General features: G+C 38.2%; 1 long non-coding RNA gene across 1 annotated transcript; it reads left to right on the forward strand.

Moving 5' to 3' along the window:
• The first annotated feature begins 2,246 nt into the window (after window positions 1-2,246).
• On the forward strand, window positions 2,247-49,230 carry LOC125086737 (uncharacterized). The gene is made up of 3 exons (XR_007123253.1): window positions 2,247-2,313; window positions 4,291-4,415; window positions 49,176-49,230. It is a non-coding gene; the product is annotated as an uncharacterized LOC125086737 (long non-coding RNA).
• The last annotated feature ends 22,859 nt before the right edge of the window (window positions 49,231-72,089 follow it).

The raw sequence follows: 72,089 nt of genomic DNA on the forward strand, positions 1-72,089 counted from the left end.
TGCTTGGGGCACATTGTGAAGAGGGTGCATCAGAGATTCTAGGAGCTGGTTCTCAGTAGAGTTGGAAGACAAGGAGAGGACATATCCTCAAGGTGACCCACCAGCGGTTCCTCACTCCTCCCTGTCCTTGAAATGCACAATGTATATTTCAACCCTCTGCAATGAACCGTTTCTATGGATACAGTCTTGAGAAGGACGAGATGCATGATGGAACCCCTTCAGGGCCTCTGGAGAAGTGTTTCGGGTGATGGAGTGGAGACCTACAGGTCTGGCAGCACCAGAGACAAACCCAGTAAGTTATGTCCCTCTGCCACTTAAAACCACCACCTGCCTGTGGGGAGTGGCCCTGCTCTGTCTTCTGTCTCTCCTGACCCTCCCTCTGTGTGCCAGCCAGTCTGTGACCCAACACTTTGTCCTCTTGCCTCCCCCTCCTCCCTTTTCTGGGCTCAAGCCCGAGGACCGGTAGCAGTATGGTTTAGAATTCCAGAACCCACTCCAGGACCCCTTTTCTGGCCCACTCTCAAAGTTTGAAGCCCCCAGCCTTTAAGAGAGCTGCTTAATTGTCCTCTGCCTCAGTTTCCTCTTTGGTAAAAAAGGGTGCCATCGTCATCATCGTCACTATCATAATGTCAGGAGGATTTAATCAGCTGATAAATGTCAAGAGTGTTTTGACAAGGCACTCGAGGCTTAGAAGGCCGCCAAAGGGGAGCTGGGGCTTAGGGTGAATAAAGAGCCCACAGGAATATATTTATTTAAATGACCTTCTAATGTTAACTCTCTGAATCTGACTCAGTGAGGCCTCTTCCACTTTCAGTAGGGTATTACTACTGACTCCATAAGAAGATCTTAGAGGATTTTCTCTTTATCTCTGGTTCTGCATGAATCCTACATTTTGGCTCTTTTTTTTTTTTAAGATTTTATTTATTTGACGGAGACACAGGGAGAGACAGACCACAAGCAGGGGGAGTGGGAGAGGGAGAAGCAGGTTCCCCCGGTGTAGGGAACCCAATGCGGGACTGGATCCCAGGATCCTGGGATCATGACCTGAGCCAAATGGCTTTGGTTCTTTAATTTATATTTGAAGTAATCATAGTATCAGTCACGTGGTCCCTCGCATTTCAGATGGTCACTATTAACTTCTCTGCACGTACTTTGGTATTTTTCCACTCCTTGCTCCCAGAGACCTTTGCACATCCTTGAAACAAGCAGACGTCACATTTTTTTTTTTTTTTTTTTTTTTACCATTGCTTTGTTGCAGTCTCAGTAAGTTTGGCTGTGGTTTGCTGGGGTGGGGACTTCACTCATCTTTTTGTCTGTCTGAGGCCTTAGCAAAATATCATGTAGCATGTACTGAGGGAATATTTGCACACTGAATACAGAGAGGAAAAAGGGGATTTTTTAAAAAGATTTTATACATCTATTTGATAGACAGAGGGCACAAGGGGGTGTGGAGCTACAGGCAGAGGGAAGGGAGAAGCAGACTCCCCGCCAAGCAGGGAGCCCAACTTGGAGCTTGATCCCAGGACCCTGGGATCATGACCTGGGCCGAAGACAGACGTTTAATTGACTGAGCCACCCAGGTTCCCTGAAAAAGGGGATTCATGTGTTCTTGAATCAATAGAATTTTTATTCTTTAACGCCTATGAAAATTCGACCCTTTCTACCCTCTCTTTGATGTCACCTTGGAGTTTCATCTAGTGAATGAAGCCCTCCTTGATTATCCCAGACTTACGGCGAATATTTTTTTTTCCTAAAAATTGCTCTAAGATTAGAATCCAACGACTACTATTACTATTTCTACCAAGAGCCACAAACTCTTCTCCTCCTTCTCTCTCTCCTTCTCCTCCATCCTCATTATTATTATTGTTATTATTATTATTATTTTAAAATTATCTGTTTTGAATTGCTAATGAGTCTTGAGGGTAAGGACGGTATGATATAATTCCTTACTGCCTGCAAGTCCTCACCCAGCACCCAGCATGTTAGACACTTAGTAAATTCAAGCTTAGGGAAGGCTGTTGTCACTTATCCCAAAAATTCATCGGGGCCAAGCAGCCTCCCTGAAACTGAGAAGTCAAGAACCCGAGGAACATCCAGGGAGGCTGTGGTCGAATGAACCCGTTTGGGCTTCAGAACAGAGGAGTGGCTGGCCGACTCTATGGCCATTTTGAGTTTCCACGTTGTATGCAACAATGATTATAAATAACTAGATTCTTAGAAAAGACAGAGGAAGAGGGACAGGAAAACAGTGCAGAAGTAGGGGAAGCAGGGACATGCCAGCCCTGAGTGCAGCTGGAAACAGAGGCAGGAGAGGTAAGGCAGACCCTGGGAAACAAGTGACTAGGTATAGAAGCAGATGCAGAGGGAGCCTCACCATATGAGAAAGAGAAAGTGATGTTTGGCCTGCGGAACACGTGTTTTGCAACATTGTTGCACTTTCAAAAGCCTTTGTTAGTATGAACAAATATGCTTAAATGGCATAAAAACACAATAACGCCCAGGGATTAAGATTGGGAAGGAGTCTCCTAGCAGCTTGCTGGGTCTTTTCCTTCCCAAGGTTTTGATTGTTCTGCTTTCAACCAAGGAATAAAAGAGAATATCTGGCAAGATTCCAAGGGTTTGGAACATTGTAGGACGCCCCCATTACGATTAATTGCAATATACTTTCTATATTTCTTTTTTAGGAGAAGTGTTGGATTGGGAAATGTACAGGCTCATCAACCAAAGACAGAATGCTGGCTACCATTCGGACCTCACAGGATATTTTTGGAAAAAAATCCTGGAATGGTGAATGGAAAAAGGACAGTCTCAGAGCAAGGCCCACCATTGAAAAGCAATCCGCAGGCACGTTTGATTCTGAAATCCCATCTCAGGCCTTTAAACTTGGAAAAAATGTATTTTCTTTTTCTCTTGGACTGTGTCAATCAGTTGTAAGACATCAGAAATTAATTAACCTCTTTATTTTCAAATTTTTCTGAATTCATGAAAAGAGAACTGAATAGAATAACAATAGTCCCGATATCTGGCATAAGATAAAACATGGCTTTAAAAACCTTACGATCCATAAAAAAATTGCCAACATTAAAACAAAGGCTAGACGAGGGTCGAGACATGATCTCTCAGAGATAAACAATTTCACGGATTTGACTGCTCTACTATTCATCATTTTCTTGGGTTGTGCTTATAAAGTAATGATACTCTGATACCATAACCACTGCAGCTTTGCAACAAGATATGCTTTTTTTTTTTTTTTTAAAGAAATCAGTTAAAAATGAAGGCGTTCCATGTTTCGGTGCTTTATTTGGCACAAATGACATATGCAAGTCCCTTGAATTTTACCTATTGTTTCACGTTTCAGTACATCTATCATCGGTGCTATTGTTACGTAATCAGAGTAGGCTTGTAGACATGTGTTCTAGACATGTGTTCCCTTACAAGATTTCTCGTGCATCGGGGCTGATTTCAAAGCTTTCATTAGATTGGTTAGAAATGTAAAGTTTCAGGGGTGCCTGGGTGGCTCAGTGTGTTAAGCCTCTGCCTTCAGCTCAGGTCATGGTCTCAGGGTCCTGGAATCAAGCCCAGCATTGGGATCTCTGGCAGGGAGCCTGCTCCCCCCTCTCTCTGCCTGCCTGCCTCTCAGCCTGCTTGTGATCTCTTTCTCTCTCTCTGTCAAATAAATAAATTAATTAATTAAAAAAAATTCTAAAGTTTCAACATCATCGCCATCACAATTGTAATTACTTTCTTTAAAAAGTTGAGGGCAGCTTCCTATAAAAAGAACATTCGTGAAATAACTCTGAGAAAGCTGAAGGCATCCACTTGGGTCCCCCTTGGGATGCTTCTTTTTTGGATGTTGGCTGTAAGGGTATATTCTTTGGTTGTTGTCCTTCTGTTTATTTCTTTGTGCATTAATATACAGGGAGGCTGAAGTCCAGTGACCTCTTCACCCACTCTTAAAATAGCTTCTTTATATTGCTTTCAAAGTGAGAAGCAATAGGAATAATAAAATGGGAAAAGGATGTGATATGGGGCCAGACAGACCTGGAAGCAAAACCCAGTTCTTTTAACAACTATGTCACCGCTCTGAACCCTTTGTCTGTTCATCCATGAAATTGAGATATTAAGACTGACCTTGCCTGTGATGTTTCAAGGGTTTAAAACAATGTAGCTAGGCCTTCAGTAAACACTGGCTAGCATGAAACAGTATCTCATTTTTTTTGCTTTAACAGTTGACTGATTAGGAAGACCTGTTGTGCGGTATGACCCCATTATGATTATGTCCCTCTCTAGGGTCTCCCTGAAGACAAAATCATACCTGAAGTCATCCAACATTCTTTTCTTAAAAATGGATTTCCTCTAGAGATGTATGGGTATGCCCCCCTCCACACTGACACCTTCAATGCTGGTAGAGAAAGGTCAGTCTCCTTTTATTATTTATTAAATACTAAAAAATATATACTCTAGAAACAATATATGCTTTCCCCACCCTCTCTTTCTCCAGAAAAGATGAAAACTGTTGCCAAACTCATGGTATTTTTCACAAGTCATGGTTATGGGGTGGGGGAACTCTTCGGAAGACATTTTAGGAACAATGGGATTATTTTATTATTTTCAAAATGAAACACAAGATCTGTGTTCCATTCCAGCAAAATTTTTGGGATAGAAATATTGAACCCATTAATTGAATGAATAGTTTTGACTTTTGCATAAACCTGATGAAAAATGATGTTGCATGCTTAGATTTTCAAGTAGAAAATGAGGCAAAGGGATCATTTATATCTAAACCTGCATTGTACGGAATGCCTGGGTGGCTCAGTGGGTTAAGCTGCTGCCTTCGGCTCAGGTCATGATCCCAGGGTCCTGGGATTGAGTCCCGCATCAGGCTCCTTGCTCAGCGGGGAGCGTGCTTCTCTCGCTGCCTCAGCCTGCCTCTCTGCCTGCTTGTGTGTACTCGCTTGCTCTCTCTCTCTCTGGCAAATAAATAAAAAATCTTAAAAAAAAAAAACCTGCATTGTACATGAGCAAACTTCAGTAAGAAGAAATATGTGTATATATATATATATATATATATATATATATATATATATATAAAGTAATATAATTCAATGCATTTTCTAACATATGTCATATGTTCTTAAAAAAATCAAAGTAGTGAAAATTGCCCAGGAGTTATAAATACCTGTAGGATTATCACAAAGAAATATCAACCTTTCCCCCCTCAATTTAATAAGAAGTTAATTGGTATCAAATGTCACCCTCATCAGACATAAGTGATGCGTCTTTTTGTTGTTGTTGTCTTTGAACAATTCAAATAAGAATGAATGTACATTTGCCTCTCTAATTCATGTTGCTCTGAAATGTTTGTGGACACATATATTGCCATTTTAAAGCAGTTAATTCAAGGGTCTGTTTTTGTTCTAGTACTGGGCTGTTTCGATTACTACCGCCTTATAGAGTATCTTGAAATCTGGAATTGTGATGCCTCCAGCTTTGTTCTTCTTTCTCAAGATTGCTTTGGCTAATGGGGGTTATTTGTGGTTCCGGACAAACGTTAGTATTATTTGCTCTAGTTTTGCAAAAAATGCTCTGGTATTTTTTAAGATTTTATTTATTTATTTATTTGACAGATAGAGATCACAACTAGGCAGAGAGACAGGCAGAGAGAAGAGAGAGAGAAAGAAGTAGGCTCCCTGCTCAGCAGAGAGCCCGATGCGGGACTCGATCCCAGGACTCTGGGATCATGACCCAAGCTGAAGGCAGAGGCTTTAACCCACTGAGGCACCCAGGTGCCCCACTCTGGTATTTTGATAAAGATTGCATCTAATCTGTGGATTGCTTTAGGTGGTGTGGGCATTTGGACAATATTAATTCCTCCATTTCGTGAGCATGGGCTATCTTTTCGTTTGTGTTGTTTTCAATTTCTTTCATTAATGTTTTATAGTTGTAACAGTCCAAGCCTTTCACCTCCTGGGTTAAGTCTCTTCCTAGGAGCTTTCTTCTTTTTGGTGCAATTGTGAATGGAATTGTCTTTTCAATGTCTATTTCTGATACTCTGTTATTAGTGTATAAAGACATTTCTGATTGCTGGGTATTAACTTTGTATCCTGCAACTTTCCTGAATTCACTTAGTACTTCTAATTTTTGGTGGAGACCACAGGTCTTTCTATATATAGTATCATGCCATCTGCAAATAGTGACAGTGTAATTCTGAGAATTGGTATAGCCTATTAAAACCAGCCCCCCCAACTAAGATATTACAGCTGGAAAAAATTAGAAACCACCGAATTGTAGGGAGATGCCTGGGAATCCTTTAAGTGAAATGTGTTCCCTCATAAACAAAAGAGGTAAATTATTTTATTGGGTAAATGAAAAGTATCTTTGAGACCCATGTTGCCCAAAACACATAAATTGGTTTACCTAGTCATTTTGCTTAACATGTTTTTTTTTTTTTAAGTGAGAAGTAATTTGAAAGCCTCAAGCAGACCTTCTATTTAACTATTTTTCAAATGTGGGCTGAAAAAAATCAAAGGATGATTGTACATAGTTAAATGAAAAACATGCATAAAAGAAAGGTAATGGGGGGGGAGAGTAAGTTCACAATGGCTCACAATTTATTTGAACATGTCTTTCTCAGTCTATGACTCTGTGAATGGTGCAAATGGGAAATGTTACCATTTGAAGTGTGCATGCTAGTTCTCAGTCTAAAGGGACCTGTTCCCTGGGATACTCTTTTCCTGTATCCAGATTTGTGTGTTCTCTCTCATTAGGCCACAGTAGATTGTGTTTTAGTATAGCCATTGATCTTACTGTGTGTCCAAAATACACAGTATAAAAATCCAAACCTCCACGGTGAATCCAATTCTCTCTGTTGTTAGCGTTCAGCATTAAGACTCTTTGGCTTAAATCCCCTATTTTAAAATGGAAATAATCATGTACCCGTAAGACCCAGGGCGAATTCAGAAGAAAAATGACACTCTTCAGTGCCACAGACCAGGACCATCCCTGAGAAAGCCATCCCCCATCCCTGTGTCAAAGGTTTCTTTCTTTTTAATCTGCTATGTTTTTCCTTCCTAACATCAGGATGTGCTTCTCATTTTGCTTTATGGATGCTACTGTTTTATAAGATTTTTCCCCCTTCTAAATTCTGTACACATGATAGTCATTCTCCTTGACTACTGAGGACATTTTCTTGGAGTCATTTTTAGAGACAAACTTTCTCCCGGGCTCTTCATATAGACCGTCTTTTGAACAGTTGAATGGAAAGACTCCTATATGTAATGGGGAAGTCAGAAAGGAAATTCACCATGGGTGGAAAAGAAAATGAACCACCAGAGACAAGATAAATGCGTACAACCAATATAATATTGTACCCCAGGGGATGAGAGAGTCACTGTACCTAATGGCTACAGAATATGGTAAAGCCATAAAAATAACATACAATAAAATGCTGCATTCTTCTCAGTTGCCAGTCTCCTGAATGTTGTCATAAACCTAGCAGCACCACTGGAAAAAATGAACAGACATTTCCATGATGCGTGGACCACTAAAGAGGCTGGGAGATATATGATTTAATTGTAGTTTCCTGGTTTATCTTTTAAATGCAGTTTGCATAGGAATGTAAAGTAAAAATCAATTTCGATTTCCAAAAGAAACTTAAAATAATTTATAAGCTCACATAAAGGGGAATGTATATTACATATTAAGGTCCAGGTTGGCTTTTACTAAGGAATTATACAACTATTAAGAAATAATTATAAAAGTATTACTATTTTTTTAAAGATTTTTATTTATTTATTTGACAGAGAGAGATCACAGTAGACGGAGAGGCAGGCAGAGAGAGAGAGAGAGAGAGAGAAGCAGGCTCCCCGCTGAGCAGAGAGCCCGATGTGGGACTCGATCCCAGGACCCTGAGATCATGACCTGAGCTGAAGGCAGCGGCTTAACCCACTGAGCCACCCAAGCGCCCCTAAAAGTATTACTATTTAATTATTAACCTGTCATTAAAGAATCGTGATAGAATTCATGAATTCATGAGTCTTAAGGGTAATTACCTTTTTTTTTGAAATTATAGTTTCAAAAGATAATGTGTATATTAATTTTTAAACTTCTAAAGTTATGACATATAATTAACAGATAAACAGTGCGTAAACATAAAATCACTTTGTATTCAACTGAATGAAGTATGATAAAAAGAACACCTGGGTTATTTATACTTGAATCAAAAAATAGAATGTGCCTACATCCCAGAAGCCCTTCTCAATCATAGACTCCTCCCTCTCCCCTAATGGCAACCTCTTCTCCAAATTTTTTATAGCTTTATGGAGGTATAATTGACTGAACATATTTGAAATCTGCAATTTGATAAATTTTGCTATATTTAGATACTTATAGAACAATTATCATGATAAAGACAATGAACTATATGTGAAGCCCCCAACTTTTCCTGTACCTTTTATAATCCTTCTCCTGACATTTTCTATCCCATTCCCATCCCCGGGTAGCCAATCATCTCTTTTCTGTTCCTATATTTCAGTGTGATTTTCCCAGAATTTTACATGGACGGAATCATACAGTGGTACTCTTTGTCTTTCTGCATTCATTCTGCGCGTTTGTACTGAAACTTAACCATGTTGTGGTATTTATTAATAGTCATTGTTTTGCATTACTGAGTAATAGTCCATCATATAAATAACTTTGTACATATAGATGTTATAATATAATAATATATAATTATATAATAATCATAGAATTATATACACCATATATTATTTTATAATAATATATTATATTAGAACATTATGTATATGTAGCAATTATTTTATCCACTTTTCTGTTGATGGACAAAGGCACTTTTGTTAGTTTGGGATCTTTCAGTGCACATTCCTGTACATGTTTTTATATGGGTACGTGCTTTCCCTTGAGTAAATACCAAGAAGTAGAATGGCTGGGTTATACTATAGATTTATTTTTAAATGGTTAAATAACTGCAAAATGATTTTTCCAAAGTGGTTCTATCTGCTTATGTTCCCACCAGCAGTGTATGGGAGTTTCAATTATTTCACATCTTTTTCAAAACCAAGTATGGCCAGTCTTTGAATTTTAGCAATTCTATTAGGTATGGAGTCATAGTCCTTGGCGTTTTAAAAATTTATTTTCTGAATGACTAATAATGTTGAGCAAATTTTCATGTGTTTATTTCTTATCTGTGTACCTTCTTTGGTAAGGTGTCTGTTAAATACTCCCCCTTTTAAAAAAAAATCTACTGTTTGCTTTTGTATTTTTGAGTTTCAAAACTTCTTGATGTGCATGTCCTTTATATCAGATACATGATTTGCAAAAATCTTCTGCCCGTCTGTGGTCACTTTATTCTCTTCACAATGTCTTATGAAGAACAGAGATTTTTAATTTTGATAAAGTACAATTTATCAATTTTTGTTATGGCTCATGGTTTCTGTGTTGAGTTCAAGAAATTTTTACAAAGCCAGTTATAACAAAGTTGTATTTTTTTTCTCCCTCTAGGTATTCTTTAAGAAATGTTACAGTTTTACATTTTTACATTTAGGTCCATGATCCACTTTCTGTTTATTTTTGTACATGGCACAAACATGGCTCAAAGTTCCTTTTTTTTCCATATGGGCATCCAATTGTTCCAACAGTATTTATAGAGAATTTTAAATATCCCTCTTTCAATAACTTCTAAAACAACTAGAGAGGTAATTAGTAAACATATAGAGGATATGTAGATAATATACTTCGAATCAAAATAAAATACTGTGGGTGATAGAGAACTGTGGTTTTAAACATTTTAGAAGTGAGAAAGAGATAGACTAGGAAATTTTATTCTTTGTTTCCTTTCCAACAGCTCTGGGCCCAATGGAAATCTGTTTTCCTCCCCTAGGGTAATGCCTAGGAAATTATTCTGTCTCAATATCCTGAGTACCCAATTGCCTATTATCAGCATGATAAAAGTTGTGGATTCTGGGAAATGGTCAAATGTAATATTTCACTATTGTAGTTAATTTCTGATGGGAGTTTTCCACCAGATGTTGACAATATTTCTATTGATGCATTAGGAATATTTGGATAAATTACACAAATTTTTTCCCAATCAAGAAAAACTGTATACATGCATATACAAAGAGGATGAACACTATGGATTATTATGGTCAGTAATTTACCTGGGAACAAATGCTGTTTCAGGCAAAATTCAGGATTCTAGGCTATCTATGATGATCTAAGATGTCAATGATGATATTATTAAATTGCTTTGAAAGAATATCACTAATAATTATTTTAAGCCTTTATGTGTCAAGAACTATAATTTTTTAAGTTGCATATGCTTCATCTAGAAAGCAGTGAGGTTAACATTGAATCCAGTGTGCAAAGAAAAAGAGAAGTAGAAAATGTGGCTGTTATCTACCCTAAAATCCTTTAACCACATTAAGCTAAATAGTTATTTCCCCCACTTTGAAAATCACATTTGCTACATAGCGGAAAAGTGTAGGTTTATATCCATTAATTTAGTTTTTCTGAGAGATCAGACTGAAGCCAGAATCGTCAAATGTGCATGTGCGCGTGTGTGCGCGCACGCACACACACACACACACACACCAGCTCAATAAAACAGGTTCTAATACAGGCATATTGAAGAAGTAAATTCCTGGCTACCTCTTGTTCAACATGCACAAAAACGAGGATATGTCTGCAAGACATTCACCTTGAAAACTCTAAGAATATAAGCTGTAATCCATGTTGGATTCCATTTCCTATCCAATTAATACTTGTTCCCTCTCTTGTTACCAAGAAGGCTTCAGAGCTAGTTCACAAGATGTACCCTTGAGAAATCTTAATTTTAAAAGATTATGGTTAGCTCCTGTGAAATACAACCCACTATTTATGACCCGACTGATGTTACCATGTAAGTTAACTGGAATGTAAATGGCTTGGATTCACCTCATTAAGAAACATCAAAGGGCTTTTTCTACTTTTGACATTCATGATGGACTGTAATAAAAATCATACTCTAACCAATTTATTTATAAAAACACAGAAAGTGAAACATGCCCTCTAACACAGTACCCATTTTATTTTATTTTATTTTATTATTTTTAAGATTTATTTATTTATTTGACAGACGGAGATCACAAGTAGGCAGAGAGGTAGGCAGACAGAGGAAGAGAAGCAGGCTCCCGGCTGAGCAGATACCCCGATGCGGGGCTCAATCCCAGGACCCTGTGACCATGACCTGAGCCGAAGGCAGAGGCTTTAACCCACTGAACCACCCAGCTGCCCCCACAGTACCCATTTTAATCCTGTGTCTGTTACCTGTTTGCGTTCATTGGCTTTAACATCTTACACCAAGGGATGTTATTCCCTAAGAAAACAGCTTTAGAAATAATTACATGTAGAGAAACTGTTCATTTTCAAACAGGACGTGAAGGACTAAGAGTCAAATTATGATCTACTTTGCTTCAAAAAATTTGAATTGAAATATTGAAAAAATTGAAAATTGAAATAGAATATTAATAATGAAAAGAACGAGAGCTAGAATAAGAGGCTCGTGGTTTAGGGGCGCCTGGGTGGCTCAGTGGATTAAACCTCTGCCTTCCGCTCAGGTCATGATCTCAGGGTCCTGGGATCGAGCCCCGCATCGGGTTCTCTGCTCAGCAGGGAGCCTGCTTCCTGCCTCTCTCTCCGCCTGCCTCTCTGCCTACTTGTGATCTCTGTCTGTCAAATACATAAATAAAATCTTAAAAAAAAAAAAAAAGAGGCTCATGGTTTAATGACATTGTACTTGTTCTAAACAGGATCCTCAGCCTTCCCACTTCCATGTACTCATTCTAGATGCTGGAAGGATTACCTGCTGACACAGCTGAGTCCCTCCCTAGGACTGTCTTTGGCTGAAGAGAGGTTTTGTCTCCTCCCTTGGGACAGTCTATGTTCAGTGACTTTTCTGTGCATCAGGTCTAACTCCCTTGCCTTGACTTGAGGCATCTTATAAGGACCATTCCAGCTGTCAAGCTTTCCTTGGGATTGGCCAAAGCCCTTGATACACTTGCATTCCCCTCATTCTTTTCTCATTACAGGCGATGGTCTCAAGAACCCTCCCCAGCAAATCTTTTGTAACACATGTCCACATAGGAGTCTCTTTTGGGGGGTGGGGGGCTGACTTATAATATGTAGGTATAGGAAACAGGTAGACTTTCTCAGGGACAAACTTGTCTCGCTTTCCTTCCGAGATCACCAGGTGCATTCTTTGTCATATATCAGTCTTAATTAGTACACAAGAATTCTGTGTACCACCATTTTCCACATCTGTTTTCCATTTAACTTTAAGAATCATGAGGAATTTTAAGAGCACAAGTGAAACCAGGAGCATCATTAGATCACCTTGGTTAATAGTGGAAAGAGAATGTGGAAAAATTAGGCCTGGTAATTTCGGAGTTTGTGTCATCATAGAATTGTTCTGTAATCAGGCCACGTTCAAATCATGTTCTCTGATTTTTTCATCTGCCTACGAATCTTGTGTAGACCTGAATTTTTATATAGTTAAAACTCCAAACAATGTGGGAAATGCTATCAATTTCATAAAATCACACTTCTCTCATATTTTCTAGAGATTAGAAAGATGTGTATATTGATGCTCTGGAGTTAGAGAAATCTTGAAGAGAAAATGAAGCAAATTTTAATTTTCAAAATTTAATTTTGATCATTTCCATTAGCACCAACAACATTAAATCATCCAAATAATCCTGGTATTATTTTGCATGAAATCACAAATAGTTTAAATATTTCAAATCACCACCAGAAAAAAAAAAAATGTATGTCATCCACTGGCAGAAGTTCTATGGAAATGTTATACATACTCACATTTTAAAATCAAACATATATTCATATTTAAATGAAAGCATCTGAGAGTCAAAGGGCCTGTAATATGAGAAACACTGGTTAAACACAATGGTATATTGTGGTTGACTTGCACTGGCTCATGAGAACCAATTGTGAGCCTCTGCTCCCAAATTTGCATTCAGTGACAGCATGTTGATCACTTAAAATAGGCTATTGTGAGAGTATTTACCTGTAGGAAATCTGTAAAAACTACGCAGCAGGGCTTTATTGATCTTTTTCTGGTTGTTAAATTGTTGCCAGGACCTCACAATCTGTAGATCAGATGATGGGCTCAAAATCAAAACAACCAAATATAAAAATGGAAAATACTTTAAATAATGTATAAATACTAATTAAAGAAAAAAAAAAAAGGAGACCAGGAGTTTTCCAATGAATTCTAATTTGATTTTTATACTCTGGGAAAAAGGTAAGTATACATCTATCTAATTATTGTACCCTTATATATTTTTATCATACAGGCTGGAAATCATCATCACAATGTTATAATCAAGAACCTTTTTGATTATCTAATTCAACATTTCAGAGTATTTTTTTCTCAGAAAAAAACATTATGAATTTTTTCTGGAGATGAAAAACAGAGGTGCAAGGTTTTGTGGAGACTGAACAGAAAAACTTTCTCCTTTTATTTGTAATTAGCAAATCTTCTAGCAGTTTATGCTTTATTGGAGCTAAATTTAAAAAGTAGCATTCAGAGAAGATTACAGCAAAGTTTATAATACATTTGACATATAATATCACAAGGTTAGTACATTTAAAAATACCTCCTTCAGGAATATCTTGCAAAACCCCTTTCATTTACCCTAACATTCCCTTCAGCCCTCGGCTATCAGAGATTAAAAATTATAATTTGGTTGTGTGTTTGTTTGACATTTAAAAAATCATGTGGCTTTGAAAAGATTTTTGATTTAGATTTCTGTTATGACAAAATTAAAATGACTTGTGTTTTGAACTAACATTGATCTCCAAATCAGGAAGAATTAATAAAGGGAAAAAAAATTCTTTTCTGCCCTTATAAAGAAATTATAATACCTAGCCAGCAAATGATCAGATATAATTGAGCATCAAAAGGATATCTGAAAAAAAAAATAGGTGTAAGGATCTGATTTTTTTAAATAAGAACATGACTTCTAGCTTCCTTCTTCTTTTTTTCTTCCTTCCTTCCTTCCTTCCTTCCTTCCCTCCTTCCTTCTTTCCCTCCTTCCTTCTTTCCTTCTTTCCCTCTTTCCTTCCTTCCTTCCTTCCTTCCTTCCTTCTTTCCTTCCTTCCTTCCTTCCTTCTTTCCTTCCTTCCTTCCTTCCTTCTTTCTTTCCTTCCTTCCTTCCTTCCTTCCTTCTTTCCTTCCTTCCTTCCTTCCTTCCTTCCTTCCTTCCTTCTTTCCTTCCTTCCTTCCTTCTTTCCTTCCTTCCTTCTTTGCTGCTTTCCTTCCTTCCTTCTTTGTCCTGAATTACCTTTGGATACCTTTAGTTTAATTTTTTTCTCTTTCTCTCCTTCGTTCTTTCTTTCCTTGCTTCCTTCTTTCCTCCCTCCTTCCCTTTTATCTCTCTCCTTCCTCTCCCCTCTTCTTCCCTGACCTTCCTTTCTTTCCCTTCACTTTCTCCCTCCCTTTCTTTGTCCCTCCCTCCCTCCCTCTCTTTCTTTCTTTCTTTCTTCCTTTTTCTTTCTTCTTTCTTTCACTCGAATTGCCTCTGTTTTCTCTGGATACCTTTAATCTGTTGATAACTTCAGATTGGAAATTCTCATTCAAGATTTTGGCGATCCTCTCATGTAACTCAAGAAAAACCCTTTGGAATTCTGTTACATACATATAATGTACAAGATGCATGTTAGTTAATGGGTTTGCATGTGGGATGATCAGACTGTGGCTGGCCTTTTAGTTTAAGTTCCTCTGTGCAAGCAAATCACACCTCTTGGGCTTTAAAGCAAACAATCCTTCAATCTTCAGTTTGTTGAGTTGGGATTCTACTTCTGTATTCCAGGTAGAGGATATGGGAAAGAGTTTGAGAGACTGTATCAGTTCTTGATGCTGCATAACAAATTACCACAGACCTGGGGGCTTAAAACAACATACATTTAAGATCTCTCAGTTTCTGTAAGTCAGAGGTGTGGGCATGATTCGTTTGAATCTTCTGCTCCAGGTTCTCTGCTTACAGGCTAAAGTCCAAGGCTGTGGTCTTATCAGAGGCTCATCTGAAGACAGATCTACGTCCAGGATCCCTCACAGTGTTGGAAGAACTCTTTTTCCTTGTTGTTTCAGAACTGAGGCTCCTGTTTCTTCTAGAGGCTGCCTATCATTCATAGGGAGACCTCTCACAGTTGTTTGCTATATGGGCTCCTTCAACATAGCTAGTTACTTTGTGACAATTTGCTTCTGCAAGGCCAGTGAGGAGGAGTCTCTATAGCTCCAGCCGGCTAAGACCGAGTCCTAGATAATGTAACATAATCATGGGAGTAACATCCCATGTCATTCCATATCCTATTGGCCAAAGCAAGAAGACAAGACTCAGTGGGAGTGGTAGGTTTCCCTTAGGGTTTGTCTACCATAGAGACCATGGTTCATTACATATTGGTTCTCTGCTTTTGAATTTGTGTCTCTAGGACCTCTCAGATTTAATTTCTTCAAAGAATCTCCAAGGAAGGGGGTAAGAGGTGGTCATTGGGTTCTGCAGCCTCTGGGAGTCCAAACTGTATTAAATTCAACTATTTTTCTGTATACTCAGCACTCCACCTTACCCCACCTCTGGATAGTATCCATAGTCTGTAGCCTAACTCTTAGGAGGTTTTCAGGGCCAGTTGGAACACTTCGTTATCAAATTCCCATCAGACTCAGATTGCAAATTCTTACAAACTGCCAGGTCTGTTCCCTTCCTGAACTCTGAATCTGCAGTTTCTTTAAAGCTTGTTGAAATTTCTGAATTGCATTTGAGTCTTCTCCAATTTTTTTTTGGAGGGGAGTTGTGGGTTATCTTCTTTTTATGTTAACTTTATTGTGATTTTATTGAGGCATGAGGAGAAGAAGTCTGCCATATTTAACTCCGTTTCTCCTTAAGATGTTGGGTTTTGCCTTTTCCAGTGCTGTCCCTATTCTCTCTTGTATCCACATTCTCGCACGGGAGGGTATGATCAGGGTGGTTTCTCTGTTTTCCCATGTCCCATGAAGCACCTTTTGAGATGTCTTGCATCAGAACATATGGAAGGAAAAGAAAATACAAAGAATAACTCATGACAATAGTTAGATACAGAAACTCTTAGGGCCCAAAACAGTCATGGTCCAAGCTGGTATCTTCAGGAATAATCTAATGAGGAACCTCAAAGCTTGCCATGCCCATGCGCCTCATAGAAACCCACCTTTTAGCCAGAGAGATAGCCTTGCCCTCTGGCCTCCCCATGCCACTCATTAACTACTACACAAGAGGAAGTACCTTGACGTATTTCCCAAGGATAGCCCATATAGTTTACAGATGCAGTACACAGGACAGCAACAATGTGGCACTGTAGCTATCTGAGTCCATTCTTTTCTGTCACCCAGTTGGAGACGAAGGGCAGAATTGCATTTTCATTGTATCTCAGCATCTCTACTCCAAATCACAAATGACCAAATGCTTTAGCTCCTATTGACACATTTTTCCTCCCAAAGACATTATAATATGATAAAAAGAATACAAAATCAAAGAAGAGCAAAGAAGAATGTTATGCAGACTTAGCTCTGTTAAGTAAAACCAGTTCAAAATATTAGAAACTCTGCAACACCACCTCTCCCATCCCAAATCCAAACCCAGGTCCTGATTTGAACTTCCGTAACTAAAATCCTCTTGAATTGATTATTCTACAATTAAAAAGTTAGCTACCTCCAACTTAATTCACCTTTCCATTCTTTGGGATGGAGCTACTGCTTACAGATCTGATACGACAGTATTTTCTAGTTGCTGGCCTTAAGAATATTCTAATATATGGGAGCCCATTCTCATTTTTTTGTCTTGAGTTATTTTAATAGACTTAGCATGTGGAAAGTATGCATGTAAGTGTGTGTGTGTGTGTGTGTGTTCAAGCAAAGGTTTCAAAAATTATTTTTAAGTTGTGATTTAATTATCAATTGTTGAAATATACCCCACAGTGAGTATCCACATTTCAGGTGAGGACAAATGAAAGACCTCAAAGAAATGATTTGACCAAGTTGATGCTATTCTGATCAGGTTTTCTTCCTCCTACACTAATATTTCTGGCCATCACATAGGTTGGTGTTTATGAAGACACCGAGCTAAAAAGAATACTATTTTTCTTTTGTAATTAATATAAGAATCGTAGAGATCATACATTATTCTCTTATCACTCCAGTGAGTACATGATACTGGGGTCTTCCAGCGGACCATCGTTATAGACCTGTAGTGGAATCTCAAACTGAAATAAGTAATTTGGACCCCCCATTCTCTTCTCTGTTACCTTGACAGTGTCCTGTTTTGTATTTGCTGTACACTACACCATGAGATTACAGAATGCACTTTAAAAAAAAAAAAGAAAACTCGCCATGTTCTTATTCAGCAATTTAGAAATCCTCAAATTATTATGATTTCTTTTTCCTATAGAAGGATATTAGCTTCATACAATGAGTACGGATCTTTATTTTAGAAAAAAATGTGAATCTTAACATTTCTTTAATCTATGTCTTTTAAGGGTTGAAACTTAGAAAGGAGAGAGACGGGGAAAAAAAAGGACTGCATCCAGTGATTATTTGGAAAAAAAAAATGACCTCAAAAATTTGAACTTAAATGCATGAAAGGAAATACATCATATATATATTTTTTTTTTCCTATGGGTGATGACAGGGCTTAAGATGCAAAATGTTACGCTTGCCTGGAAAAGCTACCTATTTAAAAAAAAATTAGAGTTTAAATGATCTCCTGGGTACTACTATGTTACTCAGGACTGTCGACACAGAGAAATGAGGCATTCCAGTTACTGAAATGTTGAGAAATGGCCCAAGCAATGCCAAGTGCATGTCCCCTACCATGAGCCATTTCTCCTTTCCCTGGACACTGGCCCAGTTATGGAGTGATAGTCATTCCAGTGCCAAATATGGGGAGTCAGGATGCCAGGCCAGAAATGTCCCTTGATGTTTTCCCCTGTATTCATTCAAGAGAATGATCATATAATTGTTAACTGTGATAAGATAATACTTCACTCTCTCTTGTAAAAGTTTCTAAAAAAGTCTTCAGATTTTCCAGCAACATTTGGATAGTGATATGTAGTATATGGTGTGTGCCAAATTCAAAGTTACAAAGCCTTATTCTTGGCAACAACTACAAACAATTTCCATTTTACTATGAAAACGAAAAGAACACACAAAGTTACAGTCTTCTCTGGGGTGTTTCCAATGTGTTATCCTAGAGTAAGTGTGTTCTTCTTTTGAATCATTTTTCCATCAGAATCACAAGTAATGTAAAAGGACGATTAACATTATTATTTTAGAACATAAAGGCCTCAAAAAGAGTAGTAAGAGATTATTTATTTTGACTGATTTTAAGAAATCATTTAGTATGGGAAATTTTGAAAGTAAACTAAAAATAGGATAAAATGTCACCTGTAATTCCTACATCCAGAATTAGAAGGAATGTCATTATTTCTGTGCATATATTTCCAGGGAGATATGTATGCATGTGTATTCCCTGTGTCCGTGCTTTTGTGTATTTATTTTATCATGATTTGTGACCACACTGTGTAGATAACTATTTAGGTTTTCCCTTATAATCAACGTTTTTAAGGAATCCAAAGTCACGGGCACAGATAAATTTTACAAAATGCTTCAATCAGAACATATTTATGTGTAATCATAGGTAATGGTTAACCATAAACAATATAACTTTAGAGTCACCTATGTGGAATGGTTTAAAAGTCTTTAAATTGTTTAAAAATGGTTTAAAAGTCTTTAAATCTTGGGGCGCCTGGGTGGCTCAGAGGATTACGCCTCTGCCTTCAGCTCAGGTCATGGTCCCAGGGTCTTGGGATCGAGTCCCACATCAGGCTCTCTGCTCAATGGGAGCGTGCTTCTTTCTCTTCCTCTGCCTGTCATCTCCTCTGTTTGTGCTCTCTCTCTCTCTCTCTCTGGCAAATAAATAAATAAAATCTTTTTTTTAAATAAAAAAGTCTTTAAATCTTAAAAACAATTATATCCATAGGGAAATATTTGATTTACTCTATAGACGTTTGGACCTTCATTTATCTGCTTTTGTAAGAGAAATGCCATAGGCTCTGACTATCATTTTTTGTTTGTTTGTTTTTTCCTTACGTGCTTGCTTTAATCTGGCTTCCATTTTGATTTGCCTTTCCTTTCTGAAAAAAGCAGCAACCTAGTTTTCTTGAGGATACCACTGAGTCATTTCATGTATTTTTTTGTACAATCCGTGTTCCCTGTTTAGAACTGTGTTCTGCAGGATAAATATTTTAAGTAAAACTACACTCTACTATGGGCATTAGTTTATATTTTCCTGTTGATTTGAGTTTTGAAAGGGATTTCAAGTTTATGTATGAATCTGGAGTCACTTCAGGTGTGGATTTCTTTGTCCAAAGCCTGGTTACCACTTTTGCTGTGTTAGCAAGGTAATCCTAGCTGGACCATGTAGCTTCTCCCTGTTCCTTCAGATTCACTCTGCCCATGCTTCTTCCCTGGGCTCTGTGTCTTAGGAAGCTGGTCTTTTGGGGTTCAGACACTGGGAAGCCTCTGTCAATGTCAGGAGGAGGGAGAAAAGTCAAACCAGGTACCTCATTCCCAGGCTCCTTCACTGTGGGTGTCTCTCTCCTCTCCACTTAATGGTATCTTAGCTGTTTTGTTCAAATCACTGCCTTCTGGTCTGCCAGGAAGCTGCTCTGTTCCTTTCCTGTATTGTTGTTGTTGTTGTTGTTGTTGTGGGGTGTAGTAGACTTAAGGTCATAAGATTTAGCAAAAAGAAAAAAAAAAAAGGCCCATGCAGCCATCAAAAGAAATGAAATCTTGCCATTTGCGACAACAACGCGGATGGAACTAGAGGGTATTATGCTGAGTGAAATAAGTCAATCTGAGAAAGACAACTGTCATATGATCTCCCTGATATGAGGAAGTAGAAATGCAACATGAGGGGTTTGGGAGGGTAGGAAAAGAATAAATGAAACAAGAGGGGATTGGGAGGGAGACTAACCATAAGAGACTCTTAATCTCACAAAACAAACTGAGGGTTGCTGGGGGGAGGGGGGTCAGGAGAGGGTCGTGGGGTTATGGACATTGGGGAGGGTATGTACTATGGTGAGTGCTGTGAAGTGTGTAAACCTGGCGATTCACAGACTTGTACCCCTGGGGATAATAATACATTATATGTTAATGAAAAAATAAATTAAATTAAAAAATACCTAAACCTATATAGGAGTACTATTCACAATAAACCCAAAGTGGAAATAATCCATATCCATTAACAGATGAATAGACAAACAGAATTTGGCACATATCTACAATGGAATATTATTCAATCATAAAAAAATGAATGAAATACAGACACCTACTACAATATAGATGAGCCTTGAAACATTTTGTTAAGTAAAAGAAATCAGACAGGAAAGTCATGTATTATATAACTTCATTGATATGATATATCCCTGAAGAGGTAAATCCATAGGGTCAAAAAGCATCTGCTTTTCAGTGATTGTGAGGGCCTGAGGGAAGAAGAAATGACGAAGGACTGCTTCGTGGGGCAGGGTTCCCTTTTGAGGTGTTGAAAATATTTTGGAATCAGAGAGAGAGATGACGATTGTATAGCCTTATGAATATACACTTTAAAATAGTTAACAAATGTTTTGCTCTTTTACGTTATGGGAGTTATACCTCAATAAACGTCTTTAAAAAAAAAGGCAAGGGAAAATGGCATACTTATACTAAAACATTTATAACATTTATTTGTTATTTACCCGAAATATAAATTTAATGGGGCACTGATATTTTATCTGATGACCCTAGGAGTGATATAATCATTTTCTTCCTCCCTTATGTGGTTTATCTTTATGCTTTCCCCCCCAGGCCCCCGCATGTAATAAGTGGTCCTTTGTTGATAAACCCTTTGCAGGTTTCCCTTATTTGATTATGCTATTGGTTTCCTATGAGACCCTCACAGACATACTGTCTCATCCAGCTAAGTTTAAGGTAAATCAGTTTTAAGTGTTTTTTCTTGATATATCTTGATTTGTGCCTGTGTTACAAGGAAAGAATGTTTGTACCATCTCAATGTAAAAGCAAACAGTAATGAGCTCTTTTAGAGTATAGGATGCAACGCACTATGTCAAAAATGACAGGGAAAATAGCATCTATAGTGACCATACATCAGACACCCCAAACATGCCAGGTTAGTTCTGGAGTATAGGTGACCCGATGTAATTATTCATAGCATTCTTTTTCCATACAGGTTAGATATAATGTATTAGGGGATCAACCTGAGCATCCATGGTGAAAAGCGAAGGAAAGTATACATTGTCTTCTTAGCATATTCATTATATAGCTGCGCGTCCTTCAGAAAGGTAGCTAGTTTCCAGGGGTACCGGGTGGCTCAGTCAGTTGAGCCATGAGATTGAGACCTGCATCATGCTCATTCGGGGGGGGGGGGTCTTCTTGATAGTCAATCAGCTCTTCTCCCTCTGCCCCTCCCCCCCAAAATAAATAAGTAAATCTTAAAAAAAAAAAATGAAAGGTAGCTAGTTTCCAACATCTGTAATTTACTTATGAATACTATAATTATAATAAAGTGAATTGCTTGGATTTTTCTTTTTACAAAGTATACATTTACTATCAGAATCTTTGGGTTCTGTTTCTTCATCTTTAACCTAAAAATAATAAAAGTATCTGTGAGAATGAAATTACTTGGTATGGATAGAGCACACAGAAGAAATACTAGTTGTTAGTAGCCATCGCTCACATAAAATAATGTTTTACTTGGTTGCCAAATCTGAGTGTGAGTTGCTATTTTTACTAGATTTGGGAGTAAAATGGCCATACGATTTATTATCCAAAGCAGGCAATTAAAAAAAAAAAAACACACATTGCCTTATTATCATACAATTTACTTACACTCAAGTGCGCCCATTTTAAGTATAAGTCCAATGAGTTTTGACAAATACGTACACTTATGCAATCACCACCCCCATCAAGATATAGAATATCTCCATCATTCCAAATGGTTCCCTTATGTCTCTTTGCACTCAGTTTCTACCCACAATTAGCCCAAGGCAATTCTAGGCTGCTTTCTGTCATTATAGATTAGCTTTGCAAAGGACTTGTGAAATAGGTTTATTTTATAAATAGTCCCAGATGGACCCCTAGTCAAGAAAGAATTTCAGTTACAATAAGAAGTTTCTCTGGAAATTAAGTCATAAATGTAAAGAGGACCATCAAATTCCTTATTGTTTGCTCTAACATCAGATATTAGCCATTACAGAACAATGACATTTTATGAATAAAAGGCAAAAATGTAAGGATACTTTGTCTTAATTTGTAATCTCATTTAGTACTTAATGGTGACCCCATGCATTATTTTAATACTCTGCAGTAACAATACTACCCTTATTTCTTCTCAGTAAGTTGGATTTTGAAATCTGATTTAGTAATTTAAATTATTACATTAGGCAATGGTAGGAAGACATGTTTTGCCTCTGGTTTGCATCCGTAGAGAGAATATATTTTATCTCCCAGCCTATACATTTCTCAGACTTGGAACACACACACACGCATACACACACACACACACACACACAACTCCCTAAAATAGGAAGCAAACCCTTTATTACATGAGGAGGAGGACATTTGCTTGTTTGCAGTGCAGGATTCCTATTTACATTTTGTCTAGATAATTGTTTGTTAGGGGCAGGGGTGGCCTGTCCTTTGTCATTCTGTATGTTTACCAGCATACCTGACCTCTACCCATTAGATGTCAGTAGTCAACCCCGGGGGTGGGGAGGCATGCTAATCAAAAAACTCTCCAGATCTTGCCAAATGTCTCCTGAAGGGCAAAATCACCCTTTGGAAAATCACTTTTGTAGAGGGTATTGGGAAGTGTAGTATTTTTCATTCTCCTATTAAGATAGCAATCAACTAGAAGTTGACCATTAGGATTTTCCTGCGGCTTAAATCAGTTCGGCATTAATACGGTTACACATTCATGTTATGCATCAACATTTTTCCATACTAACATCATGCTCATAAATACGATGTCAATATGTACCGTGGGATGATAGGTAAAGCAGGAAAAATGGGATTTATTATTTTTTTAAATCAATTTTTTGAAATTAGGGCAGGAGGCTGTGGACAGATTTACTACCTTACTATAAATTAATTTGGAAAAACATCTAAGGGGTGGAAGATTTTTTTTTTAAGCAATAACATGCAATAAAACCATCATAGGTTCCATTAAATTTTGATTTGTATGTGAACCAGCTAGTTTGTCTGAAACATCCCGATCATTGAACCACTGTGGTTCTGCTTCCTCGACAGAGAAGCAGTCAAAGCAGATTTCCCTGAATTGACTCATTATGTACAAAGGTAACTGATTCAAGATTGCGAGTGCAGAGAATTTGTAGAAACAAACCAACAAGCAAGCCGTCTAGACTTCAGGAGCAGGAAAAGCCCTCATTTAGATCCTGAAAGCATGTATCAGAAGTTTATATTTAGAAAATTGTTCAGAACACAGCTCGTGGTTTCCTAATCAGTACAAATGAGAGATAACCTTGCAGTATGATAAAGAAACAATTAGATTGTCACGTCCGCTGAAATGCACCCACATGACCAAGATAAATTCCCTGTTTAAATTCCTCGAATTTATCTCCCTTTCTTCACGGACCCTCAGAATCCAGGTTACTTTACCCTGAGAGGAAGGGCGGCAGGACGATTCTCATCCTAGTGCTTGAGAACTAGGGTATCTAAGATCCCGCAGTGGACAGCGTCTTTGTGGTTTACCAGCGGAAGGAGCAGAGTGGCTGAGAAAAGTACTTTACCCTTCTACTCAGATGGCCCTCAGCTCTTTGCAATTCAGAATTTACTCATTTTATAAAAACCATGTCTTTGTAATAGTTGCTACCTTGACGTACCGGGAGAGGGGAGGTATCCACGCCATGGGCTTATTAGAGGACATTTAAATTTCTTCTCAAGTTAAGTCTTTGCCATCTTCTTAATTTGCCATTTGGGAAAGAGTTAAATTTCCTAACTTTATTTTTCTTCAAATTCCTGTTAATATTCTATTAATAAAAATAATTTTGGGGTGCCTGGGTGGCCCAGTGGGTTAAAGCCTCTGCCTTCGGCTCAGGTCATGATCTCCGGGTCCTGGGATGGAGCCCCGCATTGGGCTCTCTGCTCAGCAGGGTACCTGCGTCCTCCCTTCTCTCTCTCTGCCGGCCTCTCTGACTACTTGTGATCTGTCTGTCAAATAAATAAATAAAATCTTTAAAAAAAATAATTTTAAGAGCATTTCAAACTTCCACCTCCAGACACACACACACACTCACACACACACACACACACACACCCTTCAGAATTCAATTCAATAGCCTGTTTTCCTTGCTCATTGCTTTTTCTAATTTATACCACCTTTCAATATTGAATTCATAGATTAAAGGACAGAAGGTATGCCTTAATAGATCTATTAATTAATCTATTAATTAATCGCTGTTTCATGAGTAATTAAGAGCATTGGTTTTGCTCTTAAAATCATGTAGCCCGGGGCGCCGGTCAAATAAATAAATAAAATCTTTAAAAAAAAATCATGGAGCCCTACATATAATGCAATTATATCAAATGTCATGAGACAAATTTTCCAAAGACTACAAACTCCTTTTACATATCTCAATTTATAAGCTATGATGGTTGAGAGATAACTTTCTCTTAAAATATGGTATTTTTGGGGCGCCTGGGTGGCTCAGTGGGTTAAAGCCTCTGCCTTCGGCTCGGGTCATGGTCCCAGTGTCCTGGGATGGAGCCCCACATCGGGCTCTGTGCTCTGCAGGGAGCCTGCTTCCCCCCCTCTCTCTATCTGTCTGCCTCTCTGCCTACTTGTGATCTCTGTCTGTCAAATAAATAAATAAAATCTTTAAAAAATGGTATTTTATGGTCACTTTTTTTTTGCTGTTACTTTTTCCATTTATAGATTGACACTAGAGACCCCCAGCTTACAGTGGGGTGCAGAATTTCCTAGATAAACATCTAGTTTTAACAAGTTCAGATGGGGGGAAAATGGTATTTCAAATTATCTTAATCACATCTTCCTCAAACAGACTCATAAAGTGAGTTCTGTTGCAACCTAAAAAGTCATTTAAGATTGTGTGTGTGTGTGTGTGTGTGTGTTTCTAGGGAGAACTTTGAAATGCTCTTTGGGACATTTCATGGGGCATGAGGTTAGGGGACTTAGGGGAAAATTGTGTCAGGTTTATGAGTATGTAAATTGAACATGTTTTCAATATAATTTTTTAAAAAAATTTGTCCCCATAAAGGATATTATCTGGCATTTTGGTGTGCTATACTTTCAATACATTATAACGTCTTAATATCAGAAACTATGTTGATTCACAATAGCAAAAGAATACTTCTAACATCAAGGGTATTCAAGTAGCTGGAAATCCTAGTCATTGAATGGAGCATACCAATGTAACCTGTGAACTCCCCACTAGAGGGGAATAAGTATTCATTACTAAGTAATTCCAAAGATGAAGATTCCTTCTTCTTTTTGGCATGTTTTCTTCCTTCCTCCCTCCCATCCTCCCTCCCTCCTTTCTTTCTTTCCTTCCTCCCTCCTTCCTTTTCTTCCTTCCTTCCTTCCATCCTTCCTCTTGCTCTATTAGTTGGTTTTTTTTTTTTTTTTTTAGTATTGATTTGGGACTTTTGAGTCTCCAAGCCCAGTGGGTTCCCTCTTCCATATCATGCAACAGTTTTATATTTTTTGTTTTTTCTTTTGTGTTTCCACAAATTCTCTTTAGAGTTTCATCATCAGGAACAACAGTCCTCCATCTCCTTCAGTCTCTTCCTTATCAAATTAGCTAAAACTGCAGCAAGGTAAGTCTTTTGAATGTAACACTTTTTTTTTTTAAGATTTTATTTATTTATTTGACAGACAGAGATGACAAGTAGGCAGAGAGGCAGGCAGAGAGAACGGGAAGCAGGCTCCCTGCTGAGCAGAGAGCCCGACGAGGGGCTCGATCCCAGGACCCTGGGATCATGACCAGAGCCGAAGGCAGAGGATTTAACCCACTGAGCCACCCAGGCGCTCCTGAATGTAACACTTTAATTCTGGTTGCAAAACTCTCCATTTCTTTCATTTCCTAGAGGGTAAACTCTTAAATTCTTGGCATGTTATTCAGATCATCTACAGTCCAACCAATCCCTCTTCTTTTTTGCTCTTCTCTGACATTTATTGTTAGCTAGTCAATCTAGATTTGGGGCTCCAACAAGCCCTGCATTATCTTATTTCCCTTCCTTTCTTCATACTAAACTCTCCTGCCTAAATGCATTTGCTCTCATTTCAAAAAGTCCTTCCAGGCACAGAATAGGAGCTCCCTTTTCTATGCAGTTGCCTCAGTTCATTCATGATAAATGTAATCTCTCTCTTCTGTGAAAGTACATGAGCCACTGTGCTTACCAATGGAACATACCATGCCTTGTTGTACTGTATACAGACATCTTCAATTATTATTTAACTAACTTATGTTTATAGCTTGTTTGCCCATAATGACGACATCCTTTATTTTTTTAGCTTAATTATCCATTGATGTATGTATTGATTGATTTTTCTTTATATTTAAGGAATGATAATGGATTATGAGGAAAAGAAGGAAAGATCAAATTAAGGTAGAGAAAAAGAAAATTAATCGTACAGATTTCATCTGTGTTCAGTAGAACTAGGAGATATTTAAGACCCAATCAAAAGTAGACCTAAATGCTTTTCAAAGCTTACTTGGGTGATGACAAGGGACAGAAGACATAGGTATTGCAATATCAGTAATCTGAGGAATTATCCTACTATTTTACCAAATTAGATAAATGAGAGATGAATTAGAAATTATAATAGGCTAAAAATATCTACCAAATAGGAACTGTTCATTAATAAGTGTTTAGCTTTCCTAGTACCACTAAATTCCAAACATGAATGCTATTATGGTAAATTAGGTATGGGAAGAAGTAGCTGTTGGGTTGAATTTTTCTTTTTAAAGATTTTATTTAAATTTATTTGACAGAGAGAGCTCACAAGTAGGCAGAGAGGCAGGCAGAGAGAGAGAGAGGGAGAGGAGGAAGCAGGCTCCCTGCTGAGCAGAAAGCCTGATGCAAGACTTGATCCCAGGACCCTGAGATCATGACCTGAGCCGAAGGCAGTGGCTTTAACCCACTGAGCCACCCAGGTGCCCTGGCTAGAATTTTTGAGAAGTTTTGTTGAGGTCGTATATGGGCCTTAGAGGATCACAGAGATTACAAATCATGGAGAGATGGTGTCAAGAAAGTCTTGGAGAGTGGCAGGCAAAAGGTGGAGAACAAAACAGCACAGAACTTCATAGAAATTCTAAGAAATCTCTGTTCTCTTTAAGAAGATATTAAACTAGAATTTAGTACTTGGCTTATGTCATAACCTGTTCACGATAAGAGGAAATCTTTTAAAATTAAATCTTCTCAGGCTAGCTCCTACAGATGTGGAAAAAATGTTAATAGGATGATATTTTAAACTTCCTCTTGGTTAACTTTGCCTATTTGTCACCAGTATTGAAAGGAAGAAGGAAAGAAAGACAGACATTGAAGAAAGAGAGAGAAATAAATAGAAAGAGATCTTTTCTCATTATGACTTAGGGTAAATGATCTATCTCATTGTTCTCTCTTCCAAAAAGTGGTGACCCAGAAGTATAAAAAAGGTACCTCTTAGTGTAACATGTTTTGCAGGATTTTGGTACATGCATAAAATGAAAAAGGAAGTCTGTGGCTTCATGACTCATGTTTACACCAATCTGGATTTTAATGATACCACATGAATTAATGTAAAAGTGACAATAGAACTCTACCCATATAAAGATTTCTATCCCAGTCCTCTGGAATAGAACTTTCTCCCAATTAAATGGACTTACTTTGTTATTAAAACCTTGCATTTTTGAATGAGTTATTATCAACAACCAGGAAATTGAATTCAAAATAACATCACTTTTGAAATAGAAAAACATTTTAACATGGATCTATACTAGTTTCCACTATGTAATGTCATCTACAAACAGTGGAAAATAGGTTGCAGACTTGAATATAAATTAACTCATTTTATATGCAAGTAACTAGTCAAGAGAGACCAATGCCATATAGGCCAGGAGTTATAACAAGGGAAATTATTCTTCTGGAAAATTTAACACCTGGAAAATAGATTCTACTAAATAAAAAATATTTTATAGGAAATAAAAGCCTAACCAACATTGTGATGATTCCAATTGGAGAAAGGATAATATGTGGTCTTTCTACACCTTCTGAGAGCAGGAAATTTCAGAGAATATTTATTGAGAGGGAAAGGACTCACAACTTTTCACACTATTTAGACACAAACCCAGATTAATATTAAGATATTTCCCCAAAGCAGTTTGTGGTTTGACATAACAATTAAGCTGTAGCTTTTTCCAGATATCCTACCCACATACATTATTGAAAAATTAAACCTAAAACAGGTAAAAATGATTCAAGAATTATTCAATAACCACTATATGCAATGTTGATAAAAACTGTGTATTTTCTAAGAATTTCTGTTTTTCAAAATTGTCATATTGTTACATTTCACTTTCATTTATAAAATCAGATTTAGTTAGGTGAAGGTAGTTACTGTATTTTACAATTACCTGTGTAAGGCAGGAATTTGAGGGTATAAGCATTTACATAAACTTTGTTCGTTTAAGTATAAGACCAGGAGCTTATTAACAATGAGCAGTGTCTTCAGAAATCAAGGTTAGAAAGTAGGCAACAATGACACCAAGAAATGGAGACTCTAAGAAGCTCAGGTTGAGTTGTTTGTGATGTCTGTGGACATAGCCTTCGTTCTTACCTTTCCACAGATTGACATTCTTTGTTTTGCTGATAGTGAATTCCAATGAAATGGTTGTGTCGACCTTGGAAATTTTCCATCTCTCTTCCCAAGGACAGCTCAGGCTGGTGAGAACTATTTAGCCACTATTTCAAGCCTTCCAGGGAGAAGATCTTACTGGCTGCTCTCCTTTCAAGGGTTTACCATCGTTCAATCAACTATGTTCAAATTTGGCTGCTGGAGACACATTCTACTGGATGTTGTAGGCAAGAGCAAAAAGTCATTTTGAGCTAAGTCAACATCACCTGTGGTGTCTCTGGGCATTATAAACTGAAAAAAAAATAACAAGACTTAAGCATTTGCCTGACAAAAAGCCCACAGTTGGTGGTAAGAGTTAATTTTCATCTAATGAATTAACATTTCTAGTATAAATTTAGCTGCAAGATTCCTCTTTCTCAATGAAAGAAATATTCAAAATTAAACCTGACCTGAGATCAATTCTTATTCCTATTTTCTTTTATCCAAAGGGTTGATATTTTGACTTAGTATGTGAGATGTCTTAGGATTTTTTTTTTTCTCCTCTCTTGTCTTACTCCTTTGTGTATATGTGTATGTGCTGTGTGGTGGGGGAGGAGGGACACGGTAGTACCGGATGAAATTTGTCACTGAAATAATCTTTACGTGGCATTATTAAATCTGACCTGGTAGGGGTGTTCTTATTACCACTATGTAATTCAATTTCTTTGAATTTTAGTATAATCTGGACTTTGTATCCTCAAAATGGTATTTCAAAATGTAAGTCTTGAAGCTCCCTACTGAAAAACACGGTTTGCAGGATTTTAGAGTATTTAGTTAATCCTCTCTGCTTTCTTTTCTTTTTTTTTCCCTCTCTGCTTTCTAAAGGGAAGCATAATTCCGTATTTCTTCAGCAGTTCTGCTTCTATGGGTATTGTAGTTTTCGGAATGGAAACATAGGAAAGGAGATTAAATACAGTTTTTAAATCTCTGGATTGTGAAAGACTATTGCAAAAGATTATTCTGTCAAGTAGCAAGTACTTCTGAAAGGACACAGCAGACAGGAGAAGATTCATTTGGAAAGTCATTCATTCACCCTTTCCCCTTGGGTCACAAGGTGTTTAAATAATTTTGTAGAGGAAGTAGGAAACAGCTGTGGTAAAATTGTGGATTTTATGTCTTTCACTCTTGGCTCTGTCGCTGCCAAAATGAAACCATTAATAAGATTGAGACTAGGTGAGGTTAAAATGTGCAAACCTGAGCTCCTTCTTTGGGGGAGGCCTATAATGGGCTGTTTTCTCTTCCATTGTTTCCACAGAATACTGAGGGTAAATGAGTTAAGCATTTGATTTTTTTTTTTTTTAGCTTAATTCTTTGTTGGAGTCATAATGGAACGAGGCAAAGAGAAGAACCTAGTACAAGATCTGGCCAGCAGTTTATTTTCCCCATGCTTATTCTCTTCACTAGGTGTAAATTGAACTCTTGTAAGATAATTTCAAAGCCTTTAGGTAGACAGGGTACAATAATTTTTTTTGCACCAAGAGGAGAGATTGTTCTGAATAATGTAATACATCTTAAGATACTCTAGGGTTTAAGAACAGGACCAAGAAGATCTTATTCTGAAATGTCCTCAAATTGTTCTCTTAAACATCCAGATCTAGAAACTGAAATAAATATAGATACACACACAAATATATATATTGTGTATATCAGTAGAGAAGTTCACAGCATGATAAAATGATTATTAATATGAGGTTATAAAGAAGTGAGGTTCCAACTTCAAAAGAGCTTAGTTTAGCTGCCTGAAATCTTAAATCTTATTTCTGAAAACAACATCTAACACCTAACAGGACAAATATACCAGACAAATTTAGGTATAATTAGGCAGACTGCAAATAGCAGCATTTTTTAAATAAATTATTTAAAGACACCATAGACAAAATTCAGACCAATGGAAAAGTTGCAGAGTCATAGCATTTTTGCTGCAATAAGAAATTTAGGGATTAAATCATCTCACTTGAATATAAGGAAAGCAAAATTCAGAGAAGTTGATTTACTTAAGATCATACAGCTGCAACAGGACAGAGCAAAATTTGTATCCTGTTTCCACTTCAATTCCAGTGTTGTTTCTACAAAGTCAGGTTAATCTTTGATGTCTGATACTCTCTCCTATGAGAGAGGTAATAATTCAAGGGGAAAATAAATCATGTCTGTTACTATTAAGATTTAATAGGCGTAGAGAAAAGCCGATTCATTTCTCAAAATTTCCATGTAGTTTTGTCAAACTCACAATGTATTTGGGCTTACACACAAAACAAACTGTGTATTAGCAAGATCCAGGAAAATGGATATATTCTCCGAATGAGACTGTAACCTTTGTAACAATTCTTTTTTGCTTCACTTTCTAGTCATGACCAGTACTTAGAATTGAAATACTAATCTAGTAACTAGTTGTGGTTGATTGAGTTTATTCAAAGAAGAAACATTGAGAGTGCTGTAATGTGCAGTAATGATATTAATGCTACATGTAATGATATTATAACTGACCAAAAGAAAGATGGAAAAAAAAAAAGAGAGAGAGAGAGAGAGAATTTCTACTAGAATCAGTTGGTTTGGAATTTATCCCACAAAAACTAACGTGCATTTTATCCCCTTCATTCCTTCTTCCTTGTAACACTTAGAAAATACTGCAAAAATATATATATACAATAGTTATCTAAAGAAAGACACTGGGAATACAGCCTAAGAAAACTACCAAAAGTACATTTGCAAACATAAATCAACATAAGGCTTGTAAAAACACAAGAATAGGGCTGCATTCTTGGGCATCAAACCAGAGGGGGTGTTGGTTGCTTCAGAAACCATTTCTCCATTGTGTCTCTTGACTTACTAATAACCCCAGTTATGCACTTTTTAAATATCAATAACTAAATGCACATGCTAATGTCATTTTTAAACACTGAACATAAAAGCAGGTAGTTGTACATAGCCTATGCTCATGGAAAGCAGAGAGAAGTGGTATAGTATAGAAAACTAGCATCCATTAAGTACACATTAGAACCAAGGCATGTGGTCTTTACAAAAAGCAGCTCAGACTTCTGTTTTACAGAGGAGGCTCAAAAACTTTGAATGTTTTTTCTGGAGTACATATAGCAGGAAGTAGCAACGGCAAGATTCAAACCAAGGTTCGTTCATTCAAGTCCAAAGTACAAGGTCTTTTCACTACAGTGTTGTGAAGTGATACATTTTCTGGATCACTGATCTCTCTCTTTCTCTCCCTCTTTCTCTCTCTCTTATTCTGTGTGTGTGTCTTTTTGTGCAGGCTTGGAATAGTAGAGGGATATGTTGAAAAATAGTTTTACACTCTAGATAAATTTATATTTAATAAGATTTCCTTCCTAGAATAATGGGATTAAGAAACCAACTATCCTTTCTTTAACAAAAAGCAACCATAAAACTGGGAAAAACTGTCAAAAACAATCATTTCAGATGGCTAAAACTCTAGAAATCAACCAACATTGAACATCAATGTGAACTGTGTTTATTCATGAATGCTATTAAACTTTGGGTAAGAACAGCATGAGCCTGTGGTATTCTGCTTAGGACGGATCCCATGACCCCACTGGCTCTGTTCATGATAATCCAGCCAGGGAAAGTCAGGCTGTCACCATCACTGCTAGTGAGGACACACAGGATTTAGAACATTATTATCAAAGTGGTATGGTGATTAATTTTAGTGTCAACTTGACTGGGTCACAGGATGTCCAGATATTTGGTTAAATATTATTTCTGGGTGTGTCCGTGAGAATATTTTGGGACAATATTAACATTTAATATTAACCCTTAGACTAAGTAAAGCAGATTGTCCTCCCCAACGTGGGTAGGAAATCTCCCAACCTGTTGAAAGCCTAAATAAAATGGAGGAAGGCAGAAGGCAGAAGAAGAGAGAATTCTTTCTCTGCCTTACAGCTTGAGCTGGGTGTTGGTCATCTTGGGCTCTCAGACTAGGACTTAACCATTGGCACGCCTGGTTCTCAAACCTTTGGACCCTGACTGGAACTAACCACTGGCTTTCCTCAGTCTCAGATGCTTGACTATGGGACTTCTCAATCTCCATAATCACACGATCATATATAAAAATGCAAGTATACCCATGCATTTTCATTTATGTGTGTTTGTAGGTGTCTTCTATTGGTTCTCTTTCTCTGAAGAACCCTGACTAACACAAGCGGCAATCCTGATAGGAGTGAAAAGAGAGGCCAGGAGCCTCTATTTGCTCAAATTTGCATAGCTAGGGATTAAACAAGAGTTCTAGTAAGTGAGGCACACATGGGGGTTTGATAAGCTTTCTACATGTCTGGAGTTGGCCAGAAAATATGTGTGTGTACAGCAGAGATCAAAACAGACCTAAGCCACTCACATATCTCTGGGCTATCATGCCAGGGGCATCTTCTCAAAGGAGACACAAGGAAGTTCCAAGGAAAGTAAAAAAAAAAAAAAAAGGGGGGGGGCGTGAACTTAAAGCAGCCTGATTGAATATGCTTCCCAACTTACATATGGATCCATCAACAGAGAGTAGAAGGACTTTAAGCTTGATGTGTTTGAGAATAATTTCTAATCCTGGACTGAACAGTAAGTTCCTAGGAAATATGCCTAGGGAAGCAAACTTGAAGATAGGAACAGACTTGCAAATAAAAATAAAACAAAACAACAACCACCCAGCAGATATATCAATAGCTACACTTTTGGGGGGAGACATAGGTCATAGATTTAATGAAAAAACAAAAACAAAAAACAAAACAAAGCAACAACAACAACAACGATGAAACAAAAGCCAAAACAACTCTCAGGAGGGAAAAAGTCAATATTGTCTGAAATATGCACTATTTCGCACAAAAAAATATGTGAAGCAACAGGAAAATGTAACTCATACTCAGAGAAAAAGGGCAATCAACAGAAACTGTGTGTGAGTGTCCCCCAACCCCAATTTTGGATATAGCAAATAACTTCAAAAGAATCCAAATAGTTAAAGAATACCACGTTGAAAGAATAAAAGAAAAGTATGATGACAAATGATGCAATGAACAGAAACTCATATTAAGGAGATGGCGATTGTAGAACAGAAACCAAGGGAGATTTTGGATTTGAAAAATAAAGTAATTAAAATGAGAAGTTCACCTAACAGTTACAACAGAAGAGACATGTGGGCAGGAAAAAAAAAAATCCATGAAGTTGAAAATAGATCAATGGGAAAATGAATAGAACTTCAGAGACCTATGAAGCACTTTCAAGAATACATATGTGTGTTGTGAGTGTCCCACAAGGAGAGAAGAGAGCGAAAGGGGAGAACTATTTGGAGAAATAATGGCCCAAAATTTCCCAAATTTAATGAAAGCCAGTAATCTATAGATCTAAGAAGCTCAATACACCCAAGCTTCTTTTTCTTTCTTTCTTTAAATTTAAATTCCAAATTCTTATAAGCAATAGTAAAATAAGTCATTCAGGCATATACACCAGGCTTGTAATTGCTTTTAAAATATGTTTGTGGATATGTTGAATTGGATACTTAAAGTAAAAGAAATAGCTGTTGGAGAAGCGGGATCATGGTACACGTACTTGACTGTCTGTTTTCACTGGGCATCACCAACAGCTCCTTCCAAGGTTTCCCCGTAAGTGCAAAGGAGGAACTGAGGGCTACATTTTTCAGAATGTGCTCATGTATCTGATTCAGGGTTAAAGTGTAAAAAGGCAGTCATTGGAGACCAACTGGGAAGTCTGGAGAGAAAGATGCATGGCCCTGATGGAATGTTTCAAGCAGAATGTGTGTTCCCTGAACTTTTGATAATTACCCACATTGGAATTTCAGATTGATATAAATCATTAGGAGATTCCCAGGGGTTCTTTTTTTTTTTTTTTTTTTTCTTTTTCTTCTTTTATTCCCAAGGGTTCTTGAGACTTTCAGACACTCCAGGCAAGATCCTGAGAATCCTGTTCTGGTGCTGAATCATCTCTTTGGGTACTGATTTCCCTGACATTCACTTCCTTACCCCTTCACTAGTGATATAAACTCCTAATCCCAAATACTTAAACCATCCATAATTTCAGAAAAATATATTGATGCTTCAATATTAACATGGTGTTGAGTTTTACATTCTATGTTCAAGTTGTTAGAATACCTTCATCACAATTTGGAGAATAACTACTACCCGACCCTCCAAATGACTGCTGATTCCTCTCTCTACTCACTGTGTAAATTTTGCTCAGAGGAGTTTTTTTTTTTAATCCTTTATTTAAATTAAGTTAACATATAGTGTATTATTAATTTCATAACCCTCAGTTTATTTCCTAGAGTTCAGTCCCTCTCTGTTTTCATCTTAATCCTTCCTTCCCTTCCCCTATGTTGATCTGCTTTGTTTCTTAAATTCCACTTATGAGGGGCGCCTGGGTGGCTCAGCGGGTTGGGCCGCTGCCTTCGGCTCGGGTCATGATCTCAGGGTCCTGGGATCGAGCCCCGCATCGGGCTCTCTGCTCGGCGGAGAGCCTGCTTCCTCCTCTCTCTCTGCCTGCCTCTCTGCCTGCTTGTGATCTCTCTCTGTCAAATAAAAAAAAAAATATATTTAAAAAAAAATAATAAAAAAAAATTCCACTTATGAGTAAAATCATATGGTCTTCGTCTTTCTCTGACTTATTTGGCTTAGCGTAGTACCCTCTAGTTCCATCCACGTCATGGCAAGTAGCAAGATTTTGTTCCTTTTGATGGCTGAGTAATATTCCGTTCGATAGATAGATAGATACATAGATAGATAGATAGATAGATAGATGATATCACTTCTTTATCAATTCATCTGTCATTGGGTTCTGGACTCTTCCCATATTTTGACTATTGCACACATTGTAGACATTGCTGCTATGAACAATTGGGGTGCATGTGCCCCTTTAAATCAGTACTTTTGTATCCTTCGGGTAAATACCTAGTAATGCAATTGCTGGGTCATAGGGTAGCTCTATTTTTAACTTTTTGAGGAACCTCCATTCTGTTTTCCAGAGTAGCTGGTAGCTGTACCAGCTTGCATTCCCACCAACAGTGTAAGAGGGTTCCCCTTTCTCTGCATCCTCACCAACATCTGTTGTTTCCTGAATTGTTAATTTGAGCCATTTGGTCAGAGGAGGGTTTTTTTTGTTTGTTTGTTTTTTGTTTTTTAAGCAGTGAATTGACCCAGAGTTGTTAATTTTGGACATGACTGGGTTTGGATTGACCCAGAGTTGTTAATTTTGGACATGGCGGGGCTAGATATCAGCAGCAGAAAATGCAAACATCTGAGTTCCATAAATGGTGACAGATTTCACAACAAAACCTATAGTGAGCATTAAAGTTTGCTTCCTGGAGTATTCAAAAGTACTTTTGAATCTCTAATGTCCTCAATCTACAATCTCTCTTTCCCTGCTAAATCTTTATTAGAATGCAAATGAGGGAAAGGCAGAAAATAACCACATCTGTGACTGAACGGATAGATAGATAGATGACAGATAGATAGATAGATAGATAGATAGATAGATAAGCAACAACCAGAATAAAACCTCCAAAAGCGTATAGCACATTGCCTGGTTCCCTTAAGAGAAATGCCACTACTGCATTTTGTTGTTTAATACTTTTGAATTATTAACGATTTCTAACAATTCCTTAATCATAAAGACTAGTCCTTTATCTTTTCAACACAATATGGCACAGATTGAGGATATAAAAGGGATTTTTAATGGACTCCAGGACAATGAAGAAGGATAAATTTGTTTAAAGCACTTGGATTTAGAGAAACCGGTCATTTTCTTTTAAGGGCTTTATTGACAGAAAAGCCAACATTCTCTTGTAGTGCTACTTTGGATGAGCATATTTTGAGAGTGTTTTCTCCCTCCTTTTAAATAGAATTTGTTTTCTGGAGCAGTTTTAGGTTCACAGCAAAATTGAATGAAAAGTGAATGTCCTACAACATCCTCTAATATCTATAATCCACCCCACCCCCAAAATGGACCCGACATTCCTATATCTTTATCACTCCAATTCCATAGTTTATATTAAGGTTCAATCTTGGTGAACATCTGTTCACCCAAAATGGTACATTTTATGGGTTTTATTTTTTAGCAAATGTAAATGTCACATATCCACCGTTGTAGGATCATACAGAATAGTTTCACTGTCCTTAAAATCCTCTGTGGTTAGTGTTCATCCCTACCATCCTCATCCCTCCCCAGTAACACTGATCTTTTTACTGTCTCCATAGTTTTGGATTCCACAGCTGGAATCACACAGTAATTAGTAATGTGCCCTTAAGATTCCTCCATGTCTTTTTAGGGTCCTAGAGCTCTTCTCTTTTGTTTTGCTGTTGTTTTTTAAGTGCTGAATAATATTCCATTGTTTGGATGGACTGAAATTTATTTATTCATTCACGTCCTGCAGGACATCTTGGTTGTGTCCAAGCTTTGGCAATTAAGAATAAATCTGCTTATAAACCATCTGTGTGCAGGTTTTTGTGTGGCTGTGTTTTCAACCCCTTTGCATAAATACCAAGCAATGTGATTGCTGGATTGTTTGCTATGAGTATGTTTAGTTTTGTGAGACTGTCTGTCTTCCAAAGTGGCTCTACCCTTCCCCTTCTCACCAGCCATGCATGAGATGCTTGCCGCTGTATATCCTCACCAGTATTTGGTTTTGCTAGTGTTCTGGAACTTGGCTGTTCTAAGAGGTGTGTGTAGTGGTATCTCAGAGCTGTTTTAATTTGCATTTCCCTAGTGACATCCGACGCAGAGGATATTTTCGTATGCATATTTGCCAAGTGCGTATCTTCTTTAATGAGGTGGTTGTTCAGAGCTTTTGCCCGTTCTGTAACTGAGTTATTTTCTTTTTCAGAATTCCTTTTATATTTCGAAGTGAATGTTTTTGACATAATTCCCAAAGATGTGATCTATGGCATAAGGAAATGCAGAAGGGTCATTGGTAAAGATTTTGGTGTGGTTCCCCACAAATAAATACAAATACATAAGGTATTAATTCCTTCCAGAGGGAGAAGTACCACTATGCTAATGACATGGGCTTTTCCAAATGAAATATTATTGGAAGAGGAGAAGTTGGGAAACGATCATTATGTAGGTTTAAATACACACGAAGCATGAAAAACGAATCTTAAAAGCTTCCAAAGTCTGTCACTTTTCTAACAGAGAATATGTTCAATTATAGAATCGCTCTGTTCTCAACCATAGTTCTATAAAACCAATAGATGATTATAGATAAGTAGGTAGAGTACTCTAGGAAAGGCCTTCCTTCCCCGCAGGAATTCAGAAATCCCGGTTGTGGTGGTTTGGTTATATGGAATTTGAAACCAGTTTGCTTTGTATCCTTGGTGATGGCTGACTGAAAGCCTTAAATTCTAACATTCTTACATGAGGAACAGCAGCTTCAACTGAAAAGAAACTACTTCCACAAATGATTTAAGAAAAAAAAAATAAAGATAAGCAGAACAATGGCTGTTCTGACTTGGTCCGCAGTTCACTTAAGGTCTCTGGGTCTTATCTTTTGGATCATAAATAACTCATGCTTCAAACTGTAGGAAAGTAGTATTAACTCAGTACCAGTTAAAAACAAGAAAGGGGACTAAGAGAAAATCTATTTAAGTTCTTTCCTTAAAAAAAGAAAAATGCTTGAAAAATATGCTACAAAGATACCAGAAACTAGCATTAGGAACATTTAAAACCAGGCATTTTGACCACTTCTTCCAGAAATAGCACGGCCACGCATTTTGGAGGTCCTTTTATAAGTATTAAAGGGCTTTGCAAGAATTACAAGAATAGGAATTACTTCTGTTATGAGAATTGTATCAGGTATGAATAGATAGAATGTTACCTCCTAAACTCCAAATAATGTCAATCAACCCCAGGCTGGTGCAAATTAATGAAATTAGTGTATATATATTTCTGGCACAGTGAAAATTAGTAAAGCTTTTTTTTTTTTTTTTTTTTTTTTTCCCCCTTGTAGGCCCCATTTCCTAAGGCAGGGCTTGAATTCATCATGACCTTGTGACCCACCTACTGAGTCAGCTAGGCTTATTGGTTTGGCCCGGTAAGAGAGCTACTAATTGCAGAGAAGTGAGATGGGGGAAATCAGAGGGGGAGTTCAACCATGAGAGACTGTGGACTCTGAGGAACTAACTGAGGGTTTTGGAGGGGAGGGCGGTGGGAGGTTGGGTGAGCCTGGTGGTGGGTATTGTGGAAGGCACGTATTGCATGGAGCACTGGGTATGGTGCATAAACAGTGAATTCTGGAACACTGAAAAGAAATTTTAAAAAATAAAAATTAGGGGCCTGGGTGGCTCAGTGGGTTAAGCCGCTGCCTTCGGCTCAGGTCATGATCTCGGGGTCCTGGGATCAAGTCCCGCATTGGGTTCTCTGCTCGGCAGGGAGCCTGCTTACCTCTCACTCTCTCTGCCTGCTTCTCTGCCTACTTGTGATCTCTCTCTGTCAAAGAAATAAATAAAATATTTTAAAAATAAATAAATAAATAAAAATAAAAATTAAAAGAATAATAAACAGGGTTATGGTAATTCAAGATTAGCTTGGTATTGTCACTTTGGATTTGGCCATAAAGACTGCGGTTTTCTCACTGGCACCAGGGTGGCTCAGTCAGTTAAGCTTCTGACTTCGGCTCAGGTCATGTTCTCAGGGTACCGGGATTAGGCCCGCATTGAGCCCCGCACAAGGCTCCATGCTCAGTGGGAGTCTGCTTGACCCTCTCTCTCAGCCTCTCCTTCTGCTCACACTCTCAAATAAATAAATAAAATCTTAAAATAACACTGAGGTTTTCTGTGGGCAAAGCTGAGATCTAGAAAGAAGCACATGGCTGCTCGAGACACAGAAATCTTCATTTATTAAGCTCGAAAAGGAAAAGAAAATTTCGCACCATTGGATTTTGACAAGGATAGAATTACGTCCTAGAATTTTCAAGGCGGAGCCGAAAATCTTGCTTCCTCAATATTTTCTCTTCTTCTTTCTTTCCTATTTTTGGGGGATGGGGAGGGTGGGTGGCGGCGGTGAGCTAGGAGAGGTGGAGAGAGCACAAGGCAAGTCATTTTGCCTAAGCTTCAGTTTCTGCTGCTGTAAAACAGAGGTAATAAAACTCCCTCCGCACGAACTTGTCATGAGAGCCAATAAACTAATAACTGTGAACTCAATGCATGCAACGTCTAATCCAAGATAAAATGCCATTTGTGTTACTCATCAGGACATGCAAGTGATAGAGAGAGAGAGAGCCAATACTTTGTACCTCTCTGACCATGCTCTTTCTGGACAACTGCCAAGACTATAAGCAAGTTTGTAGCCAAAGCATCCATCGTGATGCTTTAAGGCATAGTAGGTTCCCTACCTGGTATGCAGCAGATGCTTTTCAGATGTTTGGCACACACAGGGGCAGCTATGCCATTTTTTTGCATTTCTGCAGGTCTCTTTCTACTCACTGACAGTGACGTGCACACGTCTGGTTGCTTTCCGCCCATTCCATGGATTCATTTGTATTTGTGCCCTTAGAATATGCCTTCAAACCTGAAAGTCATGTGAGGTCTGTCTTCCCTCTTTCACAAGGTTCATGAGATGGTATTTGTCAATGTGTAACCTCCCCCGTCTTGCTGTTTCCTCAATCAGGAGAGGATGGTTTGACTTTCCTTCCAAATTCATCCCTAATTTGCTTTGAATGTCAATTATAAGAACCTCTGCAAAATGTTTTATTTTTTACAATTCTTTTTTTTTTAACTGTTTCTGGGTATCCATTAAAGATAATCAGAAGACTTTGAAAACATTTAAGTTGATTACATCTTTTACTAAGTATATAAAATTGTTTAAGTGTCATGGATAATATATATGAAACAATTGATCCCTTCGCCCTCCACCCCAATCTAGGTAGCTGATTTTCTTAGTCAACTACCAGCAGATTTCATTTTGGGAGCAGTAGAAAGGAAAACATAGTTCCAATTATTTGGCAAGTACTTGGGTGAAGAGTTTATGCTACCTGAGGCCAAGTATACCTATGAATACTGAGCACTGATATTCTTAAAATATTTTTCAAATATGCAGACTGTGCCCATTTTATGGATCTTTGGCTGATATTTTTATTTAAGACACAAGTCCTCCTACTCAAGGGAAATGATGGAGACACTGGCTGTGATGGGAGATCGTTACAGGATTTGTGTCCCCTTTGTGCCCATGGTTCTTGCTCATGTCACTTCAAAGAATAAAGAGGTACACCAGACAGAGAGTGGTGGGCAGCAAGGCAGAGATCATTGAGCAAGAGTACAAAGCTCTCCGAGTGGGTTGCCCCTGGAGTTTCTAAGTTTAGGGGTTTCTATGAGCACTTTTGTGAACTTTCTTAAGCAATCATGGTGTGGTCATGTATCAGTCTGACTATTAGGTTAATGTCTACAAGCTGATGGTCTTTTTTTGCTGACATCTGGGGGTTTCAGTCTTAACTGCCCCTTGCCCATGATATTGACAAGTGCTTTTGTGGTTAATTGTCTTATTTTAGGACATTTTTGCAGAAGTCATTTTCACAAAGGCTGAAAAGCAGAATGTCCCTCTCTAAGCTACAAAACAGGATGTCAGTGCTGTTTAATCTTAGTGGTTCTGATTCTGTATTATCTTTTGGGGGCACTGGCCCTGACTCCCTAACTGTCTAATTAGCTGCATTTGCACTGAGGATTAAAGAACCTTCTTTAAGGTACAATGGCTGTCTTTATTAAAAGCAGTTATGTAAAAAAAACAAAAAACAAACACAAAGAACCCCACTTGTATGTTTGAGTTGAGATCTCAGTTAATCCCCCCCCTTTTAATATTTTATTTTGTTTTTAGTGTTCCAAGACTCATTGTTTATGCACCACATCCAGTGCTCCATGTAATATGTGCCCTAATTACTCACCACCAGGCTCACCCATCCTTCCACCCCTCTCTCCTCCAAGCCCTTCAGTTGGTTTCTCAGAGTCCATAGTCTCTCATGCTTCATCTCCCCCTCTGATTTCCCCCAATTCACTTTTCCTTTCCTTCTCCTAATGTCCTCCATGTTATTCCTTATGCTCCACAAGTAAATGGAACCATATGATAATTGAGTTTCTCGGCTTGACTTATTTCACTCAGCATAATCTCCTCCAGTCCCATCCATGTTGATGCAAAAGTTGAGTATTCATCCTTTCTGATGGAGGCATAATATTCCATTGCATATATGGATCATATCTTCTTTATTCATTCATCTATTTGAAGGCCATCTTGGCTCTTTCCACAGTTTGGTGATTGTGGCCATTGCTGCTATGAACACTGGGGTACATATGGCCCTTCTTTTCACTACATCTGTATCTTTGGGGTAAATACCCAGTAGCACAATTGCAGGGTCATAGGGTAGCTCTATTTTTAATTTCTTAAGGAATCTCAACACAACGTGGCTGCATCAACTTGCATTCCCACCAACAGTGTAGGAGGGTTCCCCTTTCTCCACATCCTCTCCAACACTTGTTGTTTCTTGTCTTGTTAATTTTGGCCATTCTAACTGGTGTAAGGTGGTATCTCAATGTGGTTTTGACTTGAATCCCCCTGATGGCTAATGATGATAAACACTTTTTCATGTGTCTGTGGGCCAGAATAAACATTTTAAAATGTCTTTATAGCCCAGAGCAATTTATACTTTCAATGCCATCCCAATCAAAATTCCACCAGCATTTTTCAAAGTGCTGGAACAAACCATCCTAAAATTTGTATGGAACCAGAAAAGACCCTGAATTGCTAAGGGAATGTTGAAAAAGAAAAACAAAACTGGGGGCATCACGTTGCCTGACTTCAAGCTTTACTACAAAGCTGTGATCACCAAGACAGCATGGTACTGGCACAAAAACAGACACATAGACCAGTGGGACAGAGCAGAGAGCCCAGATATGGACCCTCACTTTATGGTCAACTAATCTTCAATAAAGCAGGAAAAGAATATCCAGTGGAAAAAAGACAGTCTCTTTAATAAATGGTGCTGGGAAAATTGGACAGCTATGTATAGAAGAATGAAACTAGACCATTCTCTTACATCATACACAAAGATAAACCCAAGAAGAGAACCTTCTTTAGCATAACACAGTATTTCCATAGTTTTCTTTGATGAAGGGAGGTAGACCTGTAACAATTGAGATTGAATCTCATATCACTCACTCAAGGTGAAATTTAACTTTATTTAGATCCTTTTTTTAAAAAAAGACTTTATTTATTTTGAGAGAGAGTGAGAGAGCACACGGTGGAGGGGCACAGTGAAGGAGAGAGAGAATCTCAAGCAGACTCCACGCTGAGTGTGAAGCCCAACTTGGGGCTCAGTCTCACAATTGTGAGATCAAGACCTGAGCCAAAATCAAGAGTCAGATGCTTAACTGACTGAACCACACAGGTGCCCCTAGATCCTTTTTTTAATTCAAGTGTGGCAGTGGTGAATTTGGCTTGTCATATGCAGGAACTTAGGAATTGCAAAGCATCCTTACATACCAGGCTCTAAGTCCAACCCACATGCTACAGACCATCCCACTGTGTGGAAATGCAATTGTCTCTTGGAAGTCACTCCTGATTGGAGGGATACCAGTAGATGCTGATCAGATTAAGATGGAAAGAATGGTGGTTAATGCTTTGAAATCTCCAGACAGATTCAGAGTGGTCTGCATACAGATCAGGGAAGAACTGAACTAGACTTGCTAGAGCTTGCTAAAGAGATGAATTTCTCTGCTAATCCCAACAATTGTCACTTTATCTGTAGACTACACATTCAAAATATTTCAGTATAAACAGTGATATGTGTATGTATACAAATTAACTGCAGTGTATTCAGTATAAACAGTGATATGTGTATGTATACAAATTAACTGCCTTAATTAGCATTTGAAGAACACTAATCATAATATATCCTGGGCAACTTAAATGATCTTCAGGGGAACTACTTATAATATTTGATCTCCTGTTACATGATAATTTTAGAGCAAATGCACTGTATTTTCATGGGCCATAGCTACATAGTACCTTTTAATACGTTGCTATTACAAATAACATATATTGCATATAATCCATTTCATATAATAAATACACACATGACTTTCTTGCCTCAAACTTTAGAATATTTACGTACATATTTATTTAACTATAGATTATGCTCTTTTTTGTGCTTTATTTACTTACAGTTGTTTAACGTCAGGTAGCTGTTTTGGTTTATTCTGTATCACCCATAATTGCTGCTTGGGTTTCCATATCTGATCTTCCTTTAGAATTTGAAACAATTTCTTGATTATGACCTTGAAGTCTTCCCACCAAGTTGTCTTTTTTTTTTCCTGTTAAAATGCTCAGTTAGGGACCCTGATATCACTCTTTTACTCTGATATAAGAAGCATAGCCTAATGGATGCAAGTGTAGACTCCAGAATTAGTCTAACACAGTTTGAATCATGATGCCATATTTACTGGCTATGCAACCATGGGGATGTTATCTAACTTCCCTGTTTAGCACTATTCTTCACCTGTAAAACTGAATACTAATAGTATCTAGTTGTTGGGGATTATATGATATACTAAACACCTGAAACATAAGTATAAATGCAGAGTAAGTGCTTAAAACTTATCATCATTGGCAATAGTCATTTTTAAAGGATAGCCTTAGTTTTTTTTTCTCTTGACAATTGGTAGTAATATTGTTTTTCTTGCTAGGTGATATGTTAAGAATTTTACTTAAATTCTCTGAACCAGTCTTCTCCAAAACACTGAAGAATGTACTAACATTGTCAACATTTTACAGATGAGGAAAACGGGTTTTGAGAGTTTGATATATGATGTGTCCAAGGTCGTATGGAGAGTAAGTGGTTGAAGGGAAATGGGCATAATTTCTTTATCAAAACAAAGCTAGAAAAAATCAAACAAAATGTCAACATTGAAGGGCAAAGGTTCTTGAGTAACTCTGAAATATAAACAAAACTAGAATGAAAACATGTGAGAAAAAAAATGGAGTAATGATTAAGTTAGCCAACACTCTAGGAGGATAATGATCGATTTTGTTCGTTATTCCTTCTTCGTAGTTTACATTAGTGTAACTTAAGAAATAGTTTAGTGCCACCATGGGGAAAATTTCTGATTTGTGGCTTGTAATTAATGGCTATATAGGTTATATTCTTGAGTAGCTCCTATCATACAATTTAGAAATAACCAAAGTACTTTATGTGTATTTCTTTATCTCTTGGCCAATCCAGAACCAGGAGTCCCGAGCAAATCAAGTCTTACAAAGTGCTAGAACCACACAGTAAGTGTTCAACAAAGATGGGTTGAGTGATTGGTAATTGTATAGTCACTCCAAATATCTTTAGTAAGAATCTAAGCAACTTTTGAATTTTGAAATTCCAAACTCTCCAGTAGATTTAAAAAATGAGAGTTCTGTTATCTGCATGAGAAAGCCCAGGGACATAAAGGTTAGTAGGTCATGAAGGAGAATGATGAAGAAATGTGTGACACAAAGTTCTGCATGTTAGAGATAATCCACAGAGCTCCCAGATAAGCTCCCAAAACCTGATTGCTTATTCTTTAGCAAGTGAATACTTTAACAGTTTCCAAGTAGGAAAATCAGAGGTTTTTGCTGTTATCCTGTGCTTATAAACTGAGGAAAATTGATTTGGATCTTCAATGCCCTTAGAATACATTCTTTATCATTCAAAGTTAAGATATGATGCAGAATTACAAATAAAATGATTTTCATTCTTCAATTTATTCTGCCAGGATACTACAAACAAAACAAAACAAAACAAAACAACTCAAAACCCAAAACAAACAAAAAGTACCTTAAGTGGCATGAAGAACTTCTCTCCATCCAGGCACACCTTGTTTTAAAGCACTCCCTACTGTTCTTCAATCTGCTCTTCAATCTTTTGGAAAAGCAGTAAAAGAACTCAGTCCTTTGCTCCTGAAAACCTTCCCCATCCCTGATGTCCCCTCAGCATGGATAATGAGATTCAGCTATGAGGAAAGATTCTTAGGCAGTCTTTAATCATCTAGAATTACCATGCTCATTTATGGGAGGTCCTGGAATAGCCTTCAGTAGAGCACACAGGACATCGTGTTCTGTTTAAAAGGCTTCAATTAAATGCTGGGGACATCACAACAATCACCTGGTTCCCTTCGAAAGGATAGTTCTCGTGGTTAGGCAGCTGGGTCCGCTGTTTGCTGGCACACAATGCTGCACTTGCAACATTACAACTTTCAGGGTTCTAAGGACGGATTTAACATAAGACGGCATCCATAAATCTGTCTTAAAACGAACATCTCCAATTTTCTGCGAATTTGAAATATAAGAAAGCTACCATACATTGTCTCCATAGGGGAAGAAAATTAAGTTCAATAAGTTCAATTAAATTCAGTATAGGTCTTGAGGCACAAGCCTATCCAACGTAATATTGGGAGGAAGAGAGGAAGAGTGTGGGAGTCAAATACAGCCGATTACAATACAGACCCCGAGAGGCTGACCAACTGTCCTTGTTTACCAGGGATTGAGTGTCCCGGCAAAGACCTAAGCAAACCAGGCAGAGTTTGGTGAGTCTCTCTGCACCACTTCCTTGGGCAAACCATTTCATCCCTTGAGTAGAAACTATGACCTCATTTATTACATACATTATATGCAGATAGGGTATTTTCTTTGCTAGGGTGATTTTGAAGATTTTATGGGATCACACAGCTATTTATTAAGTGCTATGTGCCCGATCTTGTGGCAAGTATTTTATGTACTTGATTTTATTGAATCCTTGAAGTTCAATAAAGTACAGCTAAGAGCAGCTTGATTCTCTCTGCCTGAGTTTGAATTGTGGTTCCTCTGCTCACTAGCTATTTGAACTTTAATCTCTGAAACATGTTTCTCAGCCGTAAAATGGTAATAGTTTCAACTTCACAGAGTTACTGTTAGGACAATGTCTAGAACAGAGTAAGCAGGCATGGCCTCTACTTTTACGGCCCTTCCTTTCTCATGGTGGTAGACGGGGGTTGGGGGGAGGAATAAACCAAAATAATAATAATAATAATAATAATAAAATATTAAATGATTTTGGAATTTACAAGCATCTTGACAATAGAGTGGTTTGTAATAGAAAACTCCTCCTGAAGATGGGACAGGGTCTACTTTGTAGGGAGTTATACAGACAGAGTCTCTCTGGAGAAATAATATTTGGGCTGAATTTGAAAATGAGAAAGGAACCAGCCATGGGAAGAGGTACCAGCTCATGCCTGATGGAAGAAATGGCAAGTGCAAAAGGCCTGAGGCAAGAATAATTTTGCTGGTGCAGAGGAATGGAAGGGAGACTGGTAAGGCGAGAGCGTCAGCCAGAGATGGGAATGCCATGGCACCTGGGGGTAAATGATTTGGTCACCAACAGAAGCACTGGTATTTAATGATACAAACCAAAAGCAATCTAAGTTCTCTTCTGATCTCTCCCAGGCAATGAAACAACTTTCATAAAGGACGTGTAGCCAAACATCAGCAAAATCTGCTAGAAAATCATCCAGAATGTGTCTTCAGAAATCGCTGTAAGCTAGAAACACGCATAGAGCATCACTGGAACATTTGGGGAGACGCATGGATGGAGTGAGTCATGAGGGTCCAGGAGCTCTGGGAACCTCCTGTTCTCCCTCACTTAATATATCTCTCCCAGGCAATGAAACAACTTTCATAAAGGACGTGTAGCCAAACATCAGCAAAATCTGCTAGAAAATCATCCAGAATGTGTCTTCAGAAATCGCTGTAAGCTAGAAACACGCATAGAGCAACACTGGAACATTTGGGGAGAAGCATGGATGGAGTGAGTCCTGAGGGTCCAGGAGCTCTGGGAACCTCCTGTTCTCCCTCACTTAATATACCTCTCCCTTATTCGACCAGGCAAAGTAAGCACTGACAACTTTTGAGGGAATACAAAGAAAATTGCATTTTTTTTTGGTTTTACTTTCTGAGAAATGTCTCTGATTTTATAAACTGTAGAGTTTAATGTTCCAACATGCATTTTTCCAAAAGAAAATGCCATCCTATTGCTGTTCTAGCTTGCTGGGGGAAAAAAGAAATCCATTTTCAACGAAAAGAAAGCAGCGTGCGCTCTTTTATCATGCGTATGTGTGTTCTTGGAGCTAATCTGAAATAATTATCTCTCTCTTCAAAAATCCACATCAACCAAATATTTTGACAGCCTGATGTTCTACTCTTAGCAACTGCCTTAGGCTCACACCAGATTCTCCATGGAAATGTACTACTAGGAAGTTAACACCTAAATTCCATTTTCAGTTTTTATTTTAGTGAGCTCGTTCCTGGTGACAATATAACAATGGATAATAAGTTTCAAAGAAGTTGAAAGAAGAATAAGAAGCACCTTAGAGAGATGGTTTAGAAGAAAAGTTGCATGAGACACACTTTACAGGAAGTAAAGGTAGAGAGTGGAGTCAGATGTTGCTGAAAACAAGGACAATGTATGGGAGATTAGAGGAATGGTGAGATAGTTATTATGTAATTATTCTTGTGAAATGTTATCCTGGCCAAAGCTTTTCCAAGGTCCCTGCCAAATGTTAAGTCTCCGATACTGTGATTATGTGAATTATACTTCTGCATTCCCCACATCTTCACTAGATTTTACCAGTGATGTTCCTCTCCTTCATCAAAGAAGTACCATTAGCAATAGTCAGAGATGATCCAGCCATGTGCAAACCATATCCAAAATTACAGGCAATATTTATAATTGTAATCGAATATCCATCATTCTAACACCTGTCTTGACTCTTCCATGTACTTTTAAAACTTTTATCCAAGTTTTCAATACCAATTCTTTAGTTAGCCATCGATCTGAGAACTTATAGTACATAGATTCATTTTCTTAGCTTTTGATTTTGGTCTAATATTAGAGTTATAGAATAGTTGCAAAATTAACACGGAGAATTATTTAACAGTTCACTCAGTATCCCCTAATGTTAGCATCTTATAAAACACATTAAAATGATCAAACCAGGAATTAACCTTAGCACAATACTGTTAACTCTAGACCTTATTTGAATTTTGCCTAGTTCCTCTACATACATCTTGTCTGTGCTGTAGAATCCAACTGAGGATCTCACATCAAACATAGTTTCTATGTCTGTTGAGTTGTCTCCAGTAACAATGCCTCGATCTTTCCTTGTCTTCCAGATTTTGACACTTTTGATGACTACCGTTTGGCTCTTTTGTAGAAAGTCCATTTAGGGTTGTCCAAACTTTTCTTTCCTCCTTAGAATGATGCTCTGTTTTTTTTTTTGTTTTTGTTTTTGTTTTGTTTTGTTTTGTTTTCGCAAAAAATCATAGAATCGAGGTTGTGTTCTCCTCAACTGATCTTATCATGGCGTTCATGACATTGTGTGTTACTACGGTTGATGTTCTTGATTCCCTTGGTTAAAGTGTTATCTGCTGCATTTATACACTGCAAAATTAGCATTTTTCCTTCTGTATCTGGGAGAAGATAATAAATATTCTTTTTTTTTTTTTAATTTGACATACAGAGTTCACAAGTAGGCAGAGAGGCAGGCAGAGAGAGAGAGAGAATGAGAAAGAGGGGGAAGCAGGCTCCCTGCTGAGCAGAGGGCCTGATGTGGGGCTTGATCCCAGGACCCTGAGACCATGACCTGAGCTGAAGGCAGAGGCTTTAACCCACTGAGCCACCCAGGTGCCCCGAAGATAATAAATATTCTGAGAAAGATACTTTGGGGGCCACCTGGGTGGCTCAGTGGGTTAAAGCCTCAGCCTTCAGCTCAGGTCATGATCCCAGGGTCCTGAGATTGAGCCCCGCATCGGGCTCTCTGCTCAGTGGGGAGCCTGCTTCCTCTTCTCTCTCTGCCTGTTTCTCTACCTACTTGTGATCTCTGTCTGTCAAATAAATAAATAAAATCTTAAAAAAAAAGATACATTGGGACCATGTGACTATCCTGATCTCCTCAAAAATGTATAATTTTAATACCTTTAGTGTTCATTGGTAGATCCTGCCTGCCACAGTGGTGTTTGCCCACTGGTGATACTCCATTCCCTTCTTTCTTTCTAAATGTAGTAATAGAAATCTTATGGGGGCACCTGGGTGGCTCAGTGGCTAAGCCTCCAACTCTTGATTTCAGATCAAGTCATGATCTCAGGGTCATGAGATGGAACCTTGCATGGGGCTCCGAGCTCAGTGTGGGGTCTGCCTGAGATTCTCTCTCCCACTACCCCTCCTCCTACTTGCACTAAATACATGACATACATACACACATATCTTTAAAAAATAGAAATCTTATGCAAGAAAGAGCTGTCTCTTCTGAGACATTCATTTTTTCATTCAATTATTCAGTTTTGTATGGTCTCATGGATGATTATTTTGTTCTAGAACTGATAGTCCAATATAATTATTATTATTATTTTGCTCAGATTATCCTACACTTGGCCATTAGGACACTCTTCCCCTTGGATTCTGTTTCTTCTGCTATGCCCCATCCTCTTCTGAGCACACTCTTATTTTTGGTACTACAAATGCTCTAGGCTCATGGTGCATTTCCTCCGCCCCAACCCTGCCATCAATCACCTCTTCAGGGACCCCCTGGTTCCTCTGATTGGAGAGCGGTGTTTAGGAACCAACGTCTGGGTGCTACTGGGGCTCATTGTTACCAGGGTTTCATTGCTCCCAGGCCCTCCCAGCAGACAGAGCTAGGAAAGGTATGTATCGACATATGCTAACCCCTACACACACGTACATACACACTCCCATCTGTGTTTATGTGTACGTGTGTGTGATTTCATAGTGATAACTCTGGTTCCAGTCTAAAGCCACAGGGTTTATTTTAGCCTTTCTCTTTCATTATTTGTAACTTCTTCCTCCAACAGTGACACAGAAGGCTTTTGTTATATTTAAAAAGGCTTTTTTTCCTTCAATGCGATACCTACGTGAAGTTGTAATGTAGAGCAACTGGGTGGCTCAGTGGGTTAAGCCTCTGCCTTTGGCTCAGGTCATGATCTCAGGGTCCTGGGATCGAGCCCCACATCGGGCTCTCTGCTCAGCAGGGAGCATGCTTCTCCTACACCCTCTGCCTCCTTCTCTGCCTACTTGTGATCTCTCTCTTTCTCTGTCAAATAAGTAAATAAAATCTTTAAAAAAAAAGTTGTAATGCAGTAACTAACCAATACCTTTGTGAGAGATAGATTTACTAACTGAAATAAGACTTATGTATAGTTCTTTTGCTAGATTTATTTATTTATTTATTTATTTGGGAGAGTGAGTGAGGGTGGGGGGAGGAACAGAAGGAGAGGGAGAGAGACAGAATCTCAAGTAGACTCCACGTTCAGGGCCAAGCCTGACACAGCACAGGATCCCACGATCCTGAGACCATGACCTGAGCCAAAACCAAGAGTCAGACACTCAACCAACCCAGCCACTCAGGTGCCTTTTTTTTTTTATCTTTAAATATCAAAACTTAGATCTTTAAAGATCTAAAGTTCTTTTGATCTTTAGAGTACAGAATCTGGTCAAGAAGTTTCTCCCAAAGTTATTTACCTTACTTATTTCCTTCCCCACCTCTCCAGTACGGTTTTATATTTTGTAATTCAGTTGTGTTCATTTGATATAATTTTATTACATTTTGGGGTTCTTCCAGTTACACTGTGATTGATTTTAATATTTCATTAATTTGGGAAGGTGGTTAATTACAATGGCTTTAAAGGCCAGAGCTATATCAGAAGAAACACAATGTCATGCCATTTCTCCTCACTCTTACAACCCCATTCCTGCTTATCCCTTCTTTCTACTCTTGTCCACCATCCCCCTGTAAGTGACCAGTCTTTTTCTGTCCCTGATTATCTTTTTTCTGTTGTGCAAATAAGAATATACATGCATAGTTTCTTACATTCCCTTCTTTGTTGCTTAAAGACTAGCCTATTCTAGGTCATCTTTTGTTTATTTTTTTTTCTTAACATTATATCCTGGATATCGCTCTATTATTCCACAGAGATCTTACCCATTTTTAACAGCTGTATAGCAATCCATCAGGTGGGCGTACCATAATTCATTTAACCACTTTGTTATGTGTGGGGATTTAGGTTTATGCATTATTTCTAATTGCAAACAGTGCTGGAAGGAATAACCTTGGACATATATACTTTCCTATTACTGTATGTGTATCTTCAGGGTAAGTTTCTAGAAGTGTAGTTATTGTGTCAAAGGGCAAGTGCAAATATAATTTTGTTGGGTGATGCTAAATTTTCTTTCAGAATGGCAAAATTGCATTCTTGCCAACAATGCATGGCAATGTCAATTTCCCCAATCTTCTCCAATAGACTGCATTGTGATATTTTTAAGGTTAGTCTATTGGTTAAAGACAACTATCATATGATCTCCCTGATATGAGGGAGAGGAGATGCAACATGGGGGGTTGAGGGGATAGGAGAAGAGTAAATGAAACAAGATGGGATTGGGAGGGAGACAAACCATAAGTGACTCTTAATCTCACAAAACAAACTGAGGGTTGATGGGGGGAGGGGGTTGGGAGAGGGGGGTGGGGTTATGGATATTGGGGAGGGTATGTGCTATGGTGAATGCTGTGAAGTGTGTAAACCTGGCGATTCGCAGACCTGTACCCCTGGGGATAAAAATATATGTTTATAAAGCTGTAAAAAAAAAAAAAAAAAAGAAAAAAGAAAGGATGAATACCCAAGTTTTGTAGCAACATGGACGGGACTGGAAGAGATTATGCTGAGTGAAATAAGTCAAGCAGAGAGAGTCAATTATCATATGGTTTCACTTATTTGTGGAGCATAACAAATAGCATGGAGGACAAGGGGAGATGGAGAGGAGAAGGGATTTGAGGGAAATTGGAAGGGGAGGTGAACCATGAGAGACTATGGACTCTGAAAAACGATCTGAGAATTTTGAAGGGGTGGGGGGTGGGAGGTTGGGGGCACCAGGTGGTGGGTATTGTAGAGGGCACGGGTTGCATGGAGCACTGGGTGTGGTGCAAAAATAATGAATATTGTTATGCTGAAAAAATAAAAAAAATTAAAAAAAAAGAAATACTTTTTTAAATCAGGGTTTTAATTTTTATTTCTTTAATTATAAGTGTGTATTTTTCAAATACTAGATGCCCACTTACTTTTACCTTATATTATGAATTGCCTGTTAATAATTTTTCCTGTTTCTATCAAGTCATTTTCACATATGTAGTTTTCAATATTTTAAAAATTTTCAAATGTAGATAATAGCCACTTGTCTTTGATACATGTTGTAAATATTTTCTCCTTGTTTTCAATTGTTTTTTTGACTTAATGGTGGTTTGGTCATGAAAATTTTTATTTTTCTGCAAATTTATCATTTTTTTTTTTGTTTTATTGCCTATGGATTGTGAATTATAAAAACCTTCTTCTTGGGGTTCCTGGGTGGCTCAGTCATTAAACGTCTGCCTTCAGCTCAGGTCATGATCCCAGGGTTTTGGGATTGAGCCCTGTATTGGGCTCCCTGCTTGGTGGGAAGTCTGCTTCTCCTTCTCCCACTCCCTCTACTTGTGCTCCCTCTCTCGCTGTGTCTCTCTTTGTCAAACAAATAAAATCTTAAAAAAAAAAAAAAACAAGAAAACCTTCTTCTATTATCAAGGTCAAAAAGGAATTTACCCATGTTTTCTTCTATTATTTGCATAGATTTTTTAAACCCCCCACATTTTTTTTAATTTTTATTAGCATTTTTATTATTTTTTTATTATTTTTTATTTAACCCCCACATTTATATCCCTGATCCAGTTTGGGCTTTATTCTTGTGTATGGTGTGAGGTGTGAATATAATTTTATTGATTTTATTCAATTGGTTACTTCATTGTTTCAGCACCGTTTATTAAAAAGACCATCTTTTCCAGATAGATTGGAGATGCTACACTTATGCACTTAGCTTCCATATGTTTTTGAGCCCATTTCTTAACTTTCTATTCCATTCCACGGGTGTACTTGTCTGATCATACTTCAACACCACAACTTTTAGTTTTGAAAGCTTTACTGTATATATCTCATTATAGCTAATTCCCTTGGTCTTTTTTTCCCCTCTTTTGTGTGCATTTTGCTGGAGAATTTTTCCTATTTGTTTATCTAAATAAATTTTATTATCAGGTTGCCTAATTCTCCACATGGCTCACTTAATATTTTCATCTGAGATAGCCTAGAATTCTTAAATTTAGAGAGTTCTGACATCCTTGTAAAGTCTAATCTGCCTATCTAAGAACAGATAATTAGTACTTTCCCATTTGTTTAAGTCTACTTTTATGTCTCTCAGTAGTGTTTAAAATTTTTCTTCGTATAGAGGTGCCTGGGTGGCTCAGTCAGTTAAGCATCTGCCTTTGGCTCAGTTCATGATCCCAGGGTCCTGGGATCAAGTCCCACACTGGGCTCTCTGCTCAGTGGGGAGTCTGCTTCTCCCTCTGCCTCTGTCCCTCTCCCCTGCTTGTGCACTCTTTCTCTCTCTCTCAAATAAATAAAATCTTTAAAAAACATAAATAAAACTTTTCCCCATATAGTCTTGCACATTTTCTACACTTATTCTAAGTATTTAATCTTCATGGATTCAGTTTTATTTTCTGATCTTTAAAATATGTAAGCATTTGCCATACTACTGCAACTGTACATAATAAACAGTTATGCAACATTTCACTGGAATTACTGAGGTTTTGCTGTGAGAAATTTCACTTCCTCTGACTATTCCTACTGCATATCATGCTACATTAAGTAATTTCATTTCTTTCTTACTTTGGGATGATTTCCTATAAGTGGGTTATTATGTCTTTAAATGCAGTTCAAAATGTATTCCTTAAATGGCTTAATCAATTCATAGTGTCAACAGCATTAAATAACTTTGCCTGCTTTATTGCATCCTCTTTTTTGCATTGATCAAGGATGAATTTTAAATCTGGTTATTTGAGATTTCCCTTAATTTTTAATGGTTTTAATATCTCTCTGCTTATCCTATTTATGAGTTTTACTTGTTCTAGTTTGAATTGTTTACTAGCTGTCTGGTTTTCATAAATGTTTTACTGTACTCAGTATAATTCTGAAGATCTGGCAAAAGTGTTCATTTTAACCAATATCTTTGTGCTAAAAATTAATATTCTCCCAGAGATATCCAAGCACCTTCACTTAAGATGTGTGTTCTTAGACACACAACTTATATTTATATTTTAAATATGTGGTTCTATGTCAAATGAAAATATAGACTCCATTCTTAACCCTTACTGACCGCACATGTCCAGTCTTGTCTTGGGTTACCCCTTGTCAACTCCTACTGGATTCTCTGTGCATATAAATAACCTGGGGAGCTTGTTAACATGAACTTTTCAGTTTATTCTGAATTTATGTTCCTTCTTCAGCTGTCAGTGGACTGGAGATAAACAGGTTTCAATAATTTATCATCCTGTATGAAATATAAGCCATAACTAAAATGTAAACACCTTGAATACGCACTTACCCTTACACTTATGCCTTACACTTCAACGTCATCAAGGTTAAGTTTTGAAATGTCCTACTTCTTCTTGACTCCTGGGCATCCCAAGTCAGCTGTTCGCCACTCTCTCTGATCCTTGGCTCGGTGGCCCTCCAACCTATCAAAATAAACTGTGTATCTTTAAAATAGAGTTAACGCAGTTTTTATCTATATCTCTGAGCTACACTTCGCCTAAAACCTTCCCAGCGCACACACATATCAGGAGGAATGATCTGTTCTTGAAGTTGATGGTATTTCTGAACTGAACAATATGTACTTTACATCCCAAAGGACTGAAAATGTCATGTCTTCAAACTGACATTTTTTAGTCAACCACACTGTTAAGCCAAGATTTTTCTGGTGTACACAAAGATGGAGACACTGTGTTCTACACCCCAGGATGGAGGAGAGATGGACAGTTGTGTGTATTTGTTAGAGTGTGTGTGTATGTGCACATGTGTGTGTGTGTGTGTGTGAGAGAGAGAGAGAGACAGAAGGGGGAGGGGAAGAGCAAGTGCTCACAGGAAAATTCAATTCACACAGAAGGAACAATAGTTGGAAATGGTCACATACACAATAACATGCTGTCATCCACCGATGTCCTTAATGAACACTTTCCCATGCATTTTACCAACGAAGGCTAAGAATTGTAAACTATAGACCAAATAAATGAACATAATTCTCTAAGCCTCTCTCTGAGACTTTGTTGCAGGATTCTATGCAATGATGTGTCACCAGATGGCCTGTACTATCAAGGCTGGACTGTCTTTTGTGTAAGGTTTTTACTGCTTGGTAATGGGGTTCACATAATTGACTTCACTTCATTCTAATAAAACTACTTAGTCACCCTATAAACTTCATTATATTTTCCAGGGAAAATTATTCATTCATTCACTCATTTATGTATCTATGGAAAACACTGTTCATGTAATCATGATGTTCATTCATTCATTCTTCTGTGAATTCATTTATTTATATCAATCTTGTCCATAACTGATTAAGATGGCTGGACATATGGATTACATAGACTGTTACCTCTTAAATTTTAATGTGCAGGGGCGCCTGGGTGGCTCAGTGGGTTAAAGCCTCTGCTTTCGGCTCAGGTCATGATCCCAGGGTCCTGGGTTTGAGCCCTGCATCCGGCTCTCAGCTCAGCAGGGAGCATGCTTCCTCCCTCTCTCTCTGCCTGCCTCTCTGTCTACTTGTGATCTCTGTCTGTCAAATAAGTAAATAAAATCTTTAAAAAATAAAAAAAAAATAATGTGCATATGAGGAACCTGAGGAAACTTTCTAAATACACATTATGTTTAAGTAGTTCTGAGTGAGGCCAGAGATTTGGCATGCTACCAATTTTACTGGTCCAATAAACCCGTTTTGAGTAACAAGACCTCTATGGCCTTCTCTGTTCTTGAGGAGACATCAGTAAAGGAATATAACACATACTGGACATTAAACAATTGAGAGTAGCTTTCCAAGCTCCCATTTGTGTCTGAGGGAGTGTGTCTTGGAAAGTGTTCTTTTTTTTTAAGATTTTATTTATTTATTTGACAGAGAGAGAGATCACCGGTAGGCAGAGAGGCAGGTGGAGAGAGAGAGGGAAGCAGGCTCCCTGCTGAGCAGAAAGCCCGATGCGGGGCTCCATCCCAGGACCCTGGGATCATGACCCGAGCCGAAAGCAGAGGCTTTAACCCACTGAGCCACCCATGTGCCCCTTGGAAAGTGTTTAATACTCTTACACAGGATATGCAATGTTCCTGTATAATAAGGATTTGATACTTAATTCTACTTCCAAGAAGAAAGTATCATTTCCCAACTAAATATGTTACACCCATCCAACTCAGCTTCAGAAGAGAGATGAGCCATGATCCAACAGAGAGACACACTCCTGCAGTGCTCACCTGCTGAACTGAGCTCAGAGATAATTAGGCAAAGATTAAGAATTATCCGTGATCACTGAGAATGCTTCTCAGACCAGAAACTGTATTCCCCAAAGCACAATGGGCACACAATTTGAACACCCCCGATCCACTCCTTTTCTCACCAGCTTAAGGATTGGCTCCAGCTGCTTAAAGAAAGAAATTAATTTTGATGTCAAGTCAATGTACCTATCATTTATTTTCAATAAATGTGGGCAATTTCCATCATAGCAGATTGTTCGGTGAACTTCAGTGAGTTTCAAGCAATTTATTATTTAACCTTTCTTGAATCTAATTTTTGTTTCTTCATAAAACTCTAGTTTAAAGAAAACCTCCAGACATCAACACACACACACACACACACACACACACATATTTGGGGAGTCATACCCTACCTGAGTATAAGAGACAATTTCAAGATCAGTGGTTGAGAAATTATAAACTGTAGTCCAGATATAACAGGCCACCTCTTTTTGTAAAAAAAGTGTTACTGTAACACAGATACATCCATTCATTTATATATTGTCTATTATTTCTTTCACACTACAATGACAGAACTGAGTAATTGCCACTGAGACCATCTGGTCTGCAAAGCTGAAAATATTTATATATCTAGACTTTATAAGAAAAAATTGCTGCCCCTGGTTAAGGTGATGGTAAAAATCTAGATTAAACACCTCCTTTATACAATTCCATGTGATAAGGGCAATTATTGTACGGTTTTGTGATACATTATTAACAATATCTGTGCATGCACACGCACACACACACACACACACACACACACACACACACCAGGAGGACAAAGAAAAAGATAGATATGCATTCTTAATAAATAAGAATCTTATGACTCTTTCCTTCACTGGTGTAAATAAGAGATTTACTCTCTCAAACTCATTTAAAGCATAAAAGATGGGACACAGAGGCATGTAAAAAATGTCCCCTGATACTGAAAAAAATATATGAGTTATCACAATACAAATAGTGTTCCTGAATATGGAGAGACTACTATGTAGGTTCAACAATTAAACAGAGGAATTAAGGTAGTGATGCAACAGATGTAAAGCAGGAGTGCTGGAATAAAATTTAAGTTTAATAAATTTAATAAGGGAAATAAGGCAAGTTCTCTGTGCCCTCTTACTGACTCCCCTTCCCCTTTCCCACCTTCCCATCACCTAAAAAGTGATCTTGACTCATGTTTTTAAGGTGTCTGGAAACAAATACAGGAAGGGTAATAACAGCAAACAACAGGAGAACAAGAAACATAATTGAGGTGCACTAACCTAATTGGAACATGAATGAGGATTGTATCCTTTCTATTATGTGATTGTTTGTGTCCTTCAGAGTATCCTGAAAACACAACTGGGGAAAATCCATGCCAAAGAAGGGAAAGAGTCCCATGGGGTCACGAAGAAATAACACTGCTTTGCAGAGGTTGAGGAGTAAAAAATGAGCAAGAAATGAGGAATACAGTATGATCAAAAAGTAAGAATTTCATAGGCCTCTGGTCATTGTCAAGATCTTGTTTTTATAGGTCTCTGGTCATTGTCAAGTTCTGGCTGGTGATGTACACAGTACCACATCAGTCTTCTGCTTATCCATGTAGTTGTGTCATGGCTCTGACTGAAGCTGATTTATGATGTTGAAATCACTGAAAATACATCGGATGACCACACCAATAATTTCTCAGCTCTGGAGTTCTCTGAGCTTTCTTTTTCTCTTCCCTTCCTAATATCAATAGGTTTCGGGTTGTTATCATTGAATCTGATAACAGCTCTGTGTGTGAGGTTTTAAAACACCTTTCAGGACTCCTTTAGACCTGCCTGAACCCAAAAGTATTCAGGTAGGAAGACCAGGATTGCCCTGTGTTCTGAAAAGGTGAAGCAGAGGTTTGAATGCTATAGAAATCTGTTTTCTGGTCTGCTGAGAACATTTTGCCCAGCGTCCGGTGTCTTCAGATTTGAAGGAACCACAGTATGGATGAATCAAAACCCACATCAAGCACATTCTTCCCAGACCTTGGCCAAATGAAAGCAAACTTTTCAGCCTGGGGTTCAACTTTGTCTAATTTCAAAATCATAGCAAAAAATACATCTAAACCCTCAGAGCACCCACTGAGTGGAATCAGTAATTCCACTGACTCTAGTCCATCTACCTGGCACCTACCCACTGAGCATTTGACCGTGAGTGATCCCTGTCAGCACAAGAACTTTCTCATTCCCAACTTGCTGGCTCAGACTAAGAGGCAAATTTTCTTGCCTGATTTTCTTGAAACTGTCTGGATTTCTATTGGTGTTAACAGCAATGTTGTGATCTCTTGCTTGCCTGCCAATTCTCCTGAGGAGCTGGATTCTGCTCCTTGTGCTTCCAAAGTTAGCTTTTCTTCTGTGAATTACTCAATTATTGAAAAGGAGGAACCTAAAGAAGCCCTTTTTCCTGCTATTTCTCACATCCTGGATTTACATCTTTAGTTATGAAGATGGACCCAATTCAATCCCAGTTCTACCATTGTCTCAAGATCTCTGTCTTGGATTCTCCTGTCATTCCTATAAAGGACAGCCCTACTGGATTATCAGTTCTCTTAGCTCCAACCTGACCAAGGAAGCTATCTTACCCTTCTGACAACTTGTTCTGTGTCCCCAGAGTCTCTGAACTTATAAATCAGGCTGTGTTATGGACAGCAAGATATGAAACAGACGTGAAGAATCATACCCCAGAGAATCCTTATCAGTGAAAATTCTTAGTTACAAGCCACAGAATCTGACTATTGTTAACTCATGATAAAAATTAATGGATTATAAGAGTATAGGGTAGTTTGTGACCTAGAGAACCTGGGACAGAAATGGTTAATAACCAATGAAGGAAAGAAAAATTGGTATCATGCAAGGTAGGAAGAAGAGTAGGCATGATCATGTCACAAAAGCCTGCTCCTTAGGCGACCTCTACTAGTACTAGACCTCTGGCTCTGCTACCATCAAACGCTCAACCCCAGCATATCTGGATTCCTGTGGCTGCCACCTTCACCAAACCCCCAATAATTCTCACTGCCATGATTGCCATGGTCACCATGAATCATGTTTAACTATCCATGTATAACTGTAGTGATCTACCAAGATTCAAAGTTCAGGGTGGGAGCCTCTAGTTGGTCTTGTGCACTAGCTGTCAAGAATGAGAGAAGGTGTTTCCATAGTGTTAATAAGGGCCCTCTCTTTTACCTAGATTCAGAATGGGGGATTCCTTTAATAAAAAAAATGTTCTTCATTAGTTCTCCAAAACACATATCATAGCCTGAGTGGTGGTAGACAGAATACGACCCACCAAGATGCCCACATTCTAATCCCTGGCACCTGTGAATATTTTGAATATGTAACATTGTGTGGCAAAAGGAAATCAAAGTTGCAAATGGAATAAAAGTTGTTAATCAGCTGATCTTAGTAGAGACTATCCTGGATGCTCTGGGCTGGGGAAATGTAATCACGAGGGTAGAAGGGGGAGGCAGAAGGGAAGGTCAGAGTGAGAAGGACTTGACCAGTTGATTTCAAAGATGGAGAGAGGGCCCTGTGACCCAAGGAATGTAGCCAGTTCTAAAAGCTGGAAAGGTGAGAAAACATTCTTCCTAAAGCCTCCAGGTGGAGGTGTGGCCTAGCTGACTCCATGATTTTAGCTCAAAGACCCGTGTTGGACTGCTGATCTATGTCACTTTAAGTTATCAATTTTGCATTGTTTCAAACCACTAGGTTTATTATAGCAACATTAGGAAACAAATGTAGGAGTCTTTGACTTTATGTCCTTTTGGAGCTAATTAAAGTTTCCACCCCAGGTGACAAATTTTAAAAAATCATTAACTACATTTAATTAATAGACAGAACTTTGTGATTTTGCTGCTGAGAATGTTTACTTTCTCATAATTATGGGAAGAATTTTGAGTTTTAATAACTGCTTGAAAATACATTTCTTAAACTAATATTTAATTTATGGAAAGAATCTTGCATATTCCAAAAGCAAAGAGAAGCTTCAGATAACAGTATTACTGATAAGCATCTGAAAGTTTTTCCTCCATATTCAGTATTAATAGGTCTATCTAGTTCCCACTTTATATGCTTTCCAAAAAAAGAGCTGTGTTTGACCTCATAAAACCTCACAATTTTTCAATTCCCTTGAAAGTTACTGATTTTTGGATGGTAATAGTTTCCCCCCAAACCAGTCATGTTAGTACTTTTCTATCCCCAGTAGCCCACCACAAGCTATGAATTGTAGAATGTGCAATCTGGTGAATTTGAGACAGGTTTGTAGCCTTAGGAAGTTATTCACATTAGGCTTAGAAACAGAAATAGAAATTTCTTTTCTTTTTTTTTCTTTTCCTTTTTAATTTTTTAAAAAAGTTTTTTATTAACATATAATGTATTATTAGCCCCGGGGTACAGGTATGTGAATCTCCAGGTTTACACACTTCATAGCACATACCTTCCCCAATGTCCATAACCCCACCACCCTCTCCCTACCCCTCCCCACCCCGGCAACCCTCAGTTTGTTTTGTGAGATTAAGAGTCTCTTATGGTTAGTCTCCCTCCTGATCCCCTCTTGTTTCATTTATTCTTTTCCTACCTCCCAAACCCCCCTTGTTGCCTCTCAACTTCCTCATATCAAGGAGATCATATGATAATTGTCTTTCTCTGATTGACTTATTTTGCTAGGCATAATACCCTCTCATTCCATCCACATCATTACAAATGCCAAGATTTCATTTCTTTTGATGGCTGCATAGTATTCCATTGTATATATACCACATCTTCTTTATCCATTCATCTGTTGATGGACATCTAGGTTCTTTCCATAGTTTGGTTATTGTGGACGTTGCTGCTATAAACATTTGGGGGCACGTGCCCCTTTGGATCACTACATTTGTATCTTTATGGTAAATACCCAGTAGGGCAATTGCTGAGTCGTAGGGTAGCTCTAGAAATAGAAATTTCTAGTTCACTGCAGTAGTTTCTGGATCAGCACTTGGCTAATTTGTTCTCTGAAGGCCATATAACATCTCCAGGTCTATGGGCCAGGAGGTTTTTCACAACTACTCATTTCTACCCATTGTAGCATGAAGACAGCTATGTGTGTCCTGATAAAGACAGCTGTGTGTTCTGATAAAACTAGGTTCTGACCCACTGGTGAGTTTGCCAATCGTTGGTCTAGGTTAAAATGGCTGCTTGGAAGAGAGTTTGAGAACAGAGTCAGCTAGAAAATTCAGTGCTGTTTACTAGTTAGATGAACTAGTAGAACCACGCAAAGTCTGAAATATGAGAAGCACCCCCGGCTATCTCAGGTAGGTTTCAGAACAAAGAGCGACCATGTAGGACATCAGCTCAGCAGAAACTGAAAAATGTGATAACTGAAAAGGCAATCATTTTGACTTGTTCTACCCAGAGATCCATATTCCTGTATGAAGCACACAATTTTAAAAAAAGGCATTTAGTCCATTTTGATTGTTATTATTTATTTTTTTTACTATTACTAATCATTCCAAACTTTTTTACTATTACCAATATTTCTAAAATTCTCACAAAGCACACCCTTCTACTTAGAAATATAATCAATATTAGGTGGAGAATATGTTTTACCAGGGGAAAAAAAAGTGACGCAGAGAAGCATTTCTTTCAGGGGTACCTATGAATAAACTAAGAAAATACAAAATATGAGCAGGAAGGAGAGGGAGAAAATGAGAGAGACTGATTTACCATTGACTCAAGATTGCTGCTAAATTATGTACCTTAAATTCTATAATCACTTATGTCCCTTTGATAGTGTATCTTCAAATATTACCTTGAAAAATAGAGGGATAGAGTGTCTGGGTGGCTCAGCTGGTTAAGCTCTTGTGTTGGCTCAGGTCATGATCTCAGAATCCTGGGATTGAAGCCCAAGTTGGGCTCCTTGCCCAGCAGGAAGCCTGCTCCTCCTTCTCCTCCCTGCTTGTGCTCTCTCTCACTGTCTCTGTCTGTCTGTCTCTCAAGTAAATAAAATATATTTTTTTAAAAAGGGATAATGTGCTGTAGTAGAATGATTATATAGAATGTACAATGGGAAAAAGAGGGTCTCTTCAATAAGTAGTTCTGGGAGAACTAGTTATCCACATGCAGAAGAATGAAGCTGGATCCCTCTCTTACATTATACACAGAAATCAACTCAAAATGCATGAAAGACTTGAACATAAGACCTGAAAAATTAAAGTCCTAGGAGAAAACAGAGGGGGTAAGCTCCTTTACATTGGTCTTGGCAATACATTATTTTTTAATGTGACACTGAAAGCAAAGGCAACAAAAGCAAATACTACACATGTGGGACTACATTTTACTAAAAAGCTTTTGCAAAGGAAACCATCCACAGAATGAAAAGGCAACCTATGGGATGTGAGAAAATATGTGGAAGCCATGTATCTGATAAGGGGTTAATATAAATACACACAAGAAAGTTAAACTCAATAGCCACCACCCCCCAATATAACCAATTAAAAGTACGCAGAGGACTTTGATAGACATTTTCCCAAAGAAGATATACAAATGGCCAACAGGTAACATGAAAAGGTGTTCAACATCATTAATCATCAGAGAAATGCAAATCAAAACCATAATGATGTATCACTGCATACCTGTTAGCAAAAAGACAAGAGATAAGTGGTATGGATGTGGAAAAAAGGGAATGCTTAGATACTGTTTGTTGTAAACTGGTATAGTCACTATGGAAAAATGTATGGAGGTTCCCTAAGAAATGGAAAGTGGAACTAATGTGGGACCCAGCAATCCCACTTCTGGGGTCCCAAAGGGAACAATGTCATTATCTCAAAGAGATCTGCACTCTTAAGCTCATAGCAGTAATCACAGTAGCCAAGGTATGAGAATGACCTAAGTGTCTGTTGACAGATGAAGAGATAAAGAAAATGTGGTAGGCTATACACAATGGAATATTCTTCAGCCTTAAAATAGAAAGACGTCCTATCATTTACAACAACATGAACGAACCTCATGGCTATTGTGCTAAGTTAAATAAGACAGAGAGAGGCAAATATCACATAGTATCACCTATGCGTAGTATCTTAAAAAAAAAAAGCAAAAGTCAAATTCACAAAAATGGAGTAGAAAAGTGGTTGTCAGGGGCTGGGGTACAGTGGGAATGGCTAGAGGTTGGTAAAAGGGTATGGACTTTCAGTTATAAGATGCATAGGACCCGAGGATATGATGTAGAACACAGTGATTTTAATTGATAACGCTCTATTGTATAATTGAAATTTGCTAAGAGTATGGAACTTAAGTATTTTCACACACACACAAAAAGGTAAATACGTGAGGCAAGAAATGACAAAATAAAGAAGGAACGTGCTGTAGTGGAATGATTTGAGATCAAGAATGTGGGTTTTTCCTACCAGTTTTTCATCACCAATTCTTTGAGGAAAGTGATCCTCAGATTTGACGTGTGGGGACCTGAATTCAAGTCCAATTTTATATGATTACATGTTTTATCCCTGGTGGTTGGATTTATCTGTGAAAATGTGAGCAGAACTCGCTGAGCTCTTTCTGACTTCATTTTATATGATTATATCCGTATCATTTCTGAAGGAGGGAGAAAACAGAGGTTTTTATTGAAGACCTTCCTTGCTTTATCTTCTCCATGCCAAAGGAGGCAAGTTTAAAAAGTAGCCTGTACCTGACCTTCAGTTAAGAAACACACAGTGGGGAAACACAGAGAGGGAGGAGTTGATACATGTTCATGCTTCTCTTCCCTCTCGACTTCTGCCTCTGGTCCTTCTCGCTCGGTTAACAGAAAAGTCACAACAACCAAGACCCGTTGCCTCCCTTTCCATAGTACTGATGCTCGGTTCCGTCTCTGGAAATTGAGTAAATTGGTGGAGGATGCAACCTAGACAGCACAATTTTTAAGCCTCTCTGTGTGTCTCTAATCAACATCCAGTGTTGAAAATCCCTGCTTGAGAAATGGTCCCTAGGTCTGGACGGACAATCAGCAACATTATCTGGAAAGATTGAGTTACTGAAAGAAAAGTACAGATTCTTAAAGGCTTTTGTGATACCTACTTGTTTAGAATTTCTCAAAGTGATGTCTGGTATTTTTAAGTGTGCTGTAGAAAAATTTGATGTGATCCCATGTTTAAAAAAAAACTTAAAAACCTTTAAAAATGGAATGGAATTGGAATATGTACCAATAACCACTCCTCCTTGCTCTTTCCATGTACCTTCTGTAATAATTTGGCTCATGCACTGATAGATAAAACAACTTGGAGAAGTTGACGTAAGGCTTTAAATAAATTCTCTTATCTGGGTTATGAAGAAATATCAGCTCCTACCAAAAGAACTACCAGTCAGCCTGGGCAGACTGTTATTTCTATGAAGCAAAGGAGAAGGGTAAGCCCATTTTATTTGAATGTAGCCTTCAGGAGAGGTGCAAGACAGTATCCGGGGACTGAAATTGGGGATAGAAGAGGACGTAGAAGGACTTACTGGAATATATAGGTTGATCTCCCGGGAAGAGGCAAAATTTATCCTCCTGTGTAAGTTATCTTAAAACCTATTGGTCTTGGGGCACCTGAGTGGCTCAGTGGGTTAAGCCTCTGCTTTCAGCTCAGGTCATGATCTCAGGGTCCTGGGATCGAGCCCCGCACTGAGCTCTCTGCTCAGCCGGGAGTCTGGTTCCCTGCTCTCTCTCTCTCTATGTGCCTGCCTCTCTGCCTACTCGTGATCTCTGTGTGTCAAATAAATAAAATCTTAAAAAAAAATAAAAGCCTATTGGTCTTCCACTGAGTCAATAAAAAACAAACATCATATTGTGGGTACCTCTCATGTATTTGAAGTTTATTTGTAGGGTCTTACTCCATTTGCAAAAGGATCCTTGTCAGAGGAGGACAAGGCCAATGATTCTCCATTCCCATCTCTTCTCTCATTACCAAATTCCCTTCAACTCACACCATGTATATAACTACCAAGCAGAGAGAAGCAACTTGAGATAAACACTCCTCTTTTGCCTTTGGAAAGACCAAGCTCCAGGTCTTACTTCTGAATATTAAGCACCTAGAAAAATCCTGGAACACAGTAGGTATAACAAAAGATTATTTAATGACTGACTATAGGGAGGAAGAATTCCACGTAGAGGGCAAGATGAATTTTTAGAATGCCAGAATTCTGGGAGAGTTTCAGGCACTCAGTCACAAGGACTCCTCTGTCCAAAGTGCGGGTTTCCAAAGAAGTTCCAGACATGAGTTGCATTGGTCTCAAGTTAAAGCATGTAGATGTAGCAACACAACCTTCCTCTCTGGCATTCCCTGTAGATCCCCACCCCCCACCCAGTCATATCTATTTCTTCCTCCCTGCATCTCCACACATAAAAATATCAACTCAAGATTCAGTGTGAAGAATTCCACAGAGCACTTATTTGATTAAATACAGAGTTTATAATTATTCTCATTAGGTTTTCCTAATTGGGTGGTTACAGCTCTCTTGCCCTCAAACTGGAACCGTAGCTCATTCCTATCTGGGTCTTGAATCATAATGAAGAAATTGGCCCATTTTCAGAATTTTGGTGCCTTAGTTATTTATGGCTGCCCATAAACCCATTCTTCTTCCACCTCCCTGGACAGCAATCCCCAGGCTCAGATGCCAAGCTGGGAAATGTATTTTTCCAGGAGCAGCTGGCTTCTTGGCCAGCACTTCTGGCAATGGCGTGATTGGTCCCTTTTGAAGTTGTCTACTGCTCTGACTTGTGTTTTTAAGATGCGTGATGAACTGTTTGGGCTGCTCTACCATCCTACATGCTATTTTCCTCTTGACTCACCTTTTAAATAATGAGGAATTTAGATCCATTCAATCCCCACATGGAAAAAAAGCTACTGAAGCAGAGTATCACTTTAAAAAAAAAAAGCCCATATATGGAATTTCCACAAAGCTAAATCTTAATGCTGGAAGCAACATGAGAGGCCATCTAGTCCAACTTCCTACAAAACGTAGGAATTTCCTCTGGAAGGATCCTAAGCAGAAGTCAACATCTGCTGAAAAGCTTTTGGTGACAGGGCGATGACTACTCCCTCAATTGGGCCACTCACTGGGCAATCACTGGGTTGCTCTAATTGTTTAAAAGTGCTTCCTAAGACTGAGATGAAGTCTGCCTTCCCACGGGTTTTAATAGCAGCCACAGTCCCACCTATGGAACAGCACAGAATAAATCTGATTCCTCGTCAACACAGCAGCCTAAGGACTCTCACTTTTTTAGTCTTCCCCGTGTTGTCTTCTCCATCTGGGTCAAGCTTTGGTGCCTTCTAGTCAGAAAAGACTGTCTGAGTACATCTTACAAGATGTCTTCCTCTCTTGGAATGGCTTGCTGGGGCTTACGACAGCTCATTACCGGGACATCATTCTATCAACACCTGCTCTCCTCACTTTAACTTTTTTTAATGGCTTCATCACATTGTTGGCTCAGAGCTGATCAGAAACTACAGTCATCTCTGCATATCCTTGAGGCTCTAATAGCTTTTCGTGCCCTCAAGACAGGTAACTCTAATACTTCCCAATGGTGTTGGAGAAAACTGAAGATGAGAGAGATGAAGTCTGCTTGGTGCCACACAGCTTGCTCCTTCTGATTGCAGAGCCCCTAATAAACTACCTTGTCTCCCGTGAAATAAATGCCAAGCAAGTCAGAGTCACGTGTGAACTAAGGTGACATCAAACGAGGATTTCTTTCATTTTTTGCAATATGGTATTAACTGTTGTCACCGTGTTGTATGTTATACCCCCATGACTTACTTATAATCGGAGGTTTGTACCTTTCAGCTCCCTTAACCCATCTCACCCACTGCCCACCCCTCCACCCCTGGCAACCACCAATCTATAAGTTTGGTTTTCTTTGTTTGTTGATTCCACATGTGAGTTCCTACAGTCTTTATTGTTCTCTGACTTATTTCACTGGGGATAATGCCCTCAAGGTCCATCCATGTCACAAATGGTAGAATTTCATTCTTTTTAATGGATGAATAGTATTCCATTGTGTGTCTCTATGTGTGTGTGTACCACTTTTTTTTTTTAATCCCCTCATCCATCAATGGACACTTATTTCCATATCTTGGCTATTGCCAGTAAGCTTCAACGAACACTAAAGTGCATATAACTTTTCCAATTTGTGTTTTTGTTTTCTTCAAATACCCAGAAACGGAATGTTTTATTTTTAATTTTTTGAGGAATCTCCTTACTGCTTTCTATAATGGCTGCACCAATTTATATTCCTATCAACACAAGGGTTCTCCTTTCTCCACATCTTTGCTGACACTTGTTATCTCTTGTCTTTTTCTAATATCCATTCTAACAGGTGTGAAGTGATAACTCATTTTCGTTTACATGTCCTAGAGGATTAGTGATGTTGGCCATTGGTAAGTCTTTTTTGGAAAAATATCTATTTAAATCTTCTGCTCAGTTTTTAATCAGTTTTTTTTTCTATTAGGTTGTGAGTTCTTTCTGCATTTTGGATATTAATCATATGTTTCATCAGACCTATGATTTGCAAATTTCTCCCATTCAGTAGGCTGCTTTTCCATTTCATTGATGATTTCCTTTGCTGTGCTGAAGCTTTTGTAGTTTGTAGTTTGGTGTGTTTTTTATTGTTTGTTTTCATTTTTGATAGGACAATCATATGTAGTTTTACCCTGATAATCTACTTTCAAATACAATTAGTACATTTAGTTATTACAGCAATTCTATTAGTTTTTGTTTAACCATATTTTATGGGTAGAAACCTGAAGCTCAGAGTTGCCTAGCCTCTTTTCTAGCAACTGGGTCACCTCTGAGTCTGTTTCTACTGATCATTGTATTTTTTTTTAAGAATTTATTTATTTGACAGACAGAGAGTGAGAGAAAGAGAAAGAGCACAAGCAGGGAGAGCAGCAGAGGGAGAGGGGAAAGCAGGCTCCTTGCTCAGCAGGGAGCCCGATTTGGGACTTGATCTCAGGACCCTGAGATTGTGACCTGAGCCGAAGGCAGAGGTTTAACCCACTGAACCACCCAGGAGCCCCTAATCAGTTTACGTTTTAATTACCAATCACTGCAGCTGCTTTGAATATAGACACTAGTATTTAGTGCTTGCTGGGTATTGTAGGTGATACAGTATCGATGGTCTGTATTATATCATCTTTCTATAAATACTGAGTTCTGTTCTGACAGGCAGTTAAATTGTTGATGGGTCACCTTGACCTGTGATGTCTTGGTTTTAGCCTTTAATAAGGATGCCACATTTTGGTTTTAAATTTTTATCTAGAAAATTGTCCGTTCTCCTAAGCATGTGGCTTTTCTAGGTCCTCAACTAAATTCCCAGGGATCAGGGGTGAGGAGGGGTTCCACCACTGCAGTGGCTATGACCGAACTCCATTTCTCACAGACTATGCATCTGTACAGTCTCTGCCCTATTCTCTATACTCCCTCACATATCATCTGGGGGCCTTGCTGATTGCCACTCTAAGCAGGCTCATATTTGTAGCTGATTAAGTATGTAAGGTGAATTTTTGCTGCATTTTGAGGTCTCTTCTCTGCCACTCCCTCCTGTTCAGTAGTCTGCTACCCCCCAAGCCCTAACCGATACCTACTTCCTTTGCTTAGAAATAATACTGGCTTCTCCTTCTGAATTAGAAAGTGCTTTCAAAGAGAAAGTAAGCATGAATATGGGAATCACTTGATTTCTGCCTTCTTTCAAGAATCGAGCCTCATTTCTCATTAGCAAGGGCCAACACCACCTCTTGTGTAGTTTCCCTTCTTCCTGGCTTCACTTCTCCTGTCCTTCACTGCTGGGTCAGGATAAATTCCAGATGAGCTATCTACGTGTAAGCCTTTGTCATAGGTTCTGCTGTCGAGGGACCTCAAGATATTACCTGGTACTATCTTCAGTCTTCATTCTCCTCTTATCAAAATTGTCTGCATATAAGATTTGCAAAATGCTCTTCCAAAAGCAAGACATCTTACCTGTGGGATTTCTCTGCTGTAGCGACCTGAAAAGAATAACTGGGGGGAAAAATGAATCAATTATAAAGTTATAATTTATGCATTATTTTACCTAGTGTCTATTTATTTAGTTGATTACAGTGTTACGTATTAAAGAAATGAACACAATGTAATGTCTACATCCAAAATGTTACTGTGTGTCGTGGAGAAACATACTTTGTACAAAGAGGTACTGTAAAATGTTATAGGCATCACAATTGAATTTTGTGCAGGTGTCGTGGATACACATTTAGAAGATAAGGGATGCTGATGTAAAATTTTAGAAGATGAGTAGGCAGGTGCCATGCAGTCAATGGGTGAAGAGTATCCCAAACAGAAGAAGTGGTGTGATCAAAGGCACTGAGGCATCCACCATGCATTTAATCAGGGAGCATGTGTCAATCGTAAGCAGAGAGCTTGAAAGGTACAGCTGCCCAAGGAGCCAGAAGCCAGACCATGGATGAACTTCTCTCTCAAAGATGCCTGGGAACTTTTTAGAATAGTGAATTGGAAACCTTTTTATCACTATTCCAGTTCTCTATAAGGAAAATGTTTTATATTCAAAACACACACACACACACACACACACACACACACACACACACAGAGGTCTACTCACGAAACAAGCCTTACAAAATAATACTTTTGCATAATGCATTCTTAAATTTTAATTTCAATTCTATTTGACTCTAATCTGCATCAAAAATAAATTCTGTTTGAGATCTGCCAAAATGATTTCATAACCAGCTCTTGTAAAAGTGTTTCTGTAGACAATTACAACTATCCTGAGATACTATTTGTCACTTATCCAATTGGCAGATATCAAAAAGTTTGATAACATTTTGTCAGTAAGGGTGGAAAAGGAGGCTTTTGCAAATAAAAGTGTTGAGGATGCAAAATGTGCTATTGTTACAGAGCAGACGTTGATAAAACTTAATAAAATGCATTTATCATTTGACACAGAAATCCTAATTCTAGACATTTATTCCCACATACATGCTGACAGAAATACAAATATATATATATATATTTATTTATTTATATATAAATACATAAAATCTTTAAAAAAAAGTGTGTTTTGATTTTTGCAGTTTACATCTTGTTAGGAAATCATTCATCTTCTTTAAGTTTCCCACGTGTTACCATAAGGTAGCAGATGATATTCTTTAATCTCCTTCATTTCTGTGGTATATATCATGGAAACACACATCATTCCTATCACTCTTAGCTGCCCCATGATTGTATCAAACACACGTCTACCCGAGGAATGAGAAGTTTATATAATAATAAGAAAATCTTCTTTAAAGCTCAACAACACAACGTTGTTTTGTTTTTTTTTTTTTAAGATTTTTATTTATTTGACAGACAGAGATCACAAGTAGGCAGAGAGTCAGGCAGAGAGAAGGGGAAGTAGACTCCCCGCTGAGCAGAAGTCCCAATGTGGAGCTCGATCCCAGGACCTGGGATCATGACCTGAGCTGAAGGCAGAGGCTTTAACCTACTGAGCCACCCAGGCGCCCTGGTTTTTTTTTTGTTTGTTTGTTTGTTTTATGTGAGAGGAAAAATTCAATGCATAGAGATGAAGTCCAGGTGGTCCAACCTATAAATAACAGGAGATCTGGAAAGAAAGGATAATGAAAACACAGGGCAGAACATTATCAAAGCAACAATA

This window comes from Lutra lutra, chromosome 16 (genome assembly GCF_902655055.1).
Source record: "Lutra lutra chromosome 16, mLutLut1.2, whole genome shotgun sequence".
Lineage (NCBI taxonomy): Eukaryota > Metazoa > Chordata > Mammalia > Carnivora > Mustelidae > Lutra > Lutra lutra.